At 44.7% G+C, this 72,089-nt stretch overlaps 3 protein-coding genes across 5 annotated transcripts in view; all 3 read right to left on the reverse strand.

Annotated features, from left to right (window-relative positions):
• LOC140105537 (intelectin-1-like) overlaps positions 1-742 on the reverse strand; it is a 5,562-nt gene extending 4,820 nt beyond the window's left edge. Inside the window, exons 1-2 of the mRNA XM_072129493.1 lie at positions 637-742; positions 354-479 (exon numbers count right to left, since the gene is read on the reverse strand). Coding sequence (XP_071985594.1) covers positions 354-474 — 121 coding nt within the window. The 5' untranslated portion in view covers positions 475-479; positions 637-742. The remainder of the gene's footprint in view (positions 1-353; positions 480-636) is intronic.
• Positions 743-24,617: 23,875 nt separating this feature from the next.
• LOC140105770 (intelectin-1-like) lies at positions 24,618-38,904 on the reverse strand. 3 transcript variants are annotated; one of them, XM_072129850.1, is made up of 8 exons: positions 38,877-38,904; positions 38,682-38,750; positions 37,431-37,598; positions 33,393-33,640; positions 25,511-25,669; positions 25,166-25,286; positions 24,981-25,084; positions 24,618-24,859 (listed from the first exon to the last, which is right to left on the reverse strand). In XM_072129850.1, the coding sequence occupies exons 2-8, from the start codon at positions 38,743-38,745 to the stop codon at positions 24,707-24,709; spliced, it is 1,017 nt and encodes a 338-aa protein (XP_071985951.1). In that variant the 5' UTR covers positions 38,746-38,750; positions 38,877-38,904; the 3' UTR covers positions 24,618-24,706. The 3 variants fall into 3 exon arrangements, with proteins under 3 accessions (XP_071985951.1, XP_071985949.1, XP_071985950.1); XM_072129848.1 differs by having other exon boundaries at positions 24,670-25,084; XM_072129849.1 differs by having other exon boundaries at positions 24,670-25,084; positions 38,869-38,897.
• Positions 38,905-65,271: 26,367 nt separating this feature from the next.
• The window catches only part of LOC140105771 (intelectin-1-like), a 17,086-nt gene continuing 10,268 nt past the window's right edge, over positions 65,272-72,089 (reverse strand). Inside the window, exons 4-8 of the mRNA XM_072129851.1 lie at positions 70,036-70,283; positions 68,532-68,690; positions 66,022-66,142; positions 65,840-65,943; positions 65,272-65,559 (exon numbers count right to left, since the gene is read on the reverse strand). Coding sequence (XP_071985952.1) covers positions 65,407-65,559; positions 65,840-65,943; positions 66,022-66,142; positions 68,532-68,690; positions 70,036-70,283 — 785 coding nt within the window. The 3' untranslated portion in view covers positions 65,272-65,406. The remainder of the gene's footprint in view (positions 65,560-65,839; positions 65,944-66,021; positions 66,143-68,531; positions 68,691-70,035; positions 70,284-72,089) is intronic.

Genomic DNA, 72,089 nt, shown 5'->3' on the forward strand with positions numbered 1-72,089 from the left:
TTGATTATAAACAATGTATTAAGTGGTGGTGACTTATTATCATAAAAAAATACATCAATTCCCCCCCTCGGCATTTGTAGATATCTATGTATATAATTAGCTGTTTGCCAAAAATACTTTTTCAGCTGAAAGTTATTAGTCCTGATCTATTTATATAGCTCAGTTGACATGCAAGTATTCCCATGACGCCATTCCCTAAACATGTACAATTAGTGTAGAGATAATCAATGCTGGTCCCACTCAAAGTGGTAGGTTCAGGGGTGACTTTGTATTTTCTATATGGACATCTTTCCTATACCTTTTAGGATTCACAAATGTTATGCATTTATACTATACATTACATATGTCCTCACCTGCTGTTTGTTTATCAGATGCTTTGATTTCCCTGCAGCTTCTGTACCCACTCTTTGCTGCTCCAGTTTGATCACTTGCCAATAGAGCCAAAGATAGGACTACCAGCTTGTTTACCCACATTTCCACTGAAGAAAGGATAGAAAGCAAAATATTATAATAATACATGTAACATAAAAGGATTTCACATTGGTGAGAGTCTGAGTGTTGGTCCCTTTTAGCTATGTCCTCAATATGTAAAAGATACCAAGGTCCATTAATGATACAATTATAAACAACACTTACATGTTATTTAAGGAGAGAAAAGTGGTCTTCCAAGCCTGAATCACTTCCACTATGGCAATGAAGATCTTGGTTTGTCTCAGAACATTTTGAGGTTTTTATAATGATATTGTGGATGAACAGCCTTAACTTCATTCTTTGGTTAATTTATACAGAAAAGAGATAAGAAATGAAGAAATGTGTTTAAAAAAACACCACAGTGTTTCCTTGATCTTTTGATGGCTCCTAGACCATAGTACAAAGAAAACGGGTGTCCCATATCAAGGGGCCCAGGAACAGGAGCTAAACAATTTATTTTCTTAACATCTTAACAGATATTTCTATTTCAACACAAAACCAGGAAACAAATTTTCAGATTTTACCCAGATGGAACAGGACCCCGTACATTTGCGTACAAATTTTCCCTCAGGTGCAATTGGGCTCTAGGCTCTAAGCTGCACATTTGGTGGTCTTGTCCATGAACCAAGGATTTGTAGAATGCAATTTATGATTTATATAATAAATTATGAAAGTTGTCCGCAAGGCAGGAGATACACTACCTTCCTCGCAGGTCAGAAAAAAAAGACTATTTCCAGGGCGCACACCGATCCGGGATTTTGGTAAAACAGATACGATTTTATTTAATCTAATAAAACCGATTTAAAATACAGACAACGCGTTTCGCGTCCTCTCAATTGGACGCTTCATCAGGTCTAAATTCACATTACAGATAGAGTGATATATATATCCCCTTAGAGGAAGTGATGTAACAGCCAGTATACAAATTAACATAATACATTAAACAGTCTAAAAAAGCCTGTTGGGGCATAATAAAATCAATATTACACAATATCAACTATTAATAAGAAACCCAAAGATAATTTTTTAAAAGAAATTGTATATAATAAGACCTCACTAGAGGTGGAAAGCAAACAATTGACCGGAAGTGGTCATACTGAGCAGATCACATGATCAGATCATGTGATTAAGGAAATGGTCATGTGATCGGGGGATGTGTGATCGGTGTAATACATTGCAACTGTCCTACGGAGGAAAGAACACAGGATCGTGGATGGTAAGTATATAAAAACTGGGAAAAGATTAATGTGCCAAAGGGATCACATAATGGTTTCAGATACTTCATTGAGTCCGTTTGGGCTCAAGGTTTGCAATTTAAAGATCCAGTAGATTTCTCTACGGCAGAGGGTCTGATATCGATTATTATTACTTTGGGGAATATGATCAATTGGCATAATGGTAAACAGAGTCTCATCTTTTTGGTGTTTAAAGAGGAAGTGTTTAGAGAGCCCATGTTTAAGGAACCCTTTCCTGATATTGAGCCTATGGCCGGTGACTCTATCATGCAATTCCTGAGTTGTCCTCCCTATATATTGCAACCCGCAAGGACACTCAATTAAATAGATGACATAGCAGGACTTGCATGTCATGAATGTTTTAACTGGAAACACTTGCGATGTAACATTCGATTTAAAATGTGTACTATTATCTTTAATAGTTAAACAGCATAAGCATAGTTTATGGGAACACTTTCTGACCATAGGACTACTATCAATGCTGGTACTTGTTTGTGTCCCACTTGTTGTTTTATGTTTAGAGATGAGCGAGTATACTCGTCCGAGTATCCTGCTCGGTCAAGTATTAGCATACTCGGACCGGCTCGTTACTCGGACGAGTATCTCGCCGGCTCGAGATCGAGCAGTAAATTAATAAAATAAATTGAATAAAAGTATTTTTATTGTAAAAAAAAATATTACACATGTTTGCAGATGTTTTACTTGTAAGAACACATTGAAATAACACTATTCTTCACTTTCCAGGTGTTCGCGCGTGTCTCCCGCTAGGTTCGGAGATGTTCGGAACATCTGGAATGTGAAGAATAGTGTTCTTTCAATGTGTTCTGCACTTAAATGCTCCTGTATTCACTGTTTTTAATGTCTTAATTCTATTCTTCACTTTGCAGCTGTGCACGCTTATCTCCGAACCTATCGGGAGACACGCGCGCACACCTGCAAAGTGAAGAATAGAATTAAAACATTAAAAACAGTGAACACAGGAGCATTTAAATGCACATTGAAAGAACACTATTCTTCACATTCCAGATGTTCGTGCACATCTCCTAACTTAGCGGGAGACAAGCGCGAACACCTGCAAAGTGAAGAATAGTGTTATTTCAATGTGTTCTTACAAGTAAAACATCTGCAAACATCTGGAATTTTTTTTTTTGCACTGTTCTTTTACTGTTCAGTTTTATTAAAAAAATGCTCTGGTCTCCGATTGACTTCAATGGGGCTCGTTATTCGAGACGAGCACTCGAACATCTGGAAAAGTTTGTCTCGAATAACGAGCACCCGAGCATTTTAGTGCTCGCTCATCTCTATTTATGTTGTTTTATTAAGCTGGGTGCTAGAATATTTTTAAAGTGGATGCATGTCTGTAGGTGACCTTTGGTTTGGCAGGCAGTACTTTAGTTAAAACCTGATCTTTTTGCAGAATGTACCAATGTTTGTTAAGTATATTAGTTATTTCCCTAAATTTGTCATTGTAACGGGTGACAAAATTCAAGGAGTGATCTACCGTCAGAATGGGACTTTGTTCAGTTTGTGGTGAATATTTCATAGTCAAACAGTCTTGTTGGGTGAGAGAGACTGTTTTTTGATAGGCCTGTTTAAGAATCCACGTGGGATATCCCTTTTCCAGAAAACGCTCTTTTAGAATATTGGATTGTTGCTTAAATACAAGAGGGTCAGTGCAATTCTTTCTGACCCTCTTGTATTGGCTGTATGGTATGTTATTTTTCCATTTTCTATAATGTAAGCTATTATAATTTAAATAGCTGTTTGTGTCTACCTTCTTGAAGAAGGTAGACGTATAACAAACTCAATCGTGATAGACATGACAAACTTAATCCATGATATAGGACCTGGCATAAAACTATAAAAAATACTACTAGAGACCATCCACTTAACACACATCAGCCCCATCCAAACAATGAGTCTACATCCCCTAGGACTTTACCATCTAAACCACATCATCCCACTCATTTACGAGGGAAACCGCATTTTTCCAGACATCAGGGTAACAAAGAGAAAGCTTCATCATCACCCTCACCTAACATTCAAGGAATTCTGGCAACCATCCCTACACATAGTAATAGATACGAAGGGTTAGAAGTGGACACTGACAAAATAGATTCCGGTTACAAACCCACTGCAACGATGTCAGTTCTTCACCAGAATGCACCTCAGGACCCGACTGTTGTAACCAGGAAACAAAGAGATTTACTCTTTACCGACACGGTCCGCCAGCTCCGACAGGACATTCACAGTCTGTCCGACCCGAAATCTCCATTGAATACGCCGATAAAAATCAGGGAGAGCCTGGACACGCTAGGATCCCTTATTAAAAGGCCCCCCCCCCTCCCCACAGCCCGCCACTTACCAGCACACAGGAGGATTTGTTGAATATCAGCATTCATTCTTGCACACATCACCCTGCCCTGCAGATCCCAACCCTCCGAGTGCCCCACTTCCAGTTCCCACCGGCAGAGATGCGCAAAACACTAACCATGTATTGCCCTCTAAACCTTCAAAGACCAGGAATATAGAATCTTTTTTTCAGCCCCTCCATCAGCAAAAGAAAAGAAAAAAACCAAACGGGGATCAAGAGGAGGACGAAATAAAGTAAAATATAAATCATCTCTCCCATCAGGGAGCACAGTAAAGATCTTCAATCTAACAGATCTTACTTTGACTCCTGATGACATATCGCTTCTATCAAAAGGGCTATCATTTTGCCCTAATCAGGCCCCAAATGACTTTGAACTATTTCTCGACATTAACACATTTATTAGAAAGCTGACTATTAAACGTCATTTTACTTTGTCGGATAAGCAAAAAAATTTAGCAGCGGAACAGCAAGAGTCCCCTACTAACAAACCCCTATCTGTATCACCTGATACTTCTATCCATGACCCCAGGTTATCTGAGGCCACTCCCATCCCCACCTCCACTATAAAAAACAAATCTAAATTCTACCCTTTACATAATCAGGGCCATTTTATTAAAGTTTTTCAGGATATGGTACAAGATGATTTTAAATCCCTTACGAATAACAAGAACATAACGGTTGCTCCGTCCATGACGGCAAAAAATATAAATATAAATAAAAATAGAAATAAAAATCTGACTAAAGGGGAAAGGTTGGCCCTTAAAAAACTTGCAGCTAACAAGGACATTGTGTTTCGCCCCGCCGATACTGGTAATTTTAACCCATACTTATTACGAACAAGAATCTAGACATATCCTGACTCTAATTATTACGGTGAGATCTTTGTCGACCCTATCCCCCCTCTAAAAAAGAAGATTAAAACTATATTAGATATTGCAGTTTCATCAAATATCATTACGAAAGATGAGTATAGATTTCTTTTTATTCCTTTTCCCTCAATGTCACACTTTTACTTTCTCCCTAAGATCCACAAAGATTGCGAAACCCCACCCGGACGTCCCATTATTGCTAGCACGGGATCAGCAACTAGTAACATTTCCCATTACGTGGATCTACACCTCCAACCATACGTTGTAAAACTCCCCAGTTACCTAAAAGATTTCAATCAGCTTATTAGTGAATTACACAGTCTAGAGCTACCAACTGTATTTTCCTTCCTTACGTTAGACGTTACAGCCCTCTATTCTAACATACAACATAAAATCGGAATTAAATGTGTAGAATGGTATCTTGATGCAGACACATCCCTTACAGCTAACTTTAGGTGTTTTCTTCTTCAACTACTCATTCTAGTCCTAGAGAACAACTTTTTCGCATATAACACCTCTGTGTTTCACCAAAAATGTGGAACGGCCATGGGCACTAAACTCGTTATTCGAGACGAACTTTTCCCGATGCTCGAGTGCTCGTCTCGAATAACAAGCCCCATTGAAGTCAATGGGAGACTCGAGCATTTTTCAAGGGGACCAAGGCTCTGCACAGGGAAGCTTGGCCAAACACCTGGGAACCTCAGAAAAGGATGGAAACACCACGGAAATGGACAGGAAACAGCAGGGGCAGCATGCATGGATGCCTCTGAGGCTGCTTAATCGCACCATTATGCCAAAATTATGGGCAACAGCATGGCCATGACAGAGTGACCGAATGAGGCTATATAGCATCTAAAACATCCAATAATTGACCCTGACACTATAGGGGACGGCATGCAGAGGCAGCGGCAGCAGTGGCAGGCTAGAGAGTCTCATGGCGACATACCCTAAATGGACTCAGGTTTCACCAAAGGAGGTGAAATGATTTCCTATGTGAACAAAAGGTTGACGGTATATTTAGTCGATAACACAGCATGGTGGCGGCATAGTGACCAAGTTCCATAACGTATCTGGTGAAACACCCGAAAAATGAGCCTGACACAGCTCTTTTGATAAGGGGACGACATGTGGAGGCAGCCATGGAGACGACTTCCATGATTAAGAGCGACAGTATGGGTCATCCATATTGCGCTGCTATGATTGCAACTTCAGGTCTCCAGCATGGCGGCGACAGATGGGCCGAGTTCCACTATGTATCTGGTGAAACACCTGAAAATTCTGCCTGACACAGCTCGATTGATAAGGGGACGATGTATGGAGGCAGTGAACTAGTAGTAGATTAAAGGTGCTGCAGTTAAAACTATGTTAGTTGGATCTTGAGATGGAGCTGGCGCTCCGCTGCCAGGCAAGCTTTCGCCAATCCAAGCCCCTGTCTCTAGGCTACTCCCCAAACAGCACTTCTAAGAACCTTTTGTATAAGATCAAGTGTAGTAGCGTTCTTATAAGTTTGGGATATGGTGGGTGAGGGGAATGTAAACAGATGCGCAAGAAGCGCTGAAATAATATTGGTAAATGATAAAAGTTTGCCAGTATATTTTGTGGATTACACAGCAGGGTGGCGACAAAGTTAACAAGTTTGATGTGGAATCCATGAAAACAACCCAAAATTCTGCCTGACACAGTTCGTTTGATAAGGAGACAATGTATGGAGGCAGCTATATGGACGACTTTTGGAGGCAGCTATGGCGATGACGTGTGGAGGTAGCAATGGAGACAACGTGTGGAGCCAGCTAAAATGACGACATGTGGAGGGTGCTATGGAGAAAATTTAATTTGGATAGTGCCTGTATGTGGCAGTCCAAAAAAGTTTTCAAACCAGAGGAGCAGGTAGGTGGTCCTCCAGAAAAATTAAATAAATTGAGTGCCTGTATGTGGCAGTCCAAAAAAGTTTTCAAACCAGAGGAGCAGGTAGGTGGTCCTCCAGAAAAATTAAATAGATTGAGTGCCTGTATGTGGCACTCCCAAAAATTGCTTAAAACAGAGGACCGGGTAGGTGGCCCTCCAGAAAAATTAAATACATAGAGTACTATAGCTAGAGCCAGTTGGCCCTGGCAAAAAATAGCCAGTTTCCTCTGCTTTAGTGTACAAATAGGAGGAGAAGGAGGACAATGAGGAGGAGGAGTGCATACATTATTCAGGTTGAGCTACTTTCACCTGGTGGAGAATGAAAATCCGGAGAAATCCAGGCTTTATTCATCTTGATAAGCGTCAGCCTGTCAGCGCTGTCAGTCGACAGGCGTGTACGCTTATCGGTGATGATGCCACCAGCTGCACTGAAAACCCGCTCGGACAACACACTAGCGGCAGGGCAGGCAAGAACCTCCAAGGCGTACAGCGCCAGTTCGTGCCACATGTCCAGTTTTGAAACCCAGTAGTTGTAGGGAGCTGTGTGATCATTTAGGACAATGGTATGGTCAGCTACGTACTCCCTCACCATCTTTCTGTAAAGATCAGCCCTACTCTGCCGAGACTGGGGACAGGTGACAGTGTCTTGCTGGGGTGACATAAAACTGGCAAAGGCCTTGTAAAGCGTACCCCTGCCAGTGCTGGAAAAGCTGCCTGCTCGCCTACTCTCCCTCGCTACTTGTCCCGCAGAAGTACGCCCTCTGCCGCTAGCGCTGTCAGAAGGGAAATACTGTTTCAGCTTGTGCACCAGGGCCTGCTGGTATTCATGCATTCTCACACTCCTTTCCTCTCCAGGGATGAGAGTAGAAAGATTTTGCTTGTACCGTGGGTCCAGGAGAGTGAACACCCAGTAATCGGTGCTAGAATAAATTCTTTGAACGCGAGGGTCACGGGATAGGCAGCCTAGCATGAAATCTGCCATATGTGCCAGAGTCCCAAGAATTCACTCCCCTCACTGGCCTGACTGCCCATTTCCTCCTCCTCCAACTCCTCTTCATCTGCCCATACACGCTGAACAGTGAAGGACTGAACAATGGTCCCCTCTTCTGTCTCGCCAACATTCTCCTCCTCTTCCTCCTCATCCTCCTCCACCTCCTCCGATATGCGCTGAGAAACAGACCTATGGGTGCTTTGGCTATCAACAAGGGAATCTTCTTCCCCCGTCTCTTGTGACGAGCGCAAAGCTTCCGACTTCATGCTGACCAGAGAGTTTTTCAACAGGCCAAGCAGCGGGATGGTGAGGCTGATGATGGCGGCATCGCCACTGACCATCGGTGTTGACTCCTCAAAGTTACTCAGCACCTAACAGATATCAGACATTCACGTCCACTCCTCATTGTAGACTTTAGGAAGCTGACTGACCTGACTACCAGTTCTGGTGGAAGTTGACATCTGGCAGTCTACAATCGCTCTGCGCTGCTGGTAAACACTGGATAACATGGTTAATGTTGAATTCCACCTCGTGGGCACGTCGCACAACAGTCGGTGAGCGGGCAGTTGGAGGCGGCGCGGCGCTGCGCTGCCCTGAGAGTGGCAGCATCTGTGCTGGACTTCCTGAAATGCGCACAGATGCGGCGCACCTTGGTGAGCAAATCAGACAGATTGGGGTATGTCTTGAGGAAACGCTGAACTATGAGATTTAACACATGGGCCAGGCATGGCACATGTGTCAGTCTGCCGAGTTGCAGAGCCGCCACCAGGTTACGGCCGTTGTCACACACAACCATGCCTGGCTTCAGGTTCAGCGGTGCCAGCCACAGATCAGTCTGCGCCGTGATGCCCTGTAATAGCTCTTGGGCGGTGTGCCTTTTATCGCCTAGGCTCAGCAGTTTGAGCACCGCCTGCTGTCGCTTAGCGATGGCACTGCTGCTGTGCCTAGAGCTACCGACTGATGGCGCCATGCCCACGGATGGTAATTCGGAGGAGGAGGAGGTGGAGGAGGGGTGGGAGGAGGAGGAGGCATAGTAGGCCTTTGAGACCTGGACCGAGGTAGGCCCCGCAATCCTCGGCGTCGGCAGTATATGACCAGCCCCAGGGTCAGACTCGGTCCCAGCCTCCACCAAGTTAACCCAATGTGCCGTCAGCGATATATAGTGGCCCTGCCCGGCAGCACTCATCCACGAGTCCGTGGTCAGGTGGACCTTGTCAGAAACGGCGTTGGTCAGGGCACGGATGATGTTCTCTGACACGTGCTTGTGCAGGGCTGGGACGGCACATCGGGAAAAGTAGTGGCGGCTGGGGACCGAATACCGAGGGGCGGCCGCCGCCATGAGGTTTCGAAAGGCCTCGGTCTCTACCAGCCTATAGGGCATCATCTCCAGGCTAAGCAACTTGGAGATGTGGACGTTGAGGGCTTGGGCGTGTGGGTGGGTTGCGCTATACTTCCTTTTGCGCTCCAGCGTCTGGGGTATGGAGAGCTGAACGCTGGTGGATGCTGTGGAGGATCGTGGAGGCGAAGATGGGAGGTGTTTGGGCCATGGTCCTGGGCAGGGGGCTGACTAGCAGATGACACAGGGGAAGGAGCAGTGGTGTGCCCGGCTGGAGGTGAACGGGCTTGGTGCCATTGAGTGGGGTGTTTAGCATTCATATGCCTGCGCATACTGGTGGTAGTTAAGCTAGTAGTGGTGGAACCCCTGCTGATCCTGGTTTGGCAAAGGTTGCACACCACAGTCCGTCGGTCATCCGGTGTTTCTTTAAAGAACCTCCAGACTTCTGAAAATCTAGCCCTCGCCACGGGAGCTTGACTACGGGCAACATTTGGCGCTGATGCACTAGCTCTGGCACTGCCTCTCCGTCTGGCCCCACCACTGCCTCTTCCAACCTGTTCTGCTATAGGACTCACCTCCGTCTCAGAAGCACTGTGTTCACCCGGCCTATCAACCCAGCTTGGGTCTGTCACCTCATCATCCTCCGATCCCTCAGTCTGCTCCCCCCTCGGACTTCCTGCCCTGACAACAACTTCACCACTGTCTGACAACCGTGTCTCCTCATCGTCCGACACCTCTTTACACACTTCTTCCACTACGTCAATAATGTCATCATCACCCACAGACTGCGACTGGTGGAAAACCTGGGCATCGGAAAATTGGGAAGGGTCCAGAAAACAGTTCCTCAGAGTATGCCGGTTCAAATGCCAAATTTTGCTGGGAGGGGGCAGACTGGGGGGAAGGAGGCTGAGGTGGAGGAGCTGGAGGAGTGCTGATTTCGGTGACATGGGTGGACTGCGTGGAAGACTGATAAATTCAGACTGATAAATTCAGCTTACAACTGTTTACTTCTATGTCTGTGTTGGCCTGGCCCATTCTGGTCTTCTTCCTCTCAGACTCCTCATAGTTGGCAATTAGAGATGAGCGAACATGCTCGTCCGAGCTTGATGCTCGGTCGAGCATTAGCGTACTCGAAACTGCTCGTTGCTCGGACGAATACGTCGCCCGCTCGAGAAAATGGCAGCTCCCGCCGTTTTGCTTTTTGGCGGCCAGAAACAGAGCCAATCACAAGCCAGGAGACTCTGCACTCCACCCAGCATGACGTGGTACCCTTACACGTCGATAGCAGTGGTTGGCTGGCCAGATCAGGTGACCCTGGGATAGACTAGCCGCTGCCCGCGCTGCTCGGATCATTCTGTGTCTGGATGCCGCTAGGGAGAGAGCTGCTGCTGGTCAGGGAAAGCGTTAGGGTGTTCTATTAGCTTACTGTTAGGCAGGAGTGATACTACAAGAACCCAACAGCCCTTCTTAGGGCTACAACAACGTTATACATTTTTTTTTTTTATTTGCAGCTAGTACCATATTGTGAGGAATTTGCAGGGGGACTTGCTACCGTTGTGTTTAGCTCTTAGTGACACACATATCCACCTCAAACACCAAGGTGGGAAAATTTATTAGGGGTTTGATTTCAATTAGGCACAGTCTGCCATTTACTTTTTATTTTACGTTTATTTTTTTAATAACTCAGTGTCATCTCATCTTGCATAGTAGTGTGCTTTCATACTTGGCTAGAAAATAGCCATAGGAGAATCCAAACGGCTTACTTACGCCTACAGTAGCGTTATATATATTTGATTTCTGGTTGATCTGCTGGTGGCTGTACTTGCTGCAGTGCATCTACTAGCAAATTGTGAGCAATTTGTAGTGAGACTTGCGACCGCTGTGTTTTGCGCTTAGTGACGCACATATCCATTGCAAAGACCGAAGTGGGAAAATTTATTAGGGGTTGGATTTCAATTAGGCACAGTCTGCCATTTCCTTTTTTATTTTACGTTTATTTTGATTAATAACTCAGCGTCATCTCATCTGGCATAGTAGTGTGCTTTCATACTTGGCTAGAAAATAGCCATAGGAGAATCCAAACGGCTTACTTACGCCTACAGTAGCGTTATATATATTTGATTTCTGGTTGATCTGCTGGTGGCTGTACTTGCTGCAGTGCATCTACTAGCAAATTGTGAGCAATTTGTAGTGAGACTTGCGACCGCTGTGTTTTGCGCTTAGTGACGCACATATCCATTGCAAAGACCGAAGTGGGAAAATTTATTAGGGGTTGGATTTCAATTAGGCACAGTCTGCCATTTCCTTTTTTATTTTACGTTTATTTTGTTTAATAACTCAGCGTCATCTCATCTGGCATAGTAGTGTGCTTTCATACTTGGCTAGAAAATAGCCGTAGGAGAATCCAAACGGCTTACTTACGCCTACAGTAGCGTTATATATATTTGATTTCTGGTTGATCTGCTGGTGGCTGTACTTGCTGCAGTGCATCTACTAGCAAATTGTGAGCAATTTGTAGTGAGACTTGCGACCGCTGTGTTTTGCGCTTAGTGGCGCACATATCCATTGCAAAGACCGAAGTGGGAAAATTTATTAGGGGTTGGATTTCAATTAGGCACAGTCTGCCATTTCCTTTTTTATTTTACGTTTATTTTGTTTAATAACTCAGCGTCATCTCATCTGGCATAGTAGTGTGCTTTCATACTTGGCTAGAAAATAGCCATAGGAGAATCCAAACGGCTTACTTATGCCTACAGTAGCGTTATATATATTTGATTTCTGGTTGATCTGCTGGTGGCTGTACTTGCTGCAGTGCATCTACTAGCAAATTGTGAGCAATTTGTAGTGAGACTTGCGACCGCTGTGTTTTGCGCTTAGTGACGCACATATCCATTGCAAAGACCGAAGTGGGAAAATTTATTAGGGGTTGGATTTCAATTAGGCACAGTCTGCCATTTCCTTTTTTATTTTACGTTTATTTTGTTTAATAACTCAGCGTCATCTCATCTGGCATAGTAGTGTGCTTTCATACTTGGCTAGAAAATAGCCATAGGAGAATCCAAACGGCTTACTTACGCCTACAGTAGCGTTATATATATTTGATTTCTGGTTGATCTGCTGGTGGCTGTACTTGCTGCAGTGCATCTACTAGCAAATTGTGAGCAATTTGTAGTGAGACTTGCGACCGCTGTGTTTTGCGCTTAGTGACGCACATATCCATTGCAAAGACCGAAATGGGAAAATTTATTAGGGGTTGGATTTCAATTAGGCACAGTCTGCCATTTCCTTTTTTATTTTACGTTTATTTTTTTAATAACTCAGCGTCATCTCATCTGGCATAGTAGTGTGCTTTCATACTTGGCTAGAAAATAGCCATAGCAATAGGATAGCATCGTTTGGTTTTAAAAACTAAAAAACACCAAAAAAAACAAAAAAACACAAAAAAAAATTAAAATAAAATTAAAGTTATAACTCTCATTTTAAAAATGTTTAACCCGAGGGCTAGGGGTAGAGGACGAGGGCGGGGACGTGGGCGTCCAACTACTGCAGGGGTCAGAGGCCGTGGTCCTGGGCGGGGTGAGACACCACCTGCTTATGAGGGAGCAGGGGAACGCCGCAGAGCTACACTCCCTAGGTTCATCATGTTTCAAGTTACTGGGACTCGTGGTAGAGCACTGTTGAGGCCAGAACAGTGCGAAGAGGTGATGTCGTGGATTGCGGACAATGCTTCTAGCCATTTGTCCACCAGTCAGTCTTCCACGCAGTCCACCCATGTCGCCGAAATCAGCACTCCTCCAGCTCCTCCACCTCAGCCTCCTTCCCCCCAGTCTGCCCCCTCCCAGCAAAATTTGGCATTTGAACCGGCATACTCTGAGGAACTGTTTTCTGGACCCTTCCCACAGTCACAAACCACTTGTCCGGTTGCTGCTGAGCAATTTTCCGATGCCCAGGTTTTCCACCGGTTGCAGTCTGTGGGTGATGATGACCTTCTTGACGTAGTGGAAGAAGTGTCTAAAGAGGTGTCCGACGATGAGGAGACACGGTTGTCAGACAGTGGGGAAGTTGTTGTCAGGGCAGGAAGTCCGAGGGGGGAGCAGACTGAGGGATCGGAGGATGATGAGGTGACAGACCCAAGCTGGGTTGATAGGCCGGGTGAACACAGTGCTTCTGAGACAGAGGAGAGTCCTCGACCAGAACAGGTTGGAAGAGGCAGTGGTGGGGCCAGACGGAGAGGCAGGGCCAGAGCTGGTGCATCAGCGCCAAATGTGTCAACTAGTGAAGCTCCCATGGCGAGGGCTCCTGCGGCGAGGGCTAGATTTTCAGAAGTCTGGAGGTTCTTTAAGGAAACACCGGATGACCGACGGACTGTGGTGTGCAACATTTGCCAAACCAGGATCAGCAGGGGTTCCACCACTACTAGCTTAACTACCACCAGTATGCGCAGGCATATGAATGCTAAACACCCCACTCAGTGGCAACAAGCCCGTTCACCTCTGGCCGTGCACACCACTGCTCCTTCCCCTGTGTCAGCTGATAGTCAGCCCCCTGCCCAGGACCCTGCGACAAAAACCCCATCGTCGCCTCCACGATCCTCCACAGCATCCACCAGCGTTCAGCTCTCCATACCCCAGACGCTGGAGCGGAAACGCAAATATAGTGCAACCCACACGCACGCCCAAGCCCTTAATGTCCACATCTCCAGATTGCTTAGCCTGGAGATGCTGCCCTATAGGCTAGTAGAGACCGAGGCCTTTCGCAACCTCATGGCGACGGCCGCCCCTCGGTATTCGGTCCCCAGCCGCCACTACTTTTCCCGATGTGCCGTCCCAGCCCTGCACCAGCACGTGTCAGACAACATCATCCGTGCCCTGACCAACGCCGTTTCTGACAAGGTCCACCTGACCACGGACACGTGGACGAGTGCTGCCGGGCAGGGCCACTATATATCGCTGACGGCACATTGGGTTAACTTGGTGGAGGCTGGGACCGAGTCTGACCCTGCGGCTGGTCATATACTGCCGACGCCGAGGATTGCGGGGCCTACCTCGGTCCAGGTGTTTCAGGCCTACTATGCCTCCTCCCACCCCTCCTCCACCTCCTCCTCCTCCGAATTACCATCCGTGGGCATGGCGCCATCAGTCGGTAGCTCTAGGCACAGCAGCAGTGCCGTCGCTAAGCGACAGCAGGCGGTGCTCAAACTGCTGAGCCTAGGCGATAAAAGGCACACCGCCCAAGAGCTATTACAGGGCATCACGGCGCAGACTGATCTGTGGCTGGCACCGCTGAACCTGAAGCCAGGCATGGTTGTGTGTGACAACGGCCGTAACCTGGTGGCGGCTCTGCAACTCGGCAGACTGACACATGTGCCATGCCTGGCCCATGTGTTAAATCTGATAGTTCAGCGTTTCCTCAAGACATACCCCAATCTGTCTGATTTGCTCACGAAGGTGCGCCGCATCTGTGCGCATTTCAGGAAGTCCAGCACAGATGCTGCCACTCTCAGGGCAGCGCAGCACCGCCTCCAACTGCCCGCTCACCGACTGTTGTGCGACGTGCCCACGAGGTGGAATTCAACACTGACCATGTTATCCAGAGTTTACCAGCAGCGCCGAGCGATTGTAGACTGCCAGATGTCAACTTCCACCAGAACTGGTAGTCAGGTCAGTCAGCTTCCTCAAGTCTACAATGAGGAGTGGACGTGGATGTCTGATATCTGTCAGGTGCTGAGTAACTTTGAGGAGTCAACACAGATGGTCAGTGGCGATGCCGCCATCATCAGCCTCACCATCCCGCTGCTTGGCCTGTTGTAAAACTCTCTGGTCAGCATGAAGTCGGAAGCTTTGCGCTCGTCACAAGAGACGGGGGAAGAAGATTCCCTTGTTGATAGCCAAAGCACCCTCAGGTCTGTTTCTCAGCGCATATCGGAGGAGGTGGAGGTGGAGGAGGATGAGGAGGAAGAGGAGGAGAATGTTGGCGAGACACAAGAGGGGACCATTGTTGAGTCCTTCACTGTCCAGCGTGTATGGGCAGAAGAAGAGGAGTTGGAGGAGTTGGAGGAGGAGGAAATGGACAGTCAGGCCAGTGAGGGGAGTGAATTCTTACGCGTTGGTACTCTGGCGCATATGGCAGATTTCATGCTAGGCTGCCTATCCCGTGACCCTCGCGTTCAAAGAATTTATTCCAGCACCGATTACTGGGTGTTCACTCTCCTGGACCCACGGTACAAGCAAAATCTTTCCACTCTCATTCCTGGAGAGCCCTGGTTCACAAGCTGAAACAGTATTTCCCTTCTGACAGCGCTAGCGGCAGAGTGCGTAGTTCTGCGGGACAAGTAGCGAGGGAGAGTAGGCGAGCAGGCAGCTTGTCCAGCACTGGCAAGGGTACGCTTTACAAGGCTTTTGCCAGCTTTATGTCACCCCAGCAAGACACTGTCACCTGTCCCCAGTCTCGGCAGAGTAGGGCTGATCTTTACAGAAAGATGGTGAGGGAGTACGTAGCTGACCATACCATCGTCCTAAATGATCACACAGCTCCCTACAACTACTGGGTTTCAAAGCTGGACATGTGGCACGAACTGGCGCTGTACGCCTTGGAGGTTCTTGCCTGCCCTGCCGCTAGCGTCTTGTCCGAGCGGGTTTTCAGTGCAGCTGGTAGCATCATCACCGATAAGCGTACACGCCTGTCGACTGACAGCGCTGACAGGCTGACGCTTATTAAGATGAATAAAGCCTGGATTTTTCATAATTTCCAATCTCCACCAGGTGAAGGAAGCTCAACCTGAATAATTTATCCACTCCTCCTCCTCCTCATTTTCCTCCTTCTCCTCCTCTTTGTACAGTAAAGCAGAGGAAACTGGCTATTTTTTGACAGGGTCCACTGGCTCTAGCTATAGTACTTTATGCATTTAATTTTTCTGGAGGGCCACCTACCCGGTCCTCTGTTTTAAACAATTTTTGGGAGTGCCACATACAGGCACTCAATCTATTCAATTTTTCTGGAGGGCCACCTACCTGCTCCTCTGGTTTGAAAAGTTTTTTGGACTGCCACATACAGGCACTCAATCTATTTCATTTTTCTGGAGGGCCACCTACCCGCTCCTCTGGTTTGAAAACTTTTTTGGACTGCCACATACAGGCACTCAATCTATTCCATTTTACTGGAGGGCCACCTACCTGCTCCTCTGGTTTGAAAAGTTTTTTGGACTGCCACATACAGGCACTCAATCTATTTCATTTTTCTGGAGGGCCACCTACCTGCTCCTCTGGTTTGAAAACTTTTTTGGACTGCCACATACAGGCACTATCCAAATTAAATTGTCTCCATAGCAGCCTCCACACGTTGTCTCCATTGCTACCTCCAAAAGTCGTCCATATAGCTGCCTCCATACATCGTCCCCTTATCAAACGAGGTGTGTCAGGCAGAAATTTGGGTTGTTTTCATGGATTCCACATCAAACTTGTTAACTTTGTCGCCACCCTGCTGTGTAATCCACAAAATATACTTGCAAACTTTTATCATTTACCGATATTATTTCAGCGCTTCTTGCGCATCTGTTTACATTCCCCTCACCCGCCATATCCTAAACTTATAAGAACGCTACTACACTTGATCTTATACAAAAGGTTCTTAGAAGTGCTGTTTGGGGAGTAGCCTAGAGACAGGGGCTTGGATTGGCGAAAGCTCACCTGGCAGCGGAGCGCCAGCTCCATGCGCATCATGCGCTTCTTGCGCATCTGTTTACATTCCCCTCACCCGCCATATCCCAAACTTATAAGAACGCTACTACACTTGATCTTATACAAAAGGTTCTTAGAAGTGCTGTTTGGGGAGTAGCCTAGAGACAGGGGCTTGGATTGGCGAAAGCTCGCCTGGCAGCGGAGCGCCAGCTCCATGCCAAGATCCAACTAACATAGTTTTAACTGCAGCACCTTTAATCTACTACTAGTTCACTGCCTCCATACATGGTCCCCTTATCAAACGAGCTGTGTCAGGCAGAATTTTGGGTTGTTTTCATGGCTTCCATGTTAACTTTGTCGCCACCCTGCTGTGTAATCCACAAAATATACTGGCAAACTTTTATCATGTACCGATATTATTTGAGCGCTTCTTGCTCACCTCCTTTGGTTCCTCTCTGCCACCCATTGGTTTGAAGCCTGAGTCCATTTAGGGTATGTCGCCATGACACTCTCTAGCCTGCCACTGCTGCCGCTGCCTCTGCATGCCGTCCCTTATAGTGTCAGGGTCAATTATTGGATGTTTTAGATGCTATCTAGCTTCATTCTGTCACTCTGTCATGGCCATGCTGTTGCCCATAATTTTGGCATAATGGTGCGATTAAGCAGCCTCAGAGGCATCCATGCATGCTGCCCCTGCTGTTTCCTGTCCATTTCCGTGGTGTTTCCATCCTTTTCTGAGGTTCCCAGGTGTTTGGCCAAGCTTCCCTGTGCAGAGCCTTGGTCCCCTTGAAAAATGCTCGAGTCTCCCATTGACTTCAATGGGGCTCGTTATTCGAGACGAGCACTCGAGCATCGGTAAAAGTTCGTCTCGAATAACGAGTACCCGAGCATTTTAGTGCTCGCTCATCTCTAGTTGTAAAATAGATAACCAAATTATAAAAATATAAATGTGACTTCTCACACAAAAGATTTTTTTCCAGCAGACAGCAGCAGAAGTCTCCCATTCATTTGATGGCCATACTAGTCATTTAATGTAATTTTTGCAGATTTTGGCAAAAGAAAAGTCTGTGATTTACCACAGCTCAAAGCTTTGTCATTAATTCAGAGGTGTTTTATGGAGACAAAAAAATCACTTCCACTAAATGAATGTGCACAGAGTCTAAGAACAGAAACCCCGGTGCTGCATATGCCAAAAATATCTCATTCCTTTTATTTATTTTAATCTATCTTACCATAGTTTTGCAAAATTGCCACTGATGCCATAGCAGGGTTAATTTTGCTTGAAAACTTGTAGCCTTAGGCCCCTTTCACACTTGCGTTTTTCACGCGCGTTTTCTGCGCGTGCTTTTGACGCGCAGAACTTGCATTGCACTCTGACCCATTGTAATCAATGGGTCTTTTCAGACTTGCATTTTTTTTCACGCACACACGCGCGTTTAAATCTCGACATGCTCTACTTTTGCAAGTCACGCGCGTGAAAAACGCACCATACAAGTCTATGGAGATGCATCAAAAACGCATTGCACTCTGAGACACGGGCAAGTGCAATGCAAGTGCAATGCGTTTTTCACGCATCAATTGCCATAGAAAAGATAGAGCTCAGCCCTGAGTCCATTTCACGCGCATTTTCTGCGCGTGAAAAATGCATTGAAATCACGTCAGAGTTTGATCAGGGTGCGATCAGGGTTTGGTCAGTGAAAAACGCACATTTTGCATCAGAGTGCAATCAGTTTTCAGTCAGTGTTTGTTCAGTGTCTCAGTTTTTCCCGCGCGTTTTTGATGCAATTTCAATGCAATTTCAATGCGTTTTTCACGCGCAGAAAATGTGCGTGAAATGGACTCAGGACTGAGCTCTATCTTTTCTATGGCAATTGATGCGTGAAAAACGCATTGCACTTGCAAGTGTCTCAGAGTGCAATGCGTTTTTGATGCATCTCCATAGACTTGTATGGTGCGTTTTTCACGGCGCGTGACTTGCAAAAGTAGAGCATGTCGAGATTTAAACGCGCGTTAAAAAAAACGCACGTGTGTGCGGGAAAAAGAATGCAAGTCTGAAAAGACCCATTGGTTACAATGGGTCAGAGTGCAATGCAAGTTCTGCGCGTCAAAAGCACGCGCAGAAAACGCGCGTGAAAAACGCAAGTGTGAAAGGGGCCTAAGGCCTCTTCCACACTAGCGTTGCGTTTCACGTCAGGGTGCAATGCGTCAAAAACTGACGTTTTTGGCTGCATTTTTGTTCCATTTTTACTTGGAGTAATTAGCGTTTTTGCGTTTTTCACGCGCGTGTTGTTAGCGTTTTTTCACGTTTTCGGCGCATTTTTCACGTGCGATTCAATGGGAGACTCGAGCATTTTTCAAAGGGACCATGGTTTGGGATTAAAATGTGTTGTTTAATTGAAAAATAATGTCTTCTGATAAATTGCAAACATCTGCGATCTATTCTTCACTGTTCCGCGCGTATATTATCTCCCGACAATTTAGCAGATGTGAAGAACAGTGAAGAATAGAATAAAATCATTGTACACAGTGAACACAGTGAACACAGGATCATTTAAGATAAAAACACAGTGCAGAACACAGTGCAGAATAGATTACAGATGTTCGGCACATCTGCTTACTTGTCGGGAGATACGCGCGGAACGGCGCGTACAAAATAGCATGTGAAGAACAATATATATGTGTGTGAAGAACACATTGCAGATGTTTAAATACATCTGCAATGTGTTCTTCACACATATATATTGTTCTTCACATGCTATTTTGGGCGCACTGTTCCGTGCGCATCTCCCGACAAGTAAGCAGATGTGCCGAACATCTGTAATCTATTCTGCACTGTGTTCTGCACTGTGTTTTTATCTTAAATGATCCTGTGTTCACTGTGTTCACTGTGTACAATGTTTTTATTCTATTCTTCACTGTTCTTCATTGTGTTTTTTTAATTAAATGCTCGATCGCGAGCAGGGGAAATAATGTTATTCTGGTCACTTAGCAACCCTTACGTTTAAAACGCATTGCACTCGCATTGCACTTGCAATGATTGCGAGTGCAATGCGTTCTTGATGCATCTCCATAGACTTGAATGGGGTGTGAAAAACGCGCGTGACCCGCAAAAATAGAGCATGCTGCGATTTTGACGCGCGTGTAAACGAACGCAAGCACGCGCGTTAAAAACAACGCTAATGGAGAAAGACCCATTGAATACAATGGGACAGAGTGCAATGCAAGTTCTGCGCGTCAAATGCACGCGCAGAACTCGCGCGTGAAAAACGCCAGTGTAGAAGGGGCTTTAGTTTTACGTTTTTGGTGCTATTTTTGTTCAGCTCATAAGCAGCAGGCAAATTTGAGGTGGCTTACTGGTTGTACAAATTCCTACATTTTGTGGCCTAAAAGGATGTTTCCATAGGACTGATATAGTGCAGACATTATACAGTACAAAATCTGTGTATACGTGATATGCATGGGTCTATTTCCTCTCACTTTCAATCTCCCTAGCACCCCTAGCTCCCCTTCTATTGCTGACTATTAATTATTTATGCCTAAGCCCTCATGCACCCAAACTGAGTTTTTACAGTATCATAAGAAAATATATAATTAAAGGATGCTAAGTTTTGCCTGGGGAAGGCACAAATAGTGGAGAGATGTGACCAAAATAATGAAGGAGCCATGCATAGTTGAGAGTGACACAAAGCATATCAATGCTGTTAAGGCCATAGGTAAACTGGTTGGAGAGCAACCGACTACATAGTTGGGTTGGACCAAAAGCAAAGAGCTGTAGGCTGTAAAGAAATAAGGCACTATGCCTTACTTTAAACCCAAAATCAAAAGACCCGGACTGTAAAACTGTGAATGGTAAACCATTTAAATTTGTATGAGGTCAGTGTAGATGAGTACAGCAGAATTGAAGGGCCTACTGACTGAGGGCCACTCCCATGATCCGTCCGTGTCTAAGCCCAGGATATACCGTATTTTCTGGATTATAAGACGCACTTTTTAGCAAGAAAAAATCTTGCTAAAGTCCCTGCGTCTTATAGTCAGGAGAATCCAGCACTGCCAGATCCTCCTGACCTCTGTAAGGGAGATCGGGTGATGCCCAGATAGAGAGCTGCACCCGATCTCCCATAGAGGAGCCTCCGTACTGCTCTCTTCCTACAGGACCTGCATTGATGTCAGAATCATGTGACTGATCACATGATTCTTACATCACCACAGGTCTCATACTGCCATGCTGCGCTGGGACAGGGTAAGAAGAAGGAGAATGGGGGTAGTATGTATGTGTGTGTGGGTATATAGCTGTGCTGAGTTTGCATAGGTGAGCAGAGTGTGTTGTAGGTGAGCAGAGTGTGTTGTAGGTGAGCAGAGTGTGTTGTAGGTGAGCTGTGTGTGTATCTGGATGGATGATGCAGAGCTGAGTGTGTAAATGTATGTCTGTGTGTGCTGTGCTTTAGTGCGACCAACAGGGATATTTTAATTGGTGTAAAATATATTTTATATATATATATATATATATATATATATATATATATATATATATATATGTAAATCGTGAAGAAAAGAAGAAGAGTCGGGTCACTCACCAAAAATCGTGAAGGTTTATTGAAGCTGGTTGAGGCAGGTAGAGAGTTGCCGGACACGCCACAAACGACGGACCGTTTCGCGCAACAAGCGCTTTTTCAGGTCTGTGATATATATATATATAAATAACATCAGAGACAACCTTTATGTTACAGTAAAGTTATTGTTAAACTCACCTATTCACTACCCAAACCTACTGAAATCTTGGAAAGCATGGGCAACTCATAACCAAGTAGACTAGTTCCAGTGTTATCTGCCCCCAACTAAGGAGAGATGGACTGACAGTGTAAAGATATTATTACATTAAATTTTAGGTTTGGCTAAAAGACCTGATATTGTTGGATTATGTTGTGTTTCAGTTTTGCAGTGCTTCTAGTGTAGCGTTGAGAATGGTATTAAACAAACAAAACAAGCAGACATGTAAAGAGCAAGGAAGGTTATTCTCTCATAGGCTTGGAGTGGGTCTATAGTATCTACTCTAACTCAAGTTTTTAATTTTATGTTTAATTGCTATATACCTTATTGTATGCAGATGCATCGGTGGTTGTTCTCCAGGCGAAAATGTTTTAATTCCAATATGTCACCAGTAATGAGTGTCCCCAGATGAAATGGTTTATGTTCTATAGAACAAGAGGGCATGTGGCATAACTATATTACACCCACTAATATGGCCAATGCTTGTAAAGGTTACTTATGCTTCATTTTGTTTCTGCCACCAAGGGTAGTGGTAACTAGATCCAGACATGGTGTTAAGATCCCTGCTTACGATAACCTGAGTGCTGATCCATCAGCTGTTGTTGGACACAGTTGCTTGTGTAAAGTAGAGTCAAAATAGGAGAATGGACTTTTTGAGTCTGGACAACCACCATTGGCCATTTAACACTGTGATATGGCTATTACAAAGCATATATGCCACTTCCACTGTCCTATTTGTCTTGTCAAAACTGGAATGGATGGATGGATGGACTTCATTTGATATTCTTCCAACTGTATTTATTGGGAAATTACAAGTTGTAATTTGTAGTATAAAAGAAGAAATAGATTGTACAAGAATCTGCATGAACTAAGCATGTGCTTAATAGGTACAGCCAAAGTGTTTGTATAATGTCCTTGCCGAGATCTTTCTCTGTCCAAGGATGGCGTCTTAGAAAATGCAACATCCCCCACCGGGGCCTAGCCTTTTCTTTGGGCCTGGAGGCAGCCGGGGCCCAGAACACCGGAGTGGCTGGCGGTTGTAGCCTAGGGCACACTGATGTCACGGTGCTTGGTATAGGGACCGGAGGGCTGGCCTACAGTCTGGCAGGTCTCCAGAAGGTGGTGTTTGCAAAAAAAATATGGAGGGAGAGGCTGATGTACTGCTTCTCCCTGGGGCAACCCTAGAGGTGTCTGTAAGATAGGTCCCTGGGTAAAGGATGGGGAGCCTGTGGTGGTAGACAGACATATCCAGGGATCAGACGGAGGCAATATTGTGCAAAATAAATCACGGTTCTTTATTGAACAACAGCAGGCAATAAGCCCAAAAGGCCTCACAGCAGATCCTGGTACTGGAATGGTCATGGAGAGTGGTCCTCAGGAATAATGCACCAGCCTGGTAGTAGAGGGAAGTTGGGACAATGGAGATGGAGCTGTGTCCAAACTCTGGAAGCTGCAGCTCTGGATTAGAGTCTCCTGACTCAGTTCCTGGGATTAGGTTAAGTGTCAGCACTGAAGGTGTACTGAACACTTTCTCAGCTGCTATTACTTGAGATCACCCTGCATTATGATAGGGATATTTTATGCAGGGCCCCAACAGCCCTCTTGACTTTTGTAAGGTGAGTCCTAATTAACCCATGGTTGTCCTGGTACCAGGAACTTCAACACAAACTAAGACATGTCAATCTCTCTTAGTGTATGTAAAAATCTTCCCCCGTTTAATAATCAAAATGCATAATATATAACAGACAGAAGAATCATCAAAGGGGCGTGAATTGTATACTCCAAAACTATTGGTCATCAGCACATTCTGGGAAAAAAGTGAATTAATTGTGCTCAGTTCTCAGAGACCTTGTACACAGATATTGTTTATACTAATGCTGAGAAGGAGATGATAAGTGGCTCCAGAATCCTAATATCATGCAGCATCGAGGACAGACTGGCTTCTCATTAAATGTCAAAGGGTATTAGCTGACAGGCGAGCAAACAGGTTACATAAAATGAAGTTTGAATGATGACATTAACTTGACAATGGTCAGGGAACATGGCCGCTGTATCTAAGATGGCGGACAGTAGTCAAGATGGCGTCCGAAACCAGTGTGACCTCCTTAACAATTATCCCTTGGATGAGTTGTGCACGCTCACCAGATGAATCCTGACCGGTAGAGGGCCTTATCCGCAACTACCCTCTTGCCTATTCGTTTGCAGGGGTATTGCAAAAGCATTAATTTTTTTGTTTGTGTTTTCTGTGTGGGAACTGGGGCTAAGGTTTCTGCTGTATTTGTATTTACCTGTCCAGCAAGGATTACTAGTGTGATGGACAGATGATCCAGTCAGCTGCTGGAGGCATGTCGAGGTCCTCCATTATATATCTGCCCAGTTCCATTACACCTTACTGGTTATATTTTTATACTTATCTCTCTGTTGTTGTACACCCTAAATTCTCCTGTTGTATCTGGTTTACTGACTTACTGGCTATTATATATTCACCTTCCCTTCTGTCACTCATTTCTGTGCTGTATCTGCTATATTCATTGTTACCCTCTTTGTGTTATTTGTTTGTGAGTCTCACTGGCTTAGGGAGGGACCATCTTGGTTCTTACAGTTTGTCAATAAAATGATAGTGGTCTCAGGTTCAAAGCTGTAGTGAATGGTCACATATGGACTGTGAAAGTCTAATGTTGTAATATACCATATATACTCGAGTATAAGCCTAGTTTTTCAGCACAAAAAAATGTGCTGAAAACCCAAACTCGGCTTATACTCGAGTAAAAAAATATAGGTTTTACCAGGTTTTTGTGGTAAAATTAGGGGCCTTGGCTTATACTTGGGTCGGCTTATACTCGAGTATATACGGTACATCAAATTTTAAATCATTCATCAGGTTTATCAAAAATACAGCATTTATGCTTTATTTGTGAGAAATCCTGCACCAAAAAAATGTCTAATTATTAACTAAGTGAACTTTACAACCCTGCTACATCTCTATTATTATATTTCATTTTTATTTTCCAGGCCAAAAGAACAGTAGTTTCTTATTTGTTTATGTGTTTACACATTTTTTGTTAACAGGTAATTGTGCAGGTTAACGGTAGAAGAGGAGAACGGCAGCTTCAGTGATCTCCTTGCTGGTACTCCATCCATTATGTGTTCCGTAACCATCCCAGTCAAAGGCTGCAAAGTCTCCGCACTGTCTGGGGAACCCCTCTGGGATGTAGCCGCCTCCACCAATGCAGTGCTGGAAGTACATGAAGAAGATTAGACCTGCTGTTCATATTGAGTGCTGTGTTACACCTATAGAAAATAATCACAGATAATTTGAAACATATCAATAACATTTGTCCAGGTCTATAACTTACATGTTCCACATTGCATCCAGTGACCTTCACACCTGGACACAGAGCAAGTGTTGCTTTTTCATTATTGATAACCCGGAAATGCACATAACCAGCAGTGAACTCTTCTGCAGACACACAGAAACAATCATCAGTATGGAGAATGTCTAAACTGCATGTTATTGCTATACAGTTTTATAAAATCTTACTTGCGCCAAATGGCGAGTAATATAATGCTGTCTTCTCAGCACTTCCAAAGTCATAGACAACAGGAACGGCAGGTCCATTCTGTGCAAGGCAGGCTCCAACATTGTATGCCACTGGGTATTTCTGAGAGGTAATAATATGCCACCATCAGGCACAAAATTAAAATAATTGCCATGCATTGTAAAAAAAAAGCAAGGGTGTGTATATTTTTTTCAGCTCATCTTTGGATTATATACTTATAACTGATAGACAGATCTAAGTTTAATTTTTACTGAAACTTCTAGTATATTCATATTATAGATTTGCACATGAAAAGTAAATTGTTTTGCATTTGATGGACTACTCACTTTGTACAACTGGAACAGGTTACCGCCCTCTTGAGTGAAGAAGCCGTTCTCCGTGCGATATCTCAGAAGAGACGTATTCCTCCAGTGTGTCAAGGGTGTATTATTGGGGACATGCCACAAACTCAGATCTTTAGCAGCAATATCATAATAGCCAGGATTCTATAAAGATAAAAACCAAGTGAATGTGTTACATTTAGAAAATATTTCACTGGATGGATTGGGATTAGAGATGAGCGAACACTAAAATGCTCGGGTACTCGTTATTTGAGACGAACTTTTCCCGATGCTCGAGTGCTCGTCTCGAATAACGAACCCCATTGAAGTCAATGGGAGACTCGAGCATTTTTCAAGGGGACCAAGGCTCTGCACAGGGAAGCTTGGCCAAACACCTGGAAACCTCAGAAAAGGATGGAAACACCACGGAAATGGACAGGAAACAGCAGGGGCAGCATGCATGGATGCCTCTGAGGCTGCATAATCGCACCATTATGCCAAAATTATAGGCAACAGCATGGCCATGACAGAGTGACAGAATGAAGCTAGATAGCATCTAAAACATGCAATAATTGACCCTGACACTATAGGGGACGGCATGCAGAGGCAGCGGCAGCAGGCTAGAGAGTGGCATGGCGACATACCCTAAATGGACTCAGGCTTCAAACCAATGGGTGGCAGAGAGGAACCAAAGGAGGTGAGCAAGAAGCGCTCAAATAATATCGGTACATGATAAAAGTTTGCCAGTATATTTTGTGGATTACACAGCAGGGTGGCGACAAAGTTAACAACTTTGATGTGGAATCCATGAAAACAACCCAAATTTGTGCCTGACACACCTCGTTTGATAAAGGGACGATGTATGGAGGCAGCTATATGGACGACTTTTGGAGGTAGCAATGGAGACAACGTGTGGAGGCTGCTATGGAGACAATTTAATTTGGATAGTGCCTGTATGTGGCAGTCCCAAAAATTTTTCAAACCAGAGGAGCAGGTAGGTGGCCCTCCAGAAAAATGGAATAGATTGAGTGCCTGTATGTGGCAGTCCCAAAAAGTTTTCAAACCAGAGGAGCAGGTAGGTGGCCCTCCAGAAAAATGGAATAGATTGAGTGCCTGTATGTGGCAGTCCCAAAAAGTTTTCAAACCAGAGGAGCAGGTAGGTGGCCCTCCAGTAAAATGGAATAGATTGAGTGCCTGTATGTGGCAGTCCCAAAAATTTTTCAAACCAGAGGAGCAGTTGGTGGCCCTCCAGTAAAATGGAATAGATTGAGTGCCTGTATGTGGCAGTCCCAAAAAGTTTTCAAACCAGAGGAGCAGGTAGGTGGCCCTCCAGTAAAATGGAATAGATTGAGTGCCTGTATGTGGCAGTCCCAAAAATTTTTCAAACCAGAGGAGCAGGTAGGTGGCCCTCCAGTAAAATGGAATAGATTGAGTGCCTGTATGTGGCAGTCCCAAAAAGTTTTCAAACCAGAGGAGCAGGTAGGTGGCCCTCCAGTAAAATGGAATAGATTGAGTGCCTGTATGTGGCACTCCCAAAAAGTTTTCAAACCAGAGGAGCAGGTAGGTGGCCCTCCAGAAAAATGGAATAGATTGAGTGCCTGTATGTGGCAGTCCCAAAAAGTTTTCAAACCAGAGGAGCAGGTAGGTGGCCCTCCAGTAAAATGGAATAGTTTGAGTGCCTGTATGTGGCAGTCCCAAAAATTTTTCAAACCAGAGGAGCAAGTAGGTGGCCCTCCAGTAAAATGGAATAGATTGAGTGCCTGTATGTGGCAGTCCCAAAAAGTTTTCAAACCAGAGGAGCAGGTAGGTGGCCCTCCAGTAAAATGGAATAGATTGAGTGCCTGTATGTGGCAGTCCCAAAAATTTTTCAAACCAGAGGAGCAGGTAGGTGGCCCTCCAGTAAAATGGAATAGATTGAGTGCCTGTATGTGGCACTCCCAAAAATTGTTTAAAACAGAGGACCGGGTAGGTGGCCCTCCAGTAAAATGGAATACATTGAGTGCCTGTATGTGGCACTCCCAAAAATTGTTTAAAACAGAGGACCGGGTAGGTGGCCCTCCAGAAAAATTAAATGCATAAAGTACTATAGCAAGAGCCAGTGGGCCCTGTCAAAAAATAGCCAGTTTCCTCTGCTTTACTGTACAAAGAGGAGGAGAAGGAGGAAAATGAGGAGGAGGAGGAGTGGATCAATTATTCAGGTTGAGCTTCCTTCACCTGGTGGAGATTGGAAATTCTGAGAAATCCAGCCTTTATTCATTTTAATAAGCGTCAGCCTGTCAGCGCTGTCAGTCGACAGGCGTGTACGCTTATCGGTGATGATGCCACCAGCTGCACTGAAAACCCGCTCGGACAAGACGCTAGCGGCAGGGCAGGCAAGAACCTCCAAGGCGTACAGCGCCAGTTCGTGCCACATGTCCAGCTTTGAAACCCAGTAGTTGTAGGGAGCTGTGTGATCATTTAGGACGATGGTATGGTCAGCTACGTACTCCCTCACCATCTTTCTGTAAAGATCAGCCCTACTCTGCCAAGACTGGGGACAGGTGACAGTGTCTTGCTGGGGTGACATAAAGCTGGCAAAAGCCTTGTAAAGCGTACCCTTGCCAGTGCTGGACAAGCTGCCTGCTCGCCTACTCTCCCTCGCTACTTGTCCCGCAGAACTACGCACTCTGCCGCTAGCGCTGTCAGAAGGGAAATACTGTTTCAGCTTGTGCACCAGGGCCTGCTGGTATTCATGCATTCTCACACTCCTTTCCTCTGCAGGGATGAGAGTGGAAAGATTTTGCTTGTACCGTGGGTCCAGGAGAGTGAACACCCAGTAATCGGTGCTGGAATAAATTCTTTGAACGCGAGGGTCACGGGATAGGCAGCCTAGCATGAAATCTGCCATATGCGCCAGAGTACCAACGCGTAAGAATTCACTCCCCTCACTGGCCTGACTGTCCATTTCCTCCTCCTCCAACTCCTCCAACTCCTCTTCTTCTGCCCATACACGCTGAACAGTGAAGGACTCAACAATGGTCCCCTCTTGTGTCTCGCCAACATTCTCCTCCTCTTCCTCCTCATACTCCTCCACCTCCTCCGATATGCACTGAGAAACAGACCTGAGGGTGCTTTGGCTATCAACAAGGGAATCTTCTTCCCCCGTCTCTTGTGACGAGCGCAAAGCTTCCGACTTCATGCTGACCAGAGAGTTTTTCAACAGGCCAAGCAGCGGGATGGTGAGGCTGATGATGGCGGCATCGCCACTGACCATCTGTGTTGACTCCTCAAAGTTACTCAGCACCTGACAGATATCAGACATCCACGTCCACTCCTCATTGTAGACTTGAGGAAGCTGACTGACCTGACTACCAGTTCTGGTGGAAGTTGACATCTGGCAGTCTACAATCGCTCGGCGCTGCTGGTAAACTCTGGATAACATGGTCAGTGTTGAATTCCACCTCGTGGGCACGTCGCACAACAGTCGGTGAGCGGGCAGTTGGAGGCGGCGCTGCGCTGCCCTGAGAGTGGCAGCATCTGTGCTGGACTTCCTGAAATGCGCACAGATGCGGCGCACCTTCGTGAGCAAATCTGACAGATTGGGGTATGTCTTGAGGAAACGCTGAACTATCAGATTTAACACATGGGCCAGGCATGGCACATGTGTCAGTCTGCCGAGTTGCAGAGCCGCCACCAGGTTACGGCCGTTGTCACACACAACCATGCCTGGCTTCAGGTTCAGCGGTGCCAGCCACAGATCAGTCTGCGCCGTGATGCCCTGTAATAGCTCTTGGGCGGTGTGCCTTTTGTCGCCTAGGCTCAGCAGTTTGAGCACCGCCTGCTGTCGCTTAGCGACGGCACTGCTGCTGTGCCTAGAGCTACCGACTGATGGCGCCGTGCCCACGGATGGTAGTTCGGAGGAGGAGGTGGAGGAGGGGTGGGAGGAGGAGGAGGCATAGTAGGCCTGAAACACCTGGACCGAGGTAGGCCCCGCAATCCTCGGCGTCGGCAGTATATGAGCAGCCCCAGGGTCAGACTCGCTCCCAGCCTCCACCAAGTTAACCCAATGTGCCGTCAGCGATATATAGTGGCCCTGCCCGGCAGCACTCGTCCACGTGTCCGTGGTCAGGTGGACCTTGTCAGAAACGGCGTTGGTCAGGGCACGGGTGATGTTGTCTGACACATGCTGGTGCAGGGCTGGGACGGCACATCGGGAAAAGTAGTGGCGGCTGGGGACCGAATACCGAGGGGCGGCCGCCGCCATGAGGTTGCGAAAGGCCTCGGTCTCTACTAGCCTATAGGGCAGCATCTCCAGGCTAAGCAATCTGGAGATGTGCACATTAAGGGCTTGGGCGTGCGGGTGGGTTGCACTATATTTGCGTTTCCGCTCCAGCGTCTGGGGTATGGAGAGCTGAACGCTGGTGGATGCTGTGGAGGATCGTGGAGGCGACGATGGGGTTTTTGTGGCAGGGGGCTGACTATCAGCTGACACAGGGGAAGGAGCAGTGGTGTGCACGGCCGGAGGTGAACGGGCTTGTTGCCACTGAGTGGGGTGTTTAGCATTCATATGCCTGCGCATACTGGTGGTAGTTAAGCTAGTAGTGGTGGAACCCCTGCTGAGCCTGGTTTGGCAAATGTTGCACACCACAGTCCGTCGGTCATCCGGTGTTTCCTTAAAGAACCTCCAGACTTCTGAAGATCTAGCCCTCGCCGCAAGAGCCCTCACCACGGGAGCTTCACTAGTTGACACATTTGGCGCTGATGCACCAGCTCTGGCCCTGCCTCTCCGTCTGGCCCCACCACTGCCTCTTCCAACCTGTTCTGGTCGAGGACTCTCCTCCGTCTCAGAAGCACTGTGTTCACCCGGCCTCTCAACCCAGCTTGGGTCTGTCACCTCATCATCCTCCGATCCCTCAGTCTGCTCCCCCCTCGGACTTCCTGCCCTGACAACAACTTCCCCACTGTCTGACAACCGTGTCTCCTCATCGTCGGACACCTCTTTACACACTTCTTCCACTACGTCAAGAAGGTCATCATCACCCACAGACTGTGACTGGTGGAAAAACTGGGCATCGGAAAATTGCTCAGCAGCAACCGGACAAGTGGTTTGTGACTGTGGGAAGGGTCCAGAAAACAGTTCCTCAGAGTATGCCGGTTCAAATGCCAAATTTTCCTGGGAGGGGGCAGACTGGGGGGGAGGAGGCTGAGGTGCAGGAGCTGGAGGAGTGGGGATTTCGGTGACATGGGTGGACTGCGTGGAAGACTGACTGGTGGACAAATTGCTCGAAGCATTGTCAGCAATCCACGACATCACCTGTTCGCACTGTTCTGGCCTCAACAGTGCTCTACCACGAGTCCCAGTAACTTCAGACATGAACCTAGGGAGTGTAGCTCTGCGGCGTTCCCCTGCTCCCTCATAAGCAGGTGGTGTCTCACCCCGCCCAGGACCACGGCCTCTGACCCCTGCAGTAGTTGGACGCCCACGTCCCCGCCCTCGTCCTCTACCCCTAGCCCTCGGGTTAAACATTTTTAAAATGAGAGTTATAACTTTAATTTTTTTTTAACTTTTTTTTGTGTTTTTTGTTTTTTTTTGTGTTTTTTGTTTTTTTTTGTTTTTTTTGTTTTTTTTTGTGTTTTTGAGTTTTTAAAACCAAACGATGCTATCCTATTGCTATGGCTATTTTCTAGCCAAGTATGAAAGCACACTACTATGCCAGATGAGATGACACTGAGTTATTAAACAAAATAAACGTAAAATAAAAAAGGACAAATGGCAGACTGTGCCTAATTGAAATCCAACCCCTACTAAATTTTCCCACTTCGGTCTTTGCTATGGATATGTGCGTCACTAAGCGCAAAACACAGCGGTCGCAAGTCTCACTACAAATTGCTCAGAATTGGCTAGTACATGCACTGCAGCAAGTACAGCCACCAGCAGATCAACCAGAAATCAAATATATAGAACGCTACTGTAGGCGTAAGTAAGCTGTTTGGATTCTCCTATGGCTATTTTCTAGCCTAGTATCAAAGCACACTACTATGCCAGATGAGATGACACTGAGTTAGTGCCTAATTGAAATCCAACCCCTACTAAATTTTCCCACTTCGGTCTTTGCTATGGATATGTGCGTCACTAAGCGCAAAACACAGCGGTCGCAAGTCTCACTACAAATTGCTCAGAATTGGCTAGTACATGCACTGCAGCAAGTACAGCCACCAGCAGATCAACCAGAAATCAAATATATAGAACGCTACTGTAGGCGTAAGTAAGCTGTTTGGATTCTCCTATGGCTATTTTCTAGCCAAGTATCAAAGCACACTACTATGCCAGATGAGATGACACTGAGTTAGTGCCTAATTGAAATCCAACCCCTACTAAATTTTCCCACTTCGGTCTTTGCTATGGATATGTGCGTCACTAAGCGCAAAACACAGCGGTCGCAAGTCTCACTACAAATTGCTCAGAATTGGCTAGTACATGCACTGCAGCAAGTACAGCCACCAGCAGATCAACCAGAAATCAAATATATAGAACGCTACTGTAGGCGTAAGTAAGCTGTTTGGATTCTCCTATGGCTATTTTCTAGCCAAGTATCAAAGCACACTACTATGCCAGATGAGATGACACTGAGTTAGTGCCTAATTGAAATCCAACCCCTACTAAATTTTCCCACTTCGGTCTTTGCTATGGATATGTGCGTCACTAAGCGCAAAACACAGCGGTCGCAAGTCTCACTACAAATTGCTCAGAATTGGCTAGTACATGCACTGCAGCAAGTACAGCCACCAGCAGATCAACCAGAAATCAAATATATAGAACGCTACTGTAGGCGTAAGTAAGCTGTTTGGATTCTCCTATGGCTATTTTCTAGCCAAGTATCAAAGCACACTACTATGCCAGATGAGATGACACTGAGTTAGTGCCTAATTGAAATCCAACCCCTACTAAATTTTCCCACTTCGGTCTTTGCTATGGATATGTGGGTCACTAAGCGCAAAACACAGCGGTCGCAAGTCTCACTACAAATTGCTCAGAATTGGCTAGTACATGCACTGCAGCAAGTACAGCCACCAGCAGATCAACCAGAAATCAAATATATAGAACGCTACTGTAAGGGTAAGTAAGCTGTTTGGATTCTCCTATGGCTATTTTCTAGCCAAGTATCAAAGCACACTACTATGCCAGATGAGATGACACTGAGTTAGTGCCTAATTGAAATCCAACCCCTACTAAATTTTCCCACTTCGGTCTTTGAGGTGGAAATGTGTGCCACTAAGAGCTAAACACAACGGTAGCAAGTCCCCCTGCTAATTCCTCACAAAATGGTACTAGATGCAAATAAAAAAAAAAATAGTAGAACGTTATTGTAGCCCTAAGAAGGGCTGTTGGGTTCTTGGAGAATCACTCCTGCCTAACAGTAAGCTAATAGAACACCCTAACGCTTTCCCTGACCAGCAGCAGCTCTCTCCCTAGCGGCATCCAGACACAGAATGATCCGAGCAGCGCGGGCAGCGGCTAGTCTATCCCAGGGTCACCTGATCTGGCCAGCCAACCACTGCTATCGACGTGTAAGGGTACCACGTCATGCTGGGTGGAGTGCAGAGTCTCCTGGCTTGTGATTGGCTCTGTTTCTGGCCGCCAAAAAGCAAAACGGCGGGAGCTGCCATTTTCTCGAGCGGGCGAAGTATTCGTCCGAGCAACGAGCAGTTTCGAGTACGCTAATGCTCGACCGAGCATCAAGCTCGGACGAGCATGTTCGCTCATCTCTAATTGGGATCAGATTACATTTTTCTGATTTACTCCACCAAGATAATTAGTAAAAAATTGTTCCGATTTAAAAATGTATTTGTGAACTTGTCAGGTCAATGCCGTAGAAAAAAGGATAATTTAATTTGAATGTTGACCCACCTTGTAATCATCACTGGTCGATCCCTCAGGGAGTCCAAATGTGGCAAAGTTGGCCCAGTTTCCATCTCCCTTTGGATTGTTCAGGTTATCTCCTTCCTGACTGGACCAGCGATCTCCCACCGTACATTTACCATTCATGTTATTCTCATGGACACTGGCCACCAATGTCCACCCTCCACCATCGGTTGTCATGTCACAGTAGGTCTGATACATTTCTCCACTTGCAGTGCTCAGCAAATATATGCCATCTGCAAATACAAATATGAAGACATTGACTCTTTTCTTGAACAACAGTTACAGTACACAGTGTTTTAATAAGCTGTAATTTTATACATTGATGGTAAATTGTTCAGTTTGAGAAGGCAATAAAAACAAAATACCCATTATTAAAGGGGTATTCCCACAAAGTGAAGTTTCTTAAATTTACACAGGTTAACAAAATAACACATTCACATTCAATGCTATTAACAAAATTCCAGAATTTCCCAGATATAATTCCAACAGTCCTGGTGTACATAAATTCAGTTTCCCCTGGTTTCCGACCCTGTATCTTCTAACTTAGGGTTGGGAGCGATCTTGCCTGATGCTGTGAGGTCTTCTCTGTTCTCTGATCTCTGCCTCAGCCCACTCCCCCTGGCTGGTACACACTCACTTCCTGTCGGCAAACAGCAACACCTACTACAGGCAGATAAGTTCTTTATCCAGGGAGGGGGAGGAAGGCAGCAGAGCTGAGCATGTAATGTACATCTAATCTTTGATCTGTCTCATCTCTTTCTATGTGTCAGATACTATTACAATGTTCAGAAGGTAAATGAAAGTGTAGATAATCCTGTGCCCTGATAATCTAACCACATTGTCAGTTCACAGAACTACAGGGATCATAATTAGAGATGAGCGAGTATACTCGTCCGAGCTTGATGCTCGTTCGAGTATTAAGGTACTCGAGACGGCTCGTTGCTCGGACGAGTATTTCCCCTGCTCGAGATCGAGCATTTAATTAAAAAAACACAGTGAAGAACAATGAAGAATAGAATAAAAACAGTGAACACAGTGAACACAGGATCATTTAAGTGAAAAACACAGTGAAAAACACAGTGAAGAATAGATTACAGATGTTCGGCACATCTGCTTACTTGTCGGGAGATACGCGCGGAACGGTGCGAACAAAATAGTATGTGAAGAACAATATATATGTGTGAAGAACACATTGCAGAACACGGTGAGCAGGACAGAGACAACGAGGAGCAGCACAGAGACACCGGGGAGCAGCACAGAGACACCGGGGAGCAGCACGAAGACATGGGGCAGCGGCAGCACGGAGACATCAGGCAGCGGCACGGAGCGGCACGGAGACATCGGGGCACGGAGACATCGGGGCACGGAGACAGCGGGGCACGGAGACAGCGGGGCACGGAGACAGCGGGGCACGGAGACAGCGGGGCACGGAGACAGCGGGGCACGGAGACATCGGGGCACGGAGACAGCGGGGCACGGAGACAGCGGGGCACGGAGACAGCGGAGCACGGAGACAGCGGGGCACGGAGACATCGGGGCACGGAGACAGCGGGGCACGGAGACAGCGGGGCACGGAGACAGCGGGGCACGGAGACATCGGGGCACGGAGACAGCGGGGCACGGAGACAGCGGGGCACGGAGAGAGCGGGGCACGGAGAGAGCGGGGCACGGAGAGAGCGGGGCACGGAGACAGCTGGGCACGGAGACAGCTGGGCACGGAGACAGCTGGGCACGGAGACAGCGGGGCACGGAGACAGCGGGGCACGGAGACAGCTGGGCACAGAGACAGCTGGGCACAGAGACAGCTGGGCACAGAGACAGCGGGGCACGGAGACAGCGGGGCACGGAGACATCGGGGCACGGAGACAGCGGGGCACGGAGACATCGGGGCACGGAGACAGCGGGGCACGGAGACATCGGGGCACGGAGACAGCGGGGCACGGAGACAGCTGGGCACGGAGACATCGGGGCACGGAGAGAGCGGGGCACGGAGACAGCGGGGCACGGAGACAGCGGGGCACGGAGACAGCTGGGCACAGAGACAGCTGGGCACAGAGACAGCTGGGCACAGAGACAGCGGGGCACGGAGACAGCGGGGCACGGAGACATCGGGGCACGGAGACAGCGGGGCACGGAGACATCGGGGCACGGAGACAGCGGGGCACGGAGACAGCTGGGCACGGAGACATCGGGGCACGGAGAGAGCGGGGCACGGAGACAGCGGGGCACGGAGACAGCTGGGCACGGAGACAGCGGGGCACGGAGAGAGCGGGGCACGGAGAGAGCGGGGCACGGAGACAGCTGGGCACGGAGACAGCTGGGCACGGAGACAGCGGGGCACGGAGACAGCGGGGCACGGAGACAGCGGGGCACGGAGACAGCGGGGCACGGAGACAGCGGGGCACGGAGACATCGGGGCACGGAGACAGCGGGGCACGGAGACAGCGGGGCACGGAGACAGCGGGGCACGGAGACAGCGGGGCACGGAGACAGCGTATCTCCCGACAAGTAAGCAGATGTGCCGAACATCTGCAATCTATTCTTCACTGTGTTTTTCACTTAAATGATCCTATTCTTCACTGTTCTTCACATCTGCTAACTTGTCGGGAGATAATATACGCGCGGAACAGTGAAGAATAGATTGCAGATGTTTGCATACATCTGCTAACTTATCAGAAGACATTCTTTTTCAATTAATTAACACATTTTATTCCCGAACCATGGTCCCTTTGAAAAATGCTCGAGTCTCCCATTGACTTCAATGGGGCTCGTTATTCGAGACGAGCACTCGAGCATCTGGAAAAGTTCGTCTCGAATAACGAGCACTCGAGCATTTTAGTGCTCGCTCATCTCTAATCATAATGTGTCCGCATAGAGAGTCCCCGCCCACACCCCGGAATCTTACTCAAAGCATAGGTGAGTTATAGGAGCTAAAACAGCAATAAAACTGAGTACAATTGTAAAGGGTTAAAAATGATCTTTATTGTGTAAACATCACTAGGGGATGGAAATGTATGAATTTTCTTTCGTGGGCAAACCCCTCAGGTGTTGATACCTTTTATTGGCATACTGAAAAAGATGATGACAATTTCAAGCTCAGGTCTCTTGATCAGGCATGGCAGAAGACCATAAGTAGTCTCTTAAGCTTGCAATTGTTATAATCTTTTTTTTTAGGTTACCAAATAAAGGTATCAACAATTGATGACTCTCAACTCTCAATCTATTTAACAACTGGCTGATATGGTATAAAGAATCTTTTAGCTTTTCATTAATTAACTCGAAATGTTTGCATTGTACTGTGTTAAGCATCATTTATATTTCGTAAATCAACTTGTTTTCTCTACTCCATTCCAGTGTCTTAAAGGACATGTACCATCAGTTTTACTGATGATAGACTGGTCCTACTAAGAAGTTCCTGGGGAACGATGTTCCTCAGGACTTCTTTTATTATACCTCTACATGACACGATTGCAACAATAGAGAGTTATAAAAAAAATATGCTAATTAGCCGGGGACGCTGCCGTTACATCACTGGAGTGCCCCAGAGTGCCCCGTCTTTTAATTTATTTACACCCCAGTTCTGCCTGGTCCCACCTTTCCACAGCGCATAGGGCAGGGACTTGTATCAGAATGGGAGGAGTGAATACATTATTGGACCAGGGGCACTGAGGCGCTTCGGTGATGCTGCCCGAGTGCCCCAAGCAAATAAGCAAAAATTTTACAAGTATATTACCGGCATATAGAGTAATAATAAAAGAAGTCCCAAGGAACATCATTCCTTAGGAATTTCTTAGTAGGACACGTCTACCATGAGTTCTTTAAGTTGTCTAAGCACAATGAATAGCTGTAGGCTACAAGTGTTTGTTAGCTGTGTCTATCCAACTTGTTCAATCTCTTCACTTCTATGGATGCTGTCAGTGGACGTATAGTTGATGGGTGTTTCTTAATTTACTAATTTTACTCTTAATTTTTCAAAATTCACTTATTTCTTACATTCGTACTATACATCATATATGTCCTCACCACTTGCATATTTATCAGAACGCTTGATGTCCTTGCAGCTCCTGTACCCATAGTCTTGTCCACCAGTTGGATTCCCAGAATAAGATTGATAATCGCTTTCCGAGCTGTCATCCCAGCAAGCCAACAGATTCAGAATGTTTTGCTTCTTCTCAGAAATAGAAGCATCCCCTTGGAAAGGATAGACATTAGGCATGTTCTGTTACCTTTAACTCAAACTACAGCACACTTTATTAATTGACCCAACTGTTTACTACTCAAAGAAGTCTAGTTATGGCTTCTATTCATGTATATAGCCTCGGCTCAGGGGCATAACTACAGGGGTAGCAGCCATAGCAGCTGCTAAGGGGCCCACAGTGTCAGGGGGCCCATCATCTAATGTGATACACTAAAGAATGGAGGATGTTCACCATTATTTCTATATTATACTGCACATTGAAGAGCATAATATGTACATGACATGTATGTGATGTATACATGCTGCATATGTGTGTGTTTCTGTGATGTGTATATAGTGTATGGTGTTTATTTACTGTGTGTATATACAGAATATACTGTATGTCTGTAAATGAAACTGTACTGTGAAGAACCATGTATATAAGTATATAATTGTGTGTGTATATATATATATATATATATATATATATATATATATATATATAAATGTGTGTGATTGTAACCGATTGTGTACCGTATTTTTCGGACTATAAGGCACACTGGATTATAAGGCGCACCATCAATAAATGCCTGCTAAAACATCCAGGTTCATATATAAGGCGCACTGGACTATAAGGTGCACCTGATTATAAGGACGAATGACCAGCAGGTGGCAGACCTGTGCACAGTTCAAGACAGCTGTTGTCTGTAAATACAGTTCATATATAAGGCGCACTGAGAAAATCAAAGGATATTTTGTGCGCCTTATAGTCCGAAAAATACGGTATACTAATATGTATGAGCATTTCTTGATCTTTAACATGATACCTGCAGTAATTAATAAAAAAATAAGTGTTTTCACTAATAGAGCAGATTTCCTTTGGTAAGGACTAACATTTAATAGACAAAAATTATTTTGAAAATTATTGGATCACTTGGATAATTACGAACTATGGAAAGTTTTCAGCATAAGGATTGTCATAGTCGAGAAAACTGCCAACAATTTTTGGAATATAGCATTACCCAATATGCTGTCTATACATAATTATTCAAACAATTCTGCATCTCTACCAAGAAGTTTAACTTAAAAGTACTTACTACATTTGGAGGAGTAAACTCCAGAAAAGGCCAACAAAAGGACTACCAGCTTGTGGACCCACATTTCCACTTAAGAATAAGATACAAAAGTTCATATTAGAAATAACACGTGTAATATAGCAAAACATGAAAAATACAATTATAAACAGCTCTTATGGATTATGGCAAAAGGAAAGAGTGGCCTTACCAACTTACCAACAGGCACTTCCACTGTGGTACTGGAGACCACTGATTTTCTCAGCAATGTATTAGCTTTTATATGGTCACTGAGGCCGGACCAACTCAACTACATTCTTGAAAACAGGCTTGGTTTGTTTCATATTCAACGAGATGGACAACAAGAAGAATGTGTCAATAGCTAAATTATATATACCGTAATTATATATAGCGATATTTACGATCCACTCCATCAGTCATACCTACTTGTTATTCCATACTAGTCTCTTTTTTAAACCCTAGAACAACTTATTCTAGAAGAATACTTAGTATACTTCTATATACTTGTTATACTTACTATACTTGTTACACAGTATCTTATGGGCTACATTGTTTAAATTCAGTTATTACATAGAAACATCTAACAAAAAAGTATGACTTTGCTTCTACTAAATTGGAAGCCTACAATACCCATGCACATTTTTGGGATACAAGGACATATGTGTGCATAATTCCCATCATCAATCATTACTTCATCACTAGGTCATTTCAAATTGGAAAATAACCTAAGTGGAATGACCTTGATTTCTGTATTGAATACTAATGAACATATGCACAAACACAACGGGGTGAACGTAAAGGGGTATTCTCATTTCAGCAAATTACGGTTATTTTTTACATGATGAAAAATTATACATTTTTCCAATTTACTTTCCGTATCAATTCCTCGCGGTTATCTAGATCTCTGCTTGCTGTCATCCTATAGAAAGCTTCTATGTTTACTCCCAGTGGACAGAAATCTGACTATGGCCACACAGGTGCGCGGGTCGTTAGAATCATAGACAGTGATCAGAGCTGTGTGATATAACGAGCCGCGCACCTGTGTGACCAGGGACAGATTTCTATCCACTGGAAGTAAACAATGAAGCAAGCAGAGATCTAGAAAACTGTAAGGAATTGATACAGAAAGTATATTGGGAAATTGTATAACTTTTCATTATACAAACAATAACATTTATTTGCTGAAATGGGAATACCCCTTTAACATGCTTGTCCACCGGTTTTCTGGTGGACAAGGCAAATAAAACTTCCCATTTCTAACATTCTCATCAGGGAGAGTGGCGAGTGGGGGCGTAAATACCCCCATGTACTTACTATAGCCCCCCGCTGAAAATAGTTCAGTTCTTTCTATTAGACACATGGGGGAAAGGGTTTGGTGTGAACATTTCTAGTTTTTGCTTTCTATGTCAAAGAAAGTGGAACTCTCAAGTTTCAGTTTCAAGTCTCGATCCCCAATTTCAGAATGAGTAGATGAAGTTAAGGCAGGATTCAGGGATGATTGGGACAGGAATGTCTGGAACTGATTTACTATAACTGCACTTCTTAAGCTCTTTTCAGAAAGTCTTTATATTTCTGGTCTTAATAAAAATTCCTCCCAGGTGTAAACATACAGGGTGAAAAAGTATACTATGATTGTTGGGAGGTCCCAGGTGTGGGATAGTTCTAAACTGAATAAGGTGTCAGTAAACCCATTGTTAAGATGATAATTAGAGATGAGCAAACACACTCGTCCGAGCTTGATGCTCGTTCGAGCATTAGCGTACTCGAAACTGCTCGTTGCTCGGACGAATACTTTGCCCGCTCGAGAAAATGGCATCTCCCGCCGTTTTGCTTTTTGGCGGCCAGAAACAGAGCCAATCACAAGCCAGGAGACTCTGCACTCCACCCAGCATGACGTGGTACCCTTACACGTCGATAGCAGTGGTTGGCTGGCCAGATCAGGTGACCCTGGGATAGACTAGCCGCTGCCCGCGCTGCTCGGATCATTCTGTGTCTGGATGCCGCTAGGGAGAGAGCTGCTGCTGGTCAGGGAAAGCGTTAGGCTGTTCTATTAGAATAGTGTTAGGCAGGAGTGATTCTCCAAGAACCCAACAGCCCTTCTTAGGGCTACAATAACGTTTTATTTTCCTTTTTTTTGGTTTGCTTGTGGCTGGGGTTGCTGGCATTAGTAGTGCAGCTAGTACCATATTGTGAGGAATTTGCAGGAAGACTTGTGTTTAGCTCTTAGTGACACACATATCCACCTCAATACAATACAATAGCGTTATATTTTCCTTTTTTTTTTGGTTTGCTTGTGGCTGGGCTTGCTGGCATTTGTAGTGCAGCTAGTACCATATTGTGAGGAATTTGCAGGGGGACTTGCTACCGTTGTGTTTAGCTCTTAGTGACACACATATCCACCTCAAACACCGAAGTGGGACAATTTATTGGGGATTTGATTTGAATTACGCCGAAACTGCTGATTTTTTTTTTTTTTTACGTTTATTTCTTTTTATAGCTCAAAGTCATATTGCAAAGCAGTGTGCTTTCACTGTAGGCTAGAAAATAGCCATAGGAGAACCCCAACAGCTTACTTAGGCCTACAATAGCGTTATATTTTCCTTTCTTTTGTTTGCTTGTGGCTGGACTTGCTGGCATTAGTAGTGCAGCTAGTACCATATTGTGAGGAATTTGCTGGGAGACTTGCGACCGTTGTGTTTAGCTCTTAGTGACACGCATATCCACCTCAAACACCGAAGTGGGACAATTTATTAGGGGTTTGATTAGAATTAGGCAGAGTCTGCTGATTTATTTTTTTTTACCTTTATTTCTTTTTATAGCTCAAAGTCATCAGGCACAGCACAAAATCCAGTTGTGTGCTGTCAGTGTAGGTTAGAAACTAGCCATAGCAATAGGATAGCATCGTTTTGTTTAAAAAAAAAAAACCACAAAAAACCACAAAAAAAAAATTTGAAGTTTACACTTTAATTTTGAAAATGTTTAACCCGAGGGCTAGGGGTAGAGGACGAGGGCGTGGACGTGGGCGTCCACCTACTGCAGGGGTCAGAGGCCGTGGTCCTGGGCGGGGTGAGACACCACCTGCTGATGAGGGAGCAGGGGAACGCCGCAGAGCTACACTCCCTAGGTTCATCATGTTTCAAGTTACTGGGACTCGTGGTAGAGCACTGTTGAGGCCAGAACAGTGCGAAGAGGTGAAGTCGTGGATTGCGGACAATGCTTCTAGCCATTTGTCCACCAGTCAGTCTTCCACGCAGTCCACCCATGTCGCCGAAATCAGCACTCCTCCAGCTCCTCCACCTCAGCCTCCTTCCCCCCAGTCTGCCCCCTCCCAGCAAAATTTGGCATTTGAACCGGCATACTCTGAGGAACTGTTTTCTGGACCCTTCCCACAGTCACAAACCACTTGTCCGGTTGCTGCTGAGCAATTTTCCGATGCCCAGGTTTTCCATCGGTCGCAGTCTGTGGGTGATAATGACATTATTGACGTAGTGGAAGAAGTGTGTAAAGAGGTGTCGGACGATGAGGAGACACGGTTGTCAGACAGTGGTGAAGTTGTTGTCAGGGCAGGAAGTCCGAGGGGGGAGCAGACTGAGGGATCGGAGGATGATGAGGTGACAGACCCAAGCTGGGTTGATAGGCCGGGTGAACACAGTGCTTCTGAGACGGAGGCGAGTCCTATAGCAGAACAGGTTGGAAGAGGCAGTGGTGGGGCCAGACGGAGAGGCAGGGCCAGAGCTGGTGCATCAGCGCTAAATGTTGCCCGTAGTCAAGCTCCCGTGGCGAGGGCTAGATTTTCAGAAGTCTGGAGGTTCTTTAAAGAAACACCGGATGACCGACGGACTGTGGTGTGCAACCTTTGCCAAACCAGGATCAGCAGGGGTTCCAACACTACTAGCTTAACTACCACCAGTATGCGCAGGCATATGAATGCTAAACACCCCACTCAATGGCACCAAGCCCGTTCACCTCCGGCCGGGCACACCACTGCTCCTTCCCCTGTGTCATCTGCTAGTCAGACCCCTGCCCAGGACCATGGCCCAAACACCTCACATGCGAAAACCCCATCTTCGCCTCCACGATCCTCCACAGCATCCACCAGCGTTCAGCTCTCCATACCCCAGATGCTGGAGAGCAAAAGGAAGTATAGCGCAACCCACCCTATAGGCTGGTAGAGACCGAGGCTTTTCGAAACCTCATGGCGGAGGCCGCCCCTCGGTATTTGGTCCCCAGCCGCCACTACTTTTCCCGATGTGCCGTCCCAGCCCTGCACAAGCACGTGTCAGAGAACATCATCCATGCCCTGACCAACGCCGTTTCTGACAAGGTCCACCTGACCACGGACACGTGGATGAGTGCTGCCGGGCAGGGCCACTATATATCGCTGACGGCACATTGGGTTAACTTGGTGGAGGCTGGGACCGAGTCTGACCCTAGGGCTGGTCATATACTGCCGACGCCGAGGATTGCGGGGCCTACCTCGGTCCAGGTCTCAAAGGCCTACTATGCCTCCTCCTCCTCCCACCCCTCCTCCTGCTCCTCCTCCTCCGAATTACCATCCGTGGGCATGGCGCCATCAGTCGATAGCTCTAGGCACAGCAGCAGTGCCGTCGCTAAGCGACAGCAGGCGGTGCTCAATCTGCTGAGCCTAGGCGATAAAAGGCACACCGCCCAAGAGCTATTACAGGGCATCACGGCGCAGACTGATCTGTGGCTGGCACCGCTGAACCTGAAGCCAGGCATGGTTGTGTGTGACAACGGCCGCAACCTGGTGGCGGCTCTGCAACTCGGCAGACTGACACATGTGACATGCCTGGCCCATGTGTTAAATCTCATAGTTCAGCGTTTCCTCAAGACATACCCCAATCTGTCTGATTTGCTCACGATGGTGCGCCGCATCTGTGCGCATTTCAGGAAGTCCAGCACAGATGCTGCCACTCTCAGGGCAGCGCAGCGCCGCCTCCAACTGCCCGCTCACCGACTGTTGTGCGACGTGCCCACGAGGTGGAATTCAACATTAACCATGTTATCCAGAGTTTACCAGCAGCGCAGAGCGATTGTAGACTGCCAGATGTCAACTTCCACCAGAACTGGTAGTCAGGTCAGTCAGCTTCCTCAAGTCTACAATGAGGAGTGGACGTGGATGTCTGATATCTGTCAGGTGCTGAGTAACTTTGAGGAGTCAACACAGATGGTCAGTGGCGATGCCGCCATCATCAGCCTCACCATCCCGCTGCTTGGCCTGTTGAAAAACTCTCTGGTCAGCATGAAGTCGGAAGCTTTGCGCTCGGCACAAGAGACGGGGGAAGAAGATTCCCTTGTTGATAGCCAAAGCACCCTTAGGTCTGTTTCTCAGCGCATATCGGAGGAGGTGGAGGAGGAGGAGAATGTTGGCGAGAAAGAAGAGGGGACCATTGTTCAGTCCTTCACTGTTCAGCGTGTATGGGCAGAAGAAGAGGAGTTGGAGGAGGAGGAAAAGGGCAGTCAGGCCAGTGAGGGGAGTGAATTCTTGCGCGTTGGGACTCTGGCGCATATGGCAGATTTCATGCTCGGCTGCCTATCCCGTGACCCTCGCATTCAAAGAATTTATTCCAGCACCGATTACTGGGTATTCACTCTCCTGGACCCACGGTACAAGCAAAATCTTTCCACTCTCATCCCTGGAGAGGAAAGGAGTGTGAGAATGCATGAATACCAGCAGGCCCTGGTGCACAAGCTGAAACAGTATTTCCCTTCTGACAGCGCTAGCAGCAGAGGGCGTACTTCTGCGGGACAAGTAGCGAGGGAGAGTAGGCGAGCAGGCAGCTTTTCCAGCACTGGCAGGGGTACGCTTTACAAGGCCTTTGCCAGTTTTATGTCACCCCAGCAAGACACTGTCACCTGTCCCCAGTCTCGGCAGAGTAGGGCTGATCTTTACAGAAAGATGGTGAGGGAGTACGTAGCTGACCATACCATCGTCCTAAATGATCACACAGCTCCCTACAACTACTGGGTTTCAAAGCTGGACATGTGGCGCTATACGCCTTGGAGGTTCTTGCCTGCCCTGCCGCTAGCGTGTTGTCCGAGCGGGTTTTCAGTGCAGCTGGCGGCATCAACACCGATAAGCGTACAGGCCTGTCGACTGACAGCGCTGACAGGCTGACGCTTATCAAGATGAATAAAGCCTGGATTTCTCCCGATTTTCATTCTCCACCAGGTGAAAGAAGCTCAACCTGAATAATGTATGCACTCCTCCTCCTCATTGTCCCCCTTCTCCTCCTCTTTGTACACTAAAGCATAGGAAACTGGTTATTTTTTGGCTCTGGCTCTAGCTATAGTACTCTATGTATTTAATTTTTCTGGAGGGCCACCTACCCGGTCCTCTGTTTTAAGCAATTTTTGGGAGTGCCACATACAGGCACTCAATCTATTTAATTTTTCTGGAGGAGCACCTACCTGCTCCTCTGGTTTGAAAACTTTTTTGGACTGCCACATACAGGCACTATCCAAATTAAATTGTCTCCATAGCAGCCTCCACATGTCGTCTTTTTAGCTGGCTCCACACGTTGTCTCCATTGCTACCTCCACACGTCATCGCCATAGCTGCCTCCAAAAGTCGTCCATATAGCTGCCTCCATACATGGTCTCCTTATCAAATGAGCTGTGTCAGGCAGAATTTTGGGTTGTTTTAATGGCTTCCACATCAAACTTGTTAACTTTGTCGCCACCCTGCTGTGTAATCCACAAAATATACTGGCAAACTTTAGGGGAGTAGCCTAGAGACAGGGGCTTGGATTGGCGAAAGCTTGCCTGGCAGCGGAGCGCCAGCTCCATCTCAAGATCCAACTAACATAGTTTTAACTGCAGCACCTTTAATCTACTACTAGTTCACTGCCTCTATACATGGTCCCCTTATCAAACGAGCTGTGTCAGGCAGAATTTTGCGTTGTTTTCATGGCTTCCACATCAAACTTGTTAACTTTGTCGCCACCCTGCTGTGTAATCCACAAAATATACTGGCAAACTTTTATCATTTACCAATATTATTTCAGCGCTTCTTGCGCATCTGTTTACATTCCCCTCACCCGCCATATCCTAAACTTATAAGAACGCTACTACACTTGATCTTATACAAAAGGTTCTTAGAAGTGCTGTTTGGGGAGTAGCCTAGAGACAGGGGCTTGGATTGGCGAAAGCTTGCCTGGCAGCGGAGCGCCAGCTCCATATCAAGATCCAACTAACATAGTTTCAACTGCAGCACCTTTAATCTACTACTAGTTCACTGCCTCCATACATCGTTCCCTTATCAAACGAGCTCTGTCAGGCAGAATTTTCACGTGTTTCACCAGATACATAGTGGAACTCGGCCCATCTGTCGCCGCCATGCTGGAGACCTGAAGTTGCAATCATAACAGCGCAATATGGATGCCCCATACTGTCGCTCTTAATCATGGAACCATTTCCGTAAAAACAATTAAAAATAGAACCACTATGCTATTCCATTATTCCTAGGTGAAATATGCAAACGACTCGGCCTGCTTTGAAAATTATAATTTTTTCAAAGTAAATGCTTCTGGCCCCCAGGCCCATTTTGGGTGGGGAGGAGCCGAGAGACAGGGGCTTGGACAGGCGAAATCTTGCCTGGCAGTGGACCGCCAGCTCCATCCCAAGATTAGGCAGCCTCAGAGGCATCCATGCATGCTGCCCCTGCTGTTTACTGTCCATTTTGCCTCCACGATCCTCCACAGCGTCCACCAATGTCTCATTTCAACTCTATACCCCAGACGCTGGAGCACGAGAGGATATGCAGCACATCATCCCCTTATCAAACGAGTTGTGTCAGGCAGAATTTTCAGGTGTTTCACCAGATACATAGTGGAACTCGGCCTATCTGTCGCCGCCATGCTGGAGACCTGAAGTTGCAATCATAGCAGCGCAATATGAATGCCCCATACTGTCGCTCTTAATCATGGAAGTCCTCTCCATGGCTGCCTCCACATGTCGTCCCCTTATCAAAAGAGCTGTGTCAGGCTCATTTTTTGGGTGTTTCACCAGATACGTTATGGAACTTGGTCACTATGTCGCCACCATGCTGTGTTATCGACTAAATATACTGTCAACCTTTTGTTCACATAGGAAATCATTTCACCTCCTTTGGTGAAACCTGAGTCCATTTAGGGTATGTCGCCATGACACTCTCTAGCCTGCCACTGCTGCTGCTGCCTCTGCATGCCGTCCCCTATAGTGTCAGGGTCAATTATTGGATGTTTTACATGCTATCTAGCTTCATTCGGTCACTCTGTCATGGCCATGCTGTTGCCCATGATTTTGGCATAATGGTGCGATTAAGCAGCCTCAGAGGCATCCATGCATGCTGCCCCTGCTGTTTCCTGTCCATTTCCGTGGTGTTTCCATCCTTTTCTGAGGTTCCCAGGTGTTTGGCCAAGCTTCCCTGTGCAGACCCTTGGTCCCCTTGAAAAATGCTCGAGTCTCCCATTGACTTCAGTGGGTCTCGTTATTCGAGACGAGCACTCGAGCATCGGGAAAAGTTCGTCTCGAATAACGAGTACCCGAGCATTTTAGTGCTCGCTCATCTCTAATGATAATATATTGTAAATATCCCGTCTTGATGTGCCTTAATTTCATGGGCAAAATCTTTGCTAATTGTATTATCTAGTTACCATATTAGCTTTTATTTTTTTTAAATTAAGTTTTCTTCCTTCACAGTGGATGTATAACGTCCGTTCCTAAACATCGCTCTATCTGCAGTTGGCAGGATAGATGGAGTTTGTGTGTGAACTGTGGCTTAGTCTTTTTGTTTGGATTAACTTCGCTACACCCTGCTCCTCGCATTTCAGCCCTGCCCAGCAAGGGTTACTAGCCTCCAGTGTGCTGCTGGAGGCGTGTCCGGGAAATGCCTTATATACCTGCCTACTCCCATCAGAGCTTGCTGGTTATTTCAGTCTTACCTGTGTATCTAGTGCTCTTGTTATCTTGTTTGGTATTCTGTGTTTTGTATCCGATTCTGTACCTTTGCAGCCATCTTGGTTTTGACCTGGTTTGTTTGTCTCCGCTTGTCTGCCTGTATCTGAACCTGACCTGTATATAACCTGTTTGATCTTGACCTGACCGGTGTATATCCCGCCTGTCTTCCTGTATATAAAGTTGCTTGTCCCTCAGTATCGTTTACCTGCTAGTGTTATTCCACTTTCCCTGTCTCAGTCCTGTGTTAGTATTCTGTGCACCAGTGTGAACACTGGTCTATTCCTGTATTCCGGTTACCTGTCTGCTCCACCATCCAGCAGCTGCCAGTCTAAGTAAGTCTTTCTTGTCATCTTGTAGGGTCGCTCAGGGACCGTCAGTTAGGTTCCTGATAGCCGGTTCGCCCTTATCAGGGCGGTTTATCTGCGTAGGCTGGGCCTTAGCCTGCAGGGACGTCGCAGGGTGAGTTCGCCACCACTTACCTAGGTGCAGACAGCATATATTTAGCAAAAGATAATAGGACCAGAATAAATATTAAAAATAATTACATTTCTTAATAAAATGCTGACAAATACACAATAAATCATTTTCACTGAAAATAAAATTTTTAGAGTACAAATATAAAACTTTACAATAATGAATCTTTGCACTTATAACGCATTGCATTCAGGTTTTAATCCTCAAATCAGGATCTTGGAATGATTTTTAGCATACTAAGTGATGATTTAAAGAAAAAACTAATGGAAACTCATGTATGTGAACACAACTTGAAAAAAAAAAAAAAAAAGAGAGTGGGGTACATTATTATTGTCTCATGGATTTCAAGAATTAGGGTAATAAAACTTTTTCCCGAACTGCAAGGCATTTTTGCCGACAAATTAACTATGAGATTATATTTGGGTAGAAATTCAATAATAAACTATAATAATAATAATAATAATAAAAAGTACGCCACAGAAATCTGGCTGTAAGACAACTGGCTGGAACAAGAGCATTTCCTTCTCTACCATGCCTGTAGTAGGACAAAATAGGTTAGCCTGCACCTCACAACTTATCCCATTCACAAAGTGGATCCCACCCAAAATGGAACAAATCAGCCTTTTTTTACCAATATTTTAATCATTAGAAGTTTGGGTTACAATTTACAATAAACTGTTACCTATGCATTGATTTCTTTTAAATATTATCCTACTTCGAGGTGTTTCTTTCTACTGCAGAAAGATGTTATTGAAGTCAGGCAGCAGCCTCACAGGTGTGGAATGGCACAGATATTTGGCATTAAGTTATCTCTACTTTTTTTTACATTTCTTTGTCCCAAAAATGTTTAAAACTATAACATCAATCCATCAGCTACATGACCTACACAGAGAATATAGCCGGACCTCTCCAGGTATATGTCCAAGCAGTGACATCTGAAACCAACTATACACTGTCATGGGTGCTCCTGCAATTAGAAATGGCGAATCTGTTGAAATTCCGTATGACCCGATTAGCCAAATTTTTTTTTTTGATTCGACCCAAATCACGTTAAAAACAGATATTTCCTGGCTGCAGAGAGCCTGTAGGGTGTTGTAGAACGTTGTGCCATGCTTAAATATGCATAGGGAGCGTGGTTTGGTCTTCAAACAATGCTGTGCTTTAGTATGACACATGACAGCCGCCGCTCTTAGAAACGCTTCACTCTTCAATTTTTGGCCATTTTTGCCTATACAATTCCTCTGTATATCTAAGTTCTACACTAATTTTATTGACTTTTGTTTATGACTAGGTCTATGGTCATCAATTATGTTTTTTTCTAATCCCATTTGTCCTCAGGATTACATATGACACCATTGGTTACAGTCTTTTTCTCATTGGCTTTTTATCAATGTGCCAATTTGAGAAGTAATAAGTGTATTCATTATAGAAATGGGTAATGAACACATTTAAAAAATGTAGGGCGCTTTCACGTGATCCGTTGCCCGTGGAAAAAATTATGAATCGTGTCCTATTTTTTTCACTGATGCGAATCATAGATTGCAATAGTAGTCTATGGGTCCGCAAAAAAAATTATGAAACGTTAGTTTTTTTCTCAGATGAGACTGAGAATCCAGATGTGATGTTTTCAAAGTAATGTTATACCTTCAGTTTTGTTATGCGGAAGCGGAAACAAACTCAATGGATGACAACAGAAGCTGAACACCAATGCCCATGTGGAAAAGCCCTAAATCTTTATATGAGGATATACATTGATAGAGTATTAGAAGAACTTGAAAAATTCTCCAGCACTCCAGTTGTAGCAGTCAAACTCTCCTTTATTACAGTGGTAGCAATCATAGCAGCCCCTATGGGGCCCAGTCATCCCCCCTGACACTAAGGAATGGAGCATGTGCACCATTATATAAGTATTATGCTGCACACTGTACAACATAATTATGTATATAACATACATGTGATGTATACATGCTGTATTTCTGTGATGTGTATATGCTGTATGCGTATATGGTGTATGGAATGTACATACTGTATGTGTGTATATATGCTGTACATCTGTATATATCATTGTTTGTGTGTGTATATGTGTGTAAGAGTGTATAAATGTGTGTGTATGAGTGAAGAACTGTATTTTTATGTACCGTATTTTTGGGACTATAAGGCGCACAAAAAATCCTTTGATTTTCTCAGAAATCAAAGGTGCGCCTTATAATCCGGTGCGCCTTATATATGAACCGTACTTACAAACAACAGCTGCCTTGAATTATGCACAGGTCTGCCACCTGCTGGTCATTCATCCTTATAATCAGGTGCACCTTATAATCCGATGTGCCTTATAGTCCAAAAAATATGGTATCTAGGTATATAAAAGTGTTTGTATGAGTGTAATATGTATATTTTTAAGAGGGAAGGGGGCTCCATTCAGAAGACTGTTTTGAGGCTCTGCCTCTTCTAGTTATGCTCCTGGACTCTCCAGTACTTTTTTAATCTAGTTGTTTACACATGCATTGGTCAGACCATAAGTAAGCTTTTTTTTCTGAAATGTGCGTTGGGTGGCATGCTGGCTCTTGGGATTCCCGATCTTACCCCCTACTGACACTTGTAAGCGCCATGATGTGATCTATGATCTATTTTACCTGTGTTCAAGATGTTTAATTTTTAGGTTTACTGGTTCCTTAAGGAGGGATGTAGTGACAGTTATATAATATAACTATAATATAATCCCTTACTTCAAGTATATACATAATTTGTATATGGTTATTTGCGGGATCACTTCCAGTTGTGCTATATGTATGGTCCATACCCTATGTAGTTGTTATTCTCCATTGTTTGTTATGAATTTTAAAATGTACTTTTAGAATGTATTAATAAAGATTTATTTCTCATTTATTTATTGTTGTATATATCAATGTATTTTTCCAGTTTTTTGTGTTTTGTTTCATGATTAAGGCTCGTTAGGTCCAAAACGCGTTGGTCATCATATTCATACTTGACTGTACTTGAGGGATAACAACTTGCACATGTATAGCAAGCAACAGCTAAGTGGACTCATAAACAGCAACAGCCTCAGCCTCTCTTCTCCATCAGGTAATTAACATAGAATAACTTTTGCCTTTATACCTACTGCCTGGGGTTAGTGAGCTACAAGTCTTACAGGATTATGAGCATAAAATTCTTGAACATAATGACTTATACGCCCCAGGGTTTCCTCAGGTTGATCATAAGCTTTCAGCTGCTTACGTGACCCACTGATGCAAACCAGTCAAGATCATTGACAAAGTTTTAACAAATTAGCGTCACATGCCAAAAGATGTTTACATACCGTATTTTTCGGACAATAAGGCGCACAAAAAATCCTTTGATTTTCTCAGAAATCAAAAGTGTGCCTTGTAGTCCAGTGCGCCTTATATATGAACCGCACTTACAGACACAGCTGCCTTGAATTGTGCACAGGTCTGCCACCTGCTGGTTATTCATCCTTATAATCAGGTGCGCCTTATAATCCGGTGCACCTTATATATGAACCTAGACGTTTTAGCAGGCATTTATTGATGGTGCGCCTTATACTCCGGTGCGCCTTATAGTCCGAAAAATACTGTACATCTTTTCTAGTAGGACAAAGATCCCTATAATGGCCAGAATACACAAAACAGAAAGATCAGAGTTCCTAGACTTTTTTATGTAGCCTAAATAGGTTCAGATCTTTTACTGTTGTATATTGTACAGTAAACAATGCATTTTAGGGTTTGACCAGTCCCTTCATCAGAGAAACACTGTTTTAAAGGGAAAAATGGTTTCAAACACCATTATCTTTCCATCCCCTTATGGTCAAGGATTATCCATGTATCGGTGTCTAAAATTATGCAAATTGAGCCTAAGAGGCTCCAGGCTCCACAGCTGTTAACTGAACCCTTTTTCCTTAAAAACAAGGGCATAAGAAGCTAAAAGAATAACAGATCCTGCCAGAGGGGGCACACACCACTATGTCAGTGCTTGGTTTACAATCCTTCATCCTGGTGGTAGATTTCCTTTAACTAAGAACTATGGGGGTCATTTAGTTTTATTTCGTTTTTGAGACTTTTTTAGCGCATTGCAACTTTTTTGCGTCTTTTTATGGACTTTTTGAAATGTGCACTGAAATCCGCCGAACATAAGTTTATCTTCAGTAAGTTACATTTATCTTCTGTTGTCTTTTTTGGTGCAAAAAACTTGAGACGAAACCATACTTAAGGAAAACTTAGAAAATGGCAAGAAGTGACTTGAGACATTTGTAAACAATGTCGCAGAAGACATCTGAAAAAAACATTTACTGTATTTTTCAGACTATAAGGCGCACAAAAAATCCTTTGACTTTCTCAGAAATCAAAGGTGCGACTTATAGTCCAGTGCGCCTTATATATGAACCGTATTTACAGACCACATGCCGTGAACTGTGCACAGGTCTGCCACCTGCTGGTCATTCATCCTTATAATCAGGTGCGCCTTATAATCCGGTGAGCCTTATATATGAACCTAGATGTTTTAGCAGGTATTTATTGATGGTGCGCCTTATAATCTGGTGCGCCTTATAGTCCGAAAAATACGGTAGCACATGAAAAAAGTGAGATTGGTAAACTACCAAAGTCGCAGACAGAAAAAAGCCAGGCAAAAACCAGCCAATAAAAATAAGATACGTTAAGTCTATGGAGGATATTTATCAGGGCCTCTGCTCCACGTTGCAGAGTCTGTGCCATAGAGTCCCCCTATGTCTCCTTTTATCATCTGAAATGGGAATGGGAGCTAAATAGAGATGAGCGAGCACTAAAATGCTCGGGTGCTCGTTACTCGAGCCGAACATTTCCAGATGCTCGAGTGCTCGTTTCGAGTAACGAGCCCCATTGAAGTCAATGGGAGACCCGAGCATTTTTCAAAGGGACCATGGTTCAGGAATAAAATGTGTTATTTAATTGAAAAATAATGTCTTCTGATAATTTGCAAACATCTGCGATCTATTCTTCACTGTTCCGCGCGTATATTATCTCCCGACAAGTTAGCAGATGTAAAGAACAGTGAAGAATAGAATAAAAACAGTGAACACAGTGAACACAGTGAACACAGGATCATTTAAGATAAAAACACAGTGCAGAACACAGTGCAGAATAGATTACAGATGTTCGGCACATCTGCTTACTTGTCGGGAGATACGCGCGGAACGGCGCGAACAAAATAGCATGTGAAGAACAATATATATGTGTGTGAAGAACACATTGCAGATGTTTAAATACATCTGCAATGTGTTCTTCACACATATATATTGTTCTTCACATGCTATTTTGTTCGCGCCGTTCCGCGCGTATCTCCCGACAAGTAAGCAGATGTGCCGAACATCTGTAATCTATTCTGCACTGTGTTCTGCACTGTGTTTTTATCTTAAATGATCCTGTGTTCACTGTTTTTATTCTATTCTTCATTGTTCTTCACTGTGTTTTTTTTAATTAAATGCTCGATCTCGAGCAGGGGAAATACTCGTCCGAGCAACGAGCCGTCTCGAGTACCCTAATGCTCGACCGAGCATCAAGCTCGGACGAGCATGTTCGCTCATCTCTAGAGCTAAACTTTCATCCGAAAACACAGGGGGCACTTTTACTATGGGGTTTGTGGCAGTTTTCTGTCGGACATTGCACGTTCTTTTACAGGTATTACGACTTGCACAGGTATTCAAGAAGTGTCTGTGCCACTATAGTGTCGCATGCAACCCTTTTGTGGTGCAGCTGCGCTAACCACCATTCGACACAAATTAGGGGGCTACGTAGTAGTAAGGGCCGCGCGTCCGGCCCCGGTGCATGGAGAGGGCTGACGGACTGAGCCCTCCCCATAGCCGGTAAGTCTTTGCTGCATGTTGCAAGTAAGGTAAGGATTTGTAAGCTGTGTGACATCAAAATAAAATATCCAAAACTATAAAAAAAACATCTGAAAACATAAAGCAAACCTTTTTTGGGAATTGTTATTTAGTAACTAATTTGGGTGGTAAAACTTTCTACCTGAAAAATGTGCTGAAAAAAACAAACTCGAGTCTATAAAAAATAAACTCAATGCCCACCTTTCCGCAACCCCCCCCCCCTTCCAGGTGCTTTTGCTTCCTCTTCTTGCTTCTGGCAGGTCCGTGCTGGATGGCGGTGCATAGATTATGATGTCAGCGCAGCTCATGAGGCTCAATGGGGCTGATATCTTAAGACTAGTGTACTGTGTGCCTTAATCATCAGCGCACCAGGTATGTGACGTTCCAGAGTTCCTACTTCTTAGTTAATTCTGGCACTTCAGCTATAGTCTGCAGGCCATGGTCAATTTGGCTAGCACGGGTGTCCCAGTCCTGCCCTGTCCCAGTCCTACCTCCCTGTCCCACCAAGTTCACTTTATTATAAATGTCCTGGCAATTTCCTTTATAATTTGCTGGTATAATTTAGAACTCACTGTTCCATTGATAATGGCAAACCATCATAGCATAAAAGGCCCAAACCACCACTGCTGTGTTTTACAGATGTTATGTTTATGCTGCAATTTCGCTCAGCAAAATTTTTAGAGGCGATTTCGTAACCTTTTCCAGAATGATGAGCATCAACCACTCTAATTCTGAGGTCCTCAGAAATCTCTACACACATCTTTACACACTAGCAAATGTGATTACGTCCAACTTGTGTCACATTCGTAGAGTGTGCAGACTGAAAGGTCTGGCCTAAACGCTGAGCAATTGGCATGGCATTTCACCTCCAGTTGTCAGCGTTTTAGCTGGATGCTTTTAGCCAACACATGCTGCGAGTGTGTTGCAATTTGCATCACACTCGCTAGTGTATAAGGGGCCTAATTCAAGCAAGATGGGAAGATCAGACTTTGTTCTTTAAAGTAAACACATATAACAAGATTCCTTCCAACTGTGGCCTCCTGGCCTACATATCCCTCATTCTGTGGTCTTCTGCCCTCCATCTACCTCATAGTGTGGCCTCCTGTCCTCCATCTACCTCATAGTGTGGCCTCCTGTCCTCCAAGTTGCTTTTACTGTGGCCCCCTGTCCTCCAACCTCCTTCTATTGTGGTTCTCTATCTGCCTCATATTGTGGTCTCTGTCCTCCATCTCCCTCATATTTTGGCCTCTGTCCTCCATATCTTTCATATGTTGGTCTTCTGTGTTCCATCCTACACATACTGTTGCCTCCTATCCTCGATCCTCCTCTTATTATGGCCCCTGTCATCCATCTCCCTCCTACTGTGGCCTCCTTTCCTCCATTTTCCTCTTACTGTCGTCTCTTGTTTTCCATCCTCCTCTTGCTGTGGCCTCCTGTCCTTCATCCTCCTCTTGCTGTGGCCTCCGGTCCTCCATCCTCCTCCTACTGCGGCCTGTTGTCCTTCATCCTCCTCTTACTGTGGCCTCCTGTCCTCCATCCTCATCTTACTGTGGCCCCTCTCCATTGCTGGTATTAAAAAACTGGTATTAAAAAACTTAATTTTCCTTGTTCCCCCGCAACAGCCTCACTTAGGCCGGTTCCACACTTGCGAGTGTGATGCGATGAACTCGCATCACACTCGCAACGCATGCTGCTCGGATTGCACGGCCCGAACGCTGCACACCGGGACTGAACTCAGCATGTCAGTTCAGTCCCGGTGTGCAGCGTTCGGGCCGTGTGATCCAAGCAGCATGCATTGCATCACACTTGCAAGTGTGGAACCGGCATTACTCTTCTGCCAGGGCTCTGAATGTGACTCGGAGAAGGGGGCGGAGCTGACAAAAGGAGAGGACCTATCTACTCCCATGATGTGCTAAAAAGAAGCCTATATGTGAAGAAGTAGCAGGGAGCTGATCCCTCCTCCTTCTGGACCTGATGCCTCTGTTGCTCTTCAACTGTAATGTGTGGACCAGGAGGTCGCGGGACAAGTCAAGGGTGATTTGGGCAGCCCAAGACAATATCCCAACAGCCCAAGACAATATCCCAACAACCCAGGACAACTAGGGCTGTACTGCCGATTCCAAGATAGTTGGAGCTATGTACCTCTCATAACTGACTTACCTTCATATATAATTTCAGGTCAGATTTATGCAGAAATATAGACAATTCTGTAGGGTTCACAAACTTTAAGGAAGTACTATAATAACATGCAACATATGTCCAAGTGGAGAGTACATGGGATGTACTTACAGACCACCAATTAAATAACAGCAAGATATGTCAATGTCCGGGACATCAAGGATCCCTGTTGAGCAATAAGGAAATTATATTTATTTAGTTTTGTTTAGTTTTGAGAGACATCGAAAATAGGACATGATTAACCTTTGAAATATACACACAACCAGAACAAAAAAAAACTAAGTTTGAAAAAACTACTCCATGTAGAATCCCCCCAAGGAGCTACAGATAATGTCTAGAGAAAGGTTCACTTTCCCAAGGCGACAAGACTTAGCAAGTCATAGAAATGTAGTCAAGAACAGCAAGATCAACTGGCTCAGCCGGCAAGATGATATGAAGTGTATGAAGTGCACAATTTCTTCTCAATGCGGGACTGTTCAAAAATTGGCCAAGGTTAGAATTACCTACCAGTATGTAAACAATGAGGCAAATCATCTGGGCGAGATCTAGCTTTAAGCAAACCCTTGGGGGACAGAGTCATTACAGTCCCCTTATGCCTCACTTTTTTCGAGTATTTGGTTTTTGGTACATTTTCTAACAATTTTTAACAAAAACAAAAAGAAACTTCCCACATTAAAGGGAAACTACCATCAAACTCAAGCATGAGCAGAACTTGCATTGCACTCTGACCCATTGTAATCAATGGGTCTTTTCAGACTTGCATCCTTTTTCACGCACACACGCGCATTTTTTTTAACGTGAAAAACGCACCATACAAGTCTATGGAGACGCATCAAAAACGCATTGCACTCTGAGACACTTACAAGTACAATGCATTTTTCACGCATCAATTGCCATAGAAAAGATAGAGCTCAGTCCTGAGTCCATTTCACGTGCATTTTCTGCGCGTGAAAAACGCATTGAAATTGCATCAAAAACGCGCGTGAAAAACTGAGACACTGAACAAACTGTGACTGAAAACTGATTGCACTCTGATGCAAAATGTGCGTTTTTCACTGACCAAACCATGATCGCACCCTGATCAAACTCTGACGTGATCTGCAACGCAAGTGTGGAAGGGGCCTTACTCATAGATCTAAGTACTGTGACTGGTAAACTTCTTATATTTCTTATCCATGGCCTTCCTCCTTATAATTATATTATTAATATATTAATAATAATAATTATTATTATAATTTATTATAATTATTACTATAATGCAATTATAATGCAATTATAATGCAATTAATGAGATTGACGGGCTCTGGGGGCATTATCAGAGCCCCTCCATGCGACAGTTGCACAGCCTTTCACATTGTCTCCCTACTCCTTTAGTACTTCCTCCCAGACACAGACATAGGGGGTCATTTACTAAGGGCCCGATTCGGGTTTTCCCGACGTGTTACCCGAATATTTCCGATTTGTGCTGATTTCCCCTGAATTGCCCCGGGATTTTGGTGCACGCGATCAGATTGTGGCGCATCGGCACTGGCATGCACGAGACGGAAATCGGGGGGGGGGGGGGATGCGTGGCCGAACTAAAACCCGACGGATTCAGAAAAACCGCTGCATTTTTAATCAGATAACCTAGGGTTAAAGTACCCTAGGGGGGGTCTGAAAAATAGTAAAAAAAAAATAAATAATAAAAAAATGTTTAAAAAATATATATTAAAAAAACCTAAAAATTCAAATCACCCGCCTTTCCCTAGAACTCATATAAATGTAAATAAACAGTAAAAATCATAAACATGTTGGGTATCGCCACATCTCAAAATGTGCGATCTATCAAAATATTATAACGGTTATTCCCAGCGTTAAACCCCCTAACGGAAAATAGCACCTAAATTAAAAAATACCATTTTTTTGCCATTTTTAAATATATAAAAAATTTTATAAAAAGTGCTCAATAGGCCGTACAGTACCAAAAATAATAGCATTGAAAATATCATCAGAAGTCGCCCACAGCTCAAAGTATGAATAAGTTATCAGTGCCAGAAGATGGCAAAATTAAGATTTTTTTTTTATACAGGAGGTTTTAATTTTTGTAAGTGTATGAAAACATTATAAAACCTACACAAATTTGGTATCCCCATAATCGTACCGACCCAAAGAATGAAGTAGACATGTCATTTGGGGTGCAAAGTGACAGCCCACAAGAATACAACGCAAATGTTTTTTCACCATTTTCACTGCATTTGGATTTTTTTCACTCTTCCCAGTAAACGCCATGGAATATTAAATATCGTCACAATGAAGTGTAATTCGTTACACAAAAACAAGCCCTTATACAGCTATTTATTAGCCACCATATACAGGAGTCATTGGCTTCTGTGGCAGTTGGAAGCTGAGCTGTGATTGGCTGATGCTCTGCCACAGGTCATTAATATGAGCTGTGAATGGTAATTACAGGTAATGAGAATAAGACGCTTATGTATGAGGTAAAATGAATAGAGACAGAGATAGGGGGGACTTATCAGAAATATCTGAGGTAAAACCTGTCAGGGTCGCTAGGGAGAATGCTGGGACTTCTGGTTCTTCTGCTGGTGCCAGCAGCGTTCTCCGACCCCCGACGCGTATCCGCGCAAACTCCACCTCTCGTCCCGGGCAGCGGCTGCTGAGATCTCGCGCTGTCTAGGAGTTGTGTTCAGAACTGCTGGGACTTGTGGTACCTCTGCATGGTGCCTGGTTATTCTGCACCATGAGGGGTTAATTCCCAGAAGCTGTCCAGCTCCTATCAGGTTCTGGAGGTGGAGTTCTGGCTGCATAAATTGCAGCCTCACTAGTCACCTGTGCCAGTGTTTGAAATCCCTTCATCACTCGATCAGCATTAGGTTTGAGTTGCTCTGTATCTGTATCGTTGTGACCTCGGCTAGTTTTTGACATTGACTCTTTGTTTACTGACTTTGTTCTTGACGTACCCTCTTGTTGTAAATCCGGCTAGGTTACCATTCTTGTGTGTTTTATGTTTGTCAGTCTGTTTGTGTTTCCCTTTCCACACTTATCCAGTGTATTTCGAGTCTTCAAGTAGTCGCCCCACGGTTTAGCGTGGGGGGGCTATAGGAAGGGACAGAGGTTGGGGCAAGCTCAGGGCACACTATCCCCTGTCTTCTGTGTTACCCAACCCTAACAAAACCATTCCAGTTGCCCATGGAAACTAATCATTGATCAGCTGTAATTTTATAAACAGCTGTGGGAAAATTAAACTTGAGCTCTGATTGGTTGTCACGGGCAACTAGAGCAGTTCTGCTCTCAGACACTTCTAATAAATCTCTCCATAGACAAAGTGACAGTCGGAGACAGAGAGAGTCACTGGAATTAGAGTGTCAGAGACACAAACAGTCACTGGAATGAGAGTCCCCGAGACCGACAGTCACTGAAAGAGACTGCCACAGACAGACAGTCCCTGAAAGAGACTGCCAGAGACTAACAGTGTCAATGACTGAGACGATCAGTGACAGAGACAGTCAGAGACAGTCTATAGAGACAGTCTATAGATACATATTAAATATTTTTTGTTAACCCATTCTATTTTGTTACAGCTAAGAGCAGTTATTTACTGCTTTATTTAAGAACAGCTCTTAATCTGTGTTTGGAAGGTGCTACATCTTTATTTTTGTGTCTTATTTACTATCCCTGCCAACACCGGGAGCCACAGCTAGTATATATATATAATGTAAGAACATTTCATATAAATACATGGTATCTGCTTTCAAATTCATATCATGAGGATTCTGGGTTTGCAACATCAGGATCCAATAGGCTTCTCTATTACGGAGAGCCTTAAGCCAGTCTCCACCTCGGAGTGGCCGGTGAACCCTCTCAATGGGAATGATTGACAATTTTGACGTGTCCCCATGATATGTCTGTAAAAAATGTTTGGATACTGCAGATAGTGTACGAGGAGTGTGCACCTCATTCTGTACAACAGACGCTACATGTTTTGCGAGTGTTTATTTTCAATTGTCTTTTAGTACTGCCAATTTAGTTTAGAGGTGGAAACAAAGATCTTTCAGGAAATTGTCAGACTCTATAGAATTATGGTGGATAAACCACCTTAACTACATTCTTGGTGTGGTTTGTTTTAGATAAGGCAGAAATGTTAGACTTTTGTCAATAAAAATTCAATAAAGATTGGAATTGTGGTATTTTCTATGGTTTCTTAAATGTTAGAAATAAAGCAATAGCAGACTGGTAATTCATCATTATCTCCATTAGTCATAACCTAGAAAGCTATGAGACGGCCTGTCAAATTATTGTAGGGGAGAATACCTCTGTTATAAAACATCTGATGAAACATGTCACCACTGTCTACACTGTAGATTAAAAGGAAGAAGATTTGTGCATAAATTTACAAATGTTACAGCGGGAACCACCGCAACAAAAACTTCCTTTATACATAAGCCAGGTAGTGGCAGAGGTATTATTGGAGAAAAAATTAGGGGATAAAGAGGAAGCTAAAGTAGGAGCTCGCCTCGAGACACAAGTTGTGCCATTAGATAAAATGTTTTTTTTATTACTGTGTCAGTTTCTAAAATAGGTAAATTTTTCTTTATGATGTTCGTTATTTGTGAATACTGCATAGAAAATTGTGTACTGAACACAGGTCGATTGGCTTAAGAAGCAGCTGGATTTTGCGCTTTTTCAGCAAGATAATGTGAACGTGGTTTAAGATTAACTATGCGTTTGGCCCGATTGCATATTGCCGATGAGTATCTGTCAGAATGATGTGGCATTCTGACTGATAGGCAGTTTCGGTAGATGAGGCTCTTTTTGCCCGAATGAATTCGCCAATAGGCAAATTTCGGATTGTGACAGCTCTCTGCCCTAAGCGTGGTATTGCCTCTATTGGGCTTGCGGTATAGGCTGGTGTGAATAACCCCTTGCGAAGTATCGCCAACCAAATGAACATCAAGAAAAGAAATAGTAGGGCCCCCAAATTCAAAAGTAAAATGTAAATTGAGGGAATTACAGTTTATATGTGAAACGAAATCGATGGCTGCCCCTGGGGACCAGACCACACCAGGAGGCAGTCATCAATATATCTGCAATACCATTTGATGAAATGAGTGAATGGATTATTGACGTTATACAGCTATCTCTCCTCCCAAGTTGCCATGTATATATTGGCCAAGGAAGGAGAGAACCGTGCACCCATGGGGCAGCCAGAAACTTGTAAGTAAAAATGATCGTCAAAAATGAAAAAAATATTCTGCAATAGAAACATGAGAACTTGTACAATATAAAGTTGAAGTTCTGAGCTGTAAGAGCTATAATTTTAGATGATGTGAAACAACTTCGGCTGCGAGGTGGTGAGGAATACTTGTGTATAACGATGTGACATCGCAGGAGAGCCATGAGTCCTCCAAGAGAGGTGGTCGGTAACCGCCAGAATAGATTTTGTGTCCCTGATGTAGCCTGGTAGTCGGGTGACTAACGGTTGAAGCAGGCTATCCAACCAGGAACTCATTCTTTCCGTTGGACAGGAAACAGCAGGGGCAGCATGCATGGATGCCTCTGAGTGCCAAAATTATGGGCAACAGCATGGCGATGACAGAGTGACTGAATGAGGCTAAATAGCATCTAAAACATCCAATAATTGACCCTGACACTATAGGGGACGGCATGCAGAGGCAGCGGCAGCAGTGGCAGGCTAGAGAGTGTCATGGCGACATACCCTAAATGGACTCAGGCTTCAAACCAAAGGGTGGCAGAGAGGAACCAAAGGAGGTGAGCAAGAAGCGCCGAAATGATTTCCTATGTCAACAAAAGGTTGACGGTATATTTAGTCGATAACACAGCATGGTGGCGACATAGTGACCAAGTTCCATAACGTATCTGGTGAAACGCCCGAAAAATGAGCCTGACACAGCTCGTTTGATAAGGGGACGACATGTGGAGGCAGCCATGGAGACGACTTCCATGATTAAGAGTGACAGTATGGGGCATCCATATTGCTTCTATGATTGAAACTTCAGGTCTCCAGCATGGCGGCGACAGATGGGCCGAGTTCCATTATGTATCTGGTGAAACACCTGAAAATTCTGCCTAACACAGCTCGTTTGATAAGGGGATGTTGTGCTGTATATCCTCTCGTGGTCCAGCGTCTGGGGTATAGAGAGTTGAAAGTTGCGCATGGAGACATTGGTGGACGCTCTGGAGGAACGTGGAGGCAAAATGGACAGGAAACAGCAGGGGCAGTATGCATGGATGCCTCTGAGGCTGCCTAATCTTGGGATGGAGCTGGCGGTCCGCTGCCAGGCGAGCTTTCGCCTGTCCAAGCCCCTGTCTCTCGGCTCCTCCCCAACCAAAATGGGCCTGGGGGCCAGAGGCGTTAACTTTGAAAAAATTATAATTTTCAAAGCAGGCGGGGTCGTTTGAATATTTCACCTAGGAATAATGGAATAGCATAGCGGTTCTATTTTTAATTGTTTTTTCGTAAATGGTTCCATGATTAAGAGCGACAGTATGGGGCATCCATATTGCGCTGCTATGATTGCAACTTCAGGTCTCCAGCATGGCGGCGACAGATGGGCCGAGTTCCATTATGTATCTGGTGAAACACCTGAAAATTATGCCTGACACAGCTCGTTTGATAAGGGGACCATGTATGGAGGCAGTGAAGTAGTAGTAGATTAAAGGTGCTGCAGTTAAAACTATGTTAGTTGGATCTTGGGATGAAGCTGGCGGTCCGCTGCCAGGCGAGCTTTTGCCTGTCGAAGCCCCTGTCTCTAGGCTACTCCCCAAACAGCACTTCTAAGAACCTTTTGTATAAGATCAAGTGTAGTAGTGTTCTTATAAGTTTGGGTTATGGCGGGTGAGGGGAATGTGATCAGATGTGCAAGAAGTGCTGAAATAATATCGGTAAATGATAAAAGTTTGCCAGTATATTTTGTGGATTACACAGCAGGGTGGCGACAAAGTTAACAAGTTTGATGTGAAAGTCATGAAAACAACCCAAAATTCTGCCTGAGACAGCTCGTTTGATAAGGGGACCATGTATGGAGGCAGCTATATGGACGACTTTTGGAGGCAGCTATGGCGATGACGTGTGGAGGTAGCAATGGAGACAATGTGTGGAGGCAGCTAAAAAGACGACGTGTGGAGGCTGCTATGGAGACAATTTAATTTGGATAGTGCCTGTATGTGGCAGTCCAAAAAAGTTTTTAAACCAGAGGAGCAGGTAGCTGGTCCTCCAGAAAAATTAAATACATAGAGTAGCCAGTTTGCTTTAGTGTACAAAGAGGAGGAGAAGGAGGACAAAGAGGAGGAGAAGTGCATACATTATTCAGGTTGAGCTTCTTTCACCTGGTGGATAATGGAAATCCTGAGAAATCCAGGCTTTATTCATCTTGATAAGCGTCAGCCTGTCAGCGCTGTCAGTCGACAGGCCAAGCAGCGGGATGGTGAGGCTGATGATGGCGGCATCGCCACTGACCATCTGTGTTGACTCCTCAAAGTTACTCAGCACCTGACAGACATCAGACATCCACTTCCACTCCTCATTGTAGACTTGAGGAAGCTGACTGACCTGACTACCAGTTCTGGTGGAAGTTGACATCTGGCAGTCTACAATCGCTCTGCACTGCTGTTAAACTCTGGATAACATGGTTAATGTTGAATTCCACCTCGTGGGCACGTCGCACAACAGTCGGTGAGCGGGCAGTTGGAGGCGGCGCTACGCTGCCCTGAAAGTGGCAGCATCTGTGCTGGACTTCCTGAAATGCGCACAGATGCGGCGCACCTTCGTGAGCAAGTCAGACAGATTGGGGTATGTCTTGAGGAAACGCTGAACTATGAGATTTAACACATGGGCCAGGCATGGCACATGTGTCAGTCTGCCGAGTTGCAGAGCCACCACCAGGTTATGGCCGGCGTCACAAACAACCATGCCTGGCTTCAGGTTCAGCGGTGCCAGCCACAGATCAGTCTGCGCCGTGATGCCCTGTAATAGCTCTTGGGCGGTGTGCCTTTTATCGCCTAGGCTCAGCAGTTTGAGCACCACCTGCTGTCGCTTAGCGATGGCACTGCTGCTGTGCCTAGAGCTACCGACTGATGGCGCCATGCCTACGGATGGTAATTCGGAGGAGGAGGTGGAGGAGGGGTGGGATGAGGAGGAGGCATAGTAGGCCTTTGAGACCTGGACCGAGGTAGGCCCCGCAATCCTCGGCGTCGGCAGTATATGACCAGCCCCAGGGTCAGACTCGGTCCCAGCCTCCACCAAGTTAACCCAATGTGGTCAAAAGTAGCTATGACCCTCAGTTTGTTATCTGATTCTTTCTCTTTGTGTACACCATGTAACAGATCAGCTTGATTCTTTATTATGCTGCCCTGATATGGCTCTCTGAGGATCCTGTCGGGCTACCCACGTTCTCGTAATCTATGTCTGACGTACCCGGTGGTACTGACCCTTAGGGATTGCTTTGCGCAACGGGAATGGATGATGGCTGTCCCATCTTAATAGCAAGTTAGCCGCTGTTGGTTTACGATAGATGGACAAATGTAATATACCATCCTATGATTTTGTGATTAGCACGCCTAAGAGCAGAAGGCTTGTGTTGTGGATCTCTGACGTGAAGCGCAACCCTATATGATCATGGGTAAGTGAATTAACAAATCTGCCAAACTCATCTGGTCCGCCCTTCCACAGGACAAATATATCGTTGATGTAATGAAAAAACATTTCCACATTTTCGATTCCCTCCAGTGTGTCATCCCCGAATACACAAGTGACCTCCCACCAGCCCAGGAGCAAGTTGACATATGAGGGGTTGGACCCCAGAACCTCATAACCAGTCCTGTCCCCTAACAGATCCTTACACAGTTGGGCATATTTTAAAGTGTCCATCACCACAATATTCCCGCCTTTGTCTGACAGTTTTATCGTGACTCCGCCATCTGTTTCGAGACTACGGAGTGCCGATATTTCTTCTTTAGTGCAGTAATTTGGTTAGTTTGTTTTAGTTGTTTAAGATCTGCATAAACCATTTCCATGAAAACATCTGTACAATTTAAACAATACATTTAAAAATAGTCGTTAACAGGTCCACTCATCACTATTAGTAACCATTCTCAGAGATTAAAGACCTTTATTCATAATGATTATATTGCATGTAATGGTTATTTTGCTTTGAATATTTATCAACATTTTCAGGAATTATTTTGCACTACTTTCGACTATTGCAGAGATTTTGATAATACAAACTAACGATAGAAGAGGAGGACGGCAGCTTCAGTGATGTCCCTGCTGGTACTCGATTCATTATGCTTTCCATAACCATCCCAGTCAAAGGCTGCAAAGTCTCCGCACTGTTTAGGATTTCCTTCCGGAATGTAGCCGCCTCCCCCAATACAGTGCTGCAAATACATAAAGCAGAAATAATGAAAACACCTAATGCTACAACCCAGAAAATCATAGTATTTAGTCTTACTCCCAAACCTCTAAGCCTATTATACTCAGCCATGATGGATATTGACTATAAAGGTGATCCCTGTCCTTATACTGCTGTCTTCCACCTAGTCTTTCTATCTCAAATTGCCTTAAAAGGTTAATGATGTTGTAATCATTTATGATACTCTGTTTCTTTGTTTATTAACATTACTGTATCGTCATCAGATAACCATTATTGATACTTACATGTTCCACATTGCATCCTGTGACCTTCACCCCAGGACATAGAGCCAGGGCAGCTTTTTCATTATTAATTGCACGGAACTGCACATAACCAGCAGTGAACTCTTCTGCAAAGATACACAGAGGCTATTATCAGTATGGATGATGTCTATAATGTGTATTATATTACTATATAGTTATCCTACTTGCGCCATTTGGTGAATAATATGAGGCTGTCTTCTCAGGACTTCCAACGTCATAGACAACAGGAACAGCAGGCCCATTATTTGTAAGGCAGGCTCCAACATTGTAAGCCACTGGGTATTTCTAAAACGTAAGCAAGAAAATGTTTATAAAGTCTAAAAAGAATCAACCAAGAGTCATCAGTCAGCTAGCTAGCACAACATCTGCCCTCTTTTGCCCGTGCATCTCTTTTTCACTCAGTTACTCCCCCTGCACGATCTTGGAGGTTGACACATCTGTAAGGTAAGTTAGTACGGCACCTGAAAGAGGACAGGACATGACTTTACTATAAGGAATGTTATCAGTGTTGAGTGAACAAGTCAGAAAGGGAAGTTTGTGTCTGGATTGGGTGTCCTGCTGCAACCCGGAAAATGCTGGGTCAGGGCAGATTATCATTGGTGCTATGGGAGCCCCTGAGCAAGGCCCTACAATATAAATTGTCTGGAGGGGGGTGTCCCGGGCTGAGGCTCTAATACTGCCAATGACAATCTGTACTTAAAACTACCTGTGCAGAGGAAGCTCCTGTACCCTGATAGAGGCCCCGTCCAACAGTCCCAGGCCTTTGAGTAAGAGGAAAGTGTTTCAGCCTCCTCCAGTAAATAGAACTGAGGCGATAGGAGGAGGGAGTGAGGGACAGGAAATAGTGAAGAGCAGAAAATGCCCCAAGTGTCTTTCCTGTCCTGTGCTCCCTCCTACTACTGTAATCTACAAAGTTATTCTGGGTAGAAAGAGAGGAAGTATGTAGAGCATGTGTAAATATTGTATGTGTATATATATATATATATATATATATATATATATATATATATATACACATTATATATATGTATATTGTGGGGAATTGCTCTGGTGGATGCCTTGTAGCAGTGCAGGAAGCAGGGACACATGCAGGGTTAAAGTCCAAAATCAAGTGTTTTATTCACACTTCTCTGTCAAAACAGCCTTGTCTTAGGCACATACAAAATAAACCCTGCCCGGCTGGGCACTGCCTAATACAATACACCTAACTATACATGTACCAGGCTGCCTGGCACACGCTCTTGGCCAGCAGAATATCAGGATGCACTCAGTTACCTTTGCTGTGTGTCCAGCTCACCAGGTAGTGCCTCACCTACTGCTTTTGGCCTGCAGTCTAAATCAGGCTCTAACGAGGTCTGTGACCTGCACTATTATTTAGAGTTAGCTTTAATTTTCTAAACAACTGTGGGAAAACTAAAGCTGAGCTCTGATGCTGTTGCCATTGGCATCTAGAGCAGTTCTACTCCCAAATACTTCTGATAAATATCCCCCTATTTAGTGTGTGTGTATGTAGAGGGTGTCAGTAAACACATGTGTTTTATGTTATTTCATGCACAGAGTGTAGGATTCAATATGTAGGATGTACTACGGGCCCATTAAAGATCAGACTGCGTCGACACGTATCTGACATCTCAAGGAATTCATTTAATGTGTCTGCTGTCTCGAGACACTTTAGGGATTCTCACAACAAACAGTACACAGGATTCACTTGGCAGGCGGTGGAAAGGGTTAACCGCCCTAAAAGAGGCGGGGATTACCAGAGAAAACTGCTAAATAGAGAGTCATTTTGGATCTTTTCTTTGGATACTAGGGTACCAAAAGGAGTTAATGCAAGGCAAGACATTATTCTGTGCTATTGATATACAATATACCCATGTCTCTTCTTGATTCTTCTGTTGCTCTTACATGTTGCATCATTTGTCATGCAACCGATGTCCCTCGCTACTAACTTGTTTAGTAATAACATGCTATATTTCACATAGTGTTTGTATCCTCTCCCTTCTTTTTCTGTTCCAACTATATCATGCTTTTTATTTTATATAATAAGCTTTTATTCTGTTTGAGGGTGCCTCGTTCTGAATAAACCCGATCATGTGACAGGCTTCTTAGCCGTGTTGGGCGGAGTTTTATGAACGCGGTTCCTACAAATAGTTAGTCCATTCTTATCCTTGGTAGACCTTGATAAAGACACTGCCGTGTCGAAACGCGTCGGTCTGTGACGCCACCTGTGATATTTCTATGGATTATTTTAAATATTGAAGAATAAAGAAGTCATTTTTACCCCGATACCTTTGTTTGCTGGACTCCTGGCCTCGTGCCATTGTTTGCTGTTCTGACACGCATATTACAAAAAAAATTAGATTAAAAGGCCAACCACTTTAATGCCAAAGAATGAAAGTATGTTTTTTGCCCAATTGTTATACAGTCTTCTCTACAATCCGGTCATGCTTGAGACTTTGGTGAATTTTGTCTTGGGCTGTTTATACACTTTTTTATAAACTTAACAATAATTTTTAGCGTATACATTTAAATGTTAAATTTTATGCTTCTATCACCATATTTTGTGCCTAGGTGATATAATTGGGATGTTCAAACTACCCAATTTATATTGTATTGATTTAATAAAATACTAAAATAGGGCACAAAATTGGATGGAAATATGGACTTTACTTACATTGTACAGCTGGAAGAGGTTACCACCTTCTTTAGAAAAGAAACCATTGTCTGTGCGATATCTTAGAATTGCAGCATCTCTCCACTTAGACAAAGGCGTCGTATTGGGAACATGCCATAAGCCCAAGTCTCTAGAAACAATATCATAATATCCAGGGCTCTACACGCAAGAATAGAAGAGGAAGAAGTTAATGTTTAAGAAGTGCAGGTCTTTTACAATCAATCAGGTTTGTAGGTTTGTATAGTATCAATGCGAATTAAAGTTCCTTTCTTAATAGCCAGTGGGGCCCAAATGTCATGGCAGAAAAGTAAGACTTTTGTCCATTTGCACCCTGCTTGCCACTTTAGTAAATGTTCTGGCACCGTCACTTTCTATACAGAGTGACACACATTTTTTTTAGAGCATGTACAACCTTGGTTTAAGGCTAAATCTCAGTGCCGTCTTTTCTGATTTTTATTCAATGTTTTGAATTCGTATATTCAAATATTTGCATGTTTTCTGGGTCTTGCAGCTTCTCTACTGCTTTTCCATTGAAGATTGATCATCTTAAAATGATCAATCCTTGAATCCAAAAAAAAATGTGCTGAAAACCCAAACCCCCCAAAAAAGTCAATGCTCACTTTTCCGACCCGCTCCTGAAGGTCTTCTTTTCTTCCGTCCGTGACACACATGATGGTAGCAGCGACTGATGTCAGAGCCTGTGCGACACAATGTCGCATAGACCTGCCGCTGCCGGACAGAGGAAGAGAAGACCTGAGGGGGGCATCGGAAAGGTGAGTAGTAATTTTTTTTTAATGTGTGCCATACTGGTGCTGGCTATATACTGGGGAAAGGCTGGCTGGCTATATACTGGGGTGACTGGCTGGCTGTACACAAGGGCTGGCTGGCTATATACATGGGCTGGCTATATACTGGGGCAGGGGGCTGGCTATATACTGGGGCAGGGGGCTGGCTGGCTATATACTGGGTGGACTGGCTGGCTATAGACTGGGGCAGGGGCTGGTTGGCTATCTATATAGTTGGGCTGGCTATAAACAGGGGACTGGCTGGATATATACTAAGACAGGGGGCGTGCAATATACTGGGGAAGGGGCTGGCTGGCTATATACTGGGGGCAAGCTAGCTGGCTGGCTATATACTGGGTCTGGCTGGTTATATACAGGGGACTGGCTGGCTATATACTGTGGTAAGGGTCAGCTCGCTATATACAGGGGTAGGGGCTAGCTGGCTATATACTGGGGCAGGGGCCAGTTGGCTATATACTGGGGGGGAGAGCTGGCTATATACTGGAGGCGGGAGGCTGGCTGACTATATAACGGAGGGAAGGCGTGGACTATATACTGGGGGACAGGGGCTGAATAGCTATATGCTGGGGGCAGGCTGTGACCAATGCTTTCCCACCCTAGGCTTATACACGGGTCAATAGGTCTTCACAGTTCTATGTGGTAAAATTAGGAGCCTCGGCTTATATTGGGGGCGGCTTTTACTCAAGTATATACAGTACCTTGTAATCATCGCTGGTAGCTCCTTCAGGGAGTCCAAATGTGGCATAGTTGGCCCAGTTGTTATCTCCTTTTGGGTTGTTGATGTTGTTACCTTGCTGGCTGGACCAGCGATCTCCTACCGTACATTTACCATTCATGTTATTCTCATGGACACTGGCCACCAATGTCCAACCTCCACCAGCTGTTGTCATATCACAATATGTCTGGTAGGAGACTCCATCTTTAGTCGTCAATGTGTATATACCATCTATTTTCAAAAAATAAAGTGGCATCAACAATGCAGTTAATCATAGGAAATACAAGTGGCATCAGAAATGTGAAAAACTATTTACATTCCAGAATTGTAAATTGGGGAACTCTGGTGTCCTGGTGTGTGAGATCCCTTCCGTGTACCTACCTTCCCTGCTTCAGAAGGCTTTGCTTTGAATACTGTGTGCAGTAAAGAGATCTCACGTGCCAGTGCACCCTAGTACTCCACATCCAGATACAATCTTGGAGTATTTGTCAAAGTCCTGCTGCTACTAACAAAACACACAAGGGGTCATTTATCTTATCTCTGTTTGTTCTGTGTAGTTTTAGTAGTTTTTCTGTCTGCTGCTTTGGTCATTTCTCAATCTCACTTTTCCTTGTGTTAAATGGGGGATTTTTTTTAACCCCTTAAGGACCAGGCCCTTTTTCGTTTTTTGCGTCTTTGTTTTTCACTCCCCACCTTCAAAAATCTATAACTTTTAAATTTTTCCGTGTACAGAGCTGTGTGAGGGTTTTCTGCGTAACAAATTGCTCTTCGTAGTGGTGGTATTTAATACTCTGTGCTGTATACTTGGAAGCGGGAAAAAAATTCTGAATACAGTGAAAATTATGAAAAAACAAATTTGCGCCATTTATTGTGAGCTTGGATTTTACAGCTTTCACTGTGCGCCCCAAATGACATGTCTACTTCATTCATTGGGTCAGTACGATTACAGGGATAACAAATTTATATAGGTTTTATAATGTTTTCATACATTTACAAAAATTAAAACCTCCAGTATAAAAAAAAAAATTCTTCATTTTGCCGTCTTCAGGCGCTAATAACTTTTTCATACTTTGATGTACTAAACTGTGGGTGGTGTCATTTTTTGAGACTTTTGATGTCATTTTTAATGCTTTTAATTTTTAGAACTGTACAACCTTTTGATCACTTTTTATTGAATTTTTTATATTTTTCAAAATGGCCAAAAAATGCCTTTTGCTAATTTGGGGGCTATTTTCCATTACATGGTTAAACACAGTGAAAAACAAGTATTATATTTTGATAGATTTGGACGCGGCGATAACTAATGTGTTTATGATTTTTACTGTTAACCGGTTAAGGTTTCCCGTTTTTTCATTTCCATTTTTCACTCCCCACCTTCAAAAATCTATAACTTTTTTATTTTTACACGTAAAAAGCTATGTGACGGCTCGTTTTTTGCGTAACAAATTGCACTTCATAGTGACTGCATTGAATATTCCATGCCATGTACTGGGAAGTGGGAAAAAAATTCCAAATGCAGTGAAAATGGTGAAAAAAAGCATTTGTGTCGTATTCTTGTGGGCTTGGATATTACAGCTTTCACTTCACGCCACAAATGATGCATCTAATTTATTCTTTGGGTCAGTACAATTACAGGGATACCAAATTTGTATAGGTTTTATAATGTTTTCATACATTTACAAAAATTAAAACCTCATGAACAAAATTTTTTTTTTTATTTTGCCGTGTTCTTGTGCTTTTCCATACTTCGTTGTATGGAGTTGAGGGTGGTGTCATCTTTTGCGACTTTTGATGATGTTTTCAATGATATTATTTTTAGGACTGCACAACCTTTTGATCACTTTTTATAGAATTTTACATTTTTTTTAAATGGCAAAAAAGTGCCAGTTTTGACTTTGGATGCGATTTTCCGTTACGGGGTTAAACGCAGTGAAAAAACGTTATTATATTTTGATAGATCGGGCATTTTCGGACGCGGCGATACCTAATGTGTTTATGATTTTTACTGTTTATTTATATTTATATCAGTTCTAGGGA

The sequence above is a fragment of the Engystomops pustulosus genome, chromosome 11 (genome assembly GCF_040894005.1).
Source record: "Engystomops pustulosus chromosome 11, aEngPut4.maternal, whole genome shotgun sequence".
NCBI lineage: Eukaryota > Metazoa > Chordata > Amphibia > Anura > Leptodactylidae > Engystomops > Engystomops pustulosus.

What these genes read in the sequence shown, in the direction of transcription:
- LOC140105770 (XM_072129848.1), bottom strand. Translation starts at nt 38,745, where the DNA reads ATGTGGGTCCACAAGCTGGTAGTCCTTTTGTTGGCCTTTTCTGGAGTT. An exon ending in ACCTGTTCCAGTTGTACAAA is followed by an intron (nt 25,287 to 25,510) that starts GTGAGTAGTCCA and finishes ATTACCTCTCAG; the next exon opens with AAATACCCAGTGGCATACAA. An exon ending in TTACTCGCCATTTGGCGCAA is followed by an intron (nt 25,085 to 25,165) that starts GTAAGATTTTAT and finishes GTGTGTCTGCAG; the next exon opens with AAGAGTTCACTGCTGGTTAT.